Source organism: Setaria italica, chromosome II (genome assembly GCF_000263155.2).
Source record: "Setaria italica strain Yugu1 chromosome II, Setaria_italica_v2.0, whole genome shotgun sequence".
In the NCBI taxonomy this organism is placed as follows: domain Eukaryota; kingdom Viridiplantae; phylum Streptophyta; class Magnoliopsida; order Poales; family Poaceae; genus Setaria; species Setaria italica.
The window spans coordinates 24,774,572-24,845,744 of NC_028451.1; the positions used below are offsets into that span (position 1 = coordinate 24,774,572).

The following is a 71,173-nucleotide window of genomic DNA, read 5'->3' on the forward strand; positions in this document are numbered from 1 at the left end:
AGCTATTCTGACAGTCCCGTGATTTCCACTATCACAAGGCTCCGTGATTTGGGCTCCTTTTGTTGCTCACGCCATCGTGTTTCCCAGCTTCACAAATGAGGCCTAGCCTGACCTCGGGCGCCTTGGCCTTCTCGCCAGTGATTTTCCTCCCGAGGTTAGCGGCCTAAGCGAGCTTTGGGCATGGCGTTGTCCTCAACCGCTCACCCCAAGCTCGCTCAACCTCGATCGCTCTTGTCTTCTTTCCTGCAGATTGATGCTAAAGCAAGATTATCAGGTTAGGAAAAATGTCGATTCACCTTACCTTCGGCTCAGAGCCTCACATGGCACCCCGAAGCTGGGAAATTATTCCCAAAGTGGTGAGCTTTGCGAGGTCCCGTGGTGTTGCTTGGTTCGACCGACCTTGAGGGTAGCCATGCTTTTGGGTGATCCCCAACAATGTAATAAGTTATTGAACTATGTTAATGTGATGGGAATGTTGTAATCTCTGTAACCACTCACCTTCGTATGAGCAATGCTTCTCGATCCTGAGTATGTGGTTTATCGGATGAAATCTAACGGATGATTAAGTTGACTTGTTTAAGGTGCATGATCGCGTGTTAGGCGACTTAAGTGCACTTTAGCCAGGTTAATTTGGGCGGTTCCACCACAACTGTCAGAGCTTGAAAGCATGATAGAGAGAACAACAAACCATAAACACCTTTTTCTAAATAAAACTTGCAAGAAATGAGTTTTGCAAATTCGTAAGTTTGATAAGTATGAACTTAGTACGAGGAGCCCTAGGAGAATTTTTGGGTCATTTTAAGGTGGCTATTAACTATTGGTTATTTATACCGACTTCCAGCACAAAACACAGGGGTATAGCGATCATTAATATACCTCCGGCATCATACGAAAGTATGATGGCGGCACATAATGGTTGGAACGCATGGGTGTAGCCATTCCTTAATACACCCCCGGGATCGTATGAAAATACGATGGCGGCACATAATGGTTGGACGCAGCAGTATGGCAATTCCGTAACATGCCCCCGACCTCATATGCAAATATGAGGGCGGCACATAATGGTTGGATAAATGTGAATACGCTTCCAAGTGTATGAATGTTGCTTGTGCAGTGATAATCGTACGGGTGTTGTTCCTATAGTGGATAGTAATGAATGTGGACGCTTTTGTGACGTGCTAGCATGAAAAGTTCAGGTTGAAAATTTTCTGCAGGTACACTAACCGCGATTGCGTATGTTAACGATGGATAGAAAATTTCGACTAGTTATTATAGTGAGAGCTGTAAATGTTTCCTCGCCATTGCCACTAACCACATAAGTCAAAAGCTTTTGGCAATTATTTCTGTTTGTGAGGTCGAATAGGACGTGCATGCATCATGAATAAAAATAGCAACTTAAAAAATGACAAACCAATCTTGCATATTGTTCCTTAATAAGCTTGTATGAGTTAAGGATATTCAATGATCCAATTCAGCAACGTTGGTGTTGTTAAAATCTTTTGAGTTGATTCCTTAGGTTGCTCCAGAAACTTGGTATAAGAGAGTTGTCTAAAATTTTCTAAACAAGCTCCTGATAAAAATTTGTAAAATTTGACCAAGAAGGTTGCGAGTTATGTCCAGAATGGTAACCCCCTATTGGCTGAGAAAACATATTGCACACCTGTTGGAGTTTTAAATTTTCGACCATCTTAAGGACTTTTTCTGTTAGGCACCCTTAAACCAAAGTTGTTAAGCACTAAGCATAGAATATTGTGATAAAATTTCAGCTCAAATGGATCACTGGTTTGAGAGTTATGTTCAGTTTTGCACGGCACTGTTTCTGAAAATTCCAGCACAGACCACCTGGTAAAAATCTGAGTAGATCACCTTGATAGAATCTGTTTTAGGTCAACCTTCGAATACCAAACTTTTTACCAATTGCCACGCTTGGAGACCGTGGTCGTTGGGCATACTTTGGAGGACACATGGGAGACTGTAGCAATTGAGGGGTTGACGCTTTTCAGCCATCATTACCCGATTGAGATCGTACTGGACCCAATTGGTTTGTTTCTGGCTAGAGACTCAAGAGATGCCGATTGGATTGATAGGATGGACAACATGTCTCTTATGAGTTTCTTACAGCCTCAACAGATGATCCTTGCTTCAGCTAGGTGCATGAATGCACTGTAGCAGCTGAATAATCTCCAAGGCAGAGCAATAGCCACGCTAACCGACTTTGCACAGGCCACCCAGGTTACCCTCACTGCAGTACAGGGTGAGGTGGTGGATTTGTCTCTTCAGCTTGTGCAGAAGGGTATTTAGATAATAGACATGGAGACTAAGACTTCAGATTTACAGGAGGAGATGGATGATATGGAGCATGATATAGAGCTATTAGCAGATCAGCTTTATGATATAGATATGGAGCTAGCCAATGCCAACGAGCACTTAGATGGGCATCACGTAAAGTTGGATGCACTACGTGCACAGCAGGCATAGGCCGAGCCCATGGAGGAGGAGGAGGAGCTGAGGAGATCAAGGGCTACTCGAGTATGGACTTTGAGGCCATTGCACCACCACCACCGAGTGGAGCTGCTCACTCCCCCGTGCTCAGCTTAGCTTCGTAGGCAACCTTGACGACTTTTAGACGTATGTCTAGACTTGAGTAGGATTCTTTTGTTTTACTCGTTGGTGTAACCTATATTTTGGATGGTGATGTAATAGGTCAGCCCTGAGTTGAGTACCCTTTCTGTCATGAACTTCTGATGTATGCATGAACATGCTTTCGACATGTCTAGCGTTGTAATTCTGGAAAACTCGGCAGGATGCAGCAGCTGTTTTATCTCAGTTTTTATCCATGTTTCCAATCACTTTCGAGCTGTGACTTGGATACCAAAGTTGTGAGAAAACTTTTGTTCTAACTACTCGTAAAATTTCAGCACCTTTAGATCTGTCAAACTCGAGTTAGAACAAAAACTTCACAGCTCAGCTTGCTGATAAACAGCCCGGACAGCAAAGCACCAAACTAATTTTTCACCCTTGTTACCTTCTGTTTCGGTCAGCGAGCGTCATAAGAAAGTGGTCTCGTATGAAATTTCCTAGCTACTGACCAAAGATGAGAAACAATGGGCACTAGAAAGCAGAGATATGCACCTACTCAATAAGTTGTATTGCTGTTTTTATCGCAATGCTGCCTGCAAGATGAACACTTACATTCCACCCATAATTTTTCTTGTGCTTGAACAAGTTTCTAAATTATGTGACTAATGGAAAAGTACCCTCTTGCAGATTGTGCATGGAACTCATCAAACACCCTCCAGTTTCTCACCAAGCGGCAGCGGACAGAGGCAGGACCCTCCACCACCGCCTCCCCCGCCTTCGTTGGAGGCAATCTTGGTTGCGCAAACAAAGCTCTTGCGCCACATCGTCCAAGGGCAGCAGCAGCAGCCACAAGGAGGAAAAGTCCCTCTCAGCCTCATGTTGCGAGATTTGAGGATTTCTTGGGCATGCAGCCCCCACTCTTCAACAAGACAGAGGAGCCTCTGGATGCAGATGCCTGGATTCATACCCTTGAGTCCAAGTTCTCGCTCCTCACCGCACCTTGCCCGGATGAGAACAAGCCCTGGTTCGCAGCATAGCAGCTGCATGGTTCTGCCCGTCTTTGGTGGGACCACTATCATACGATGCTGCCAGCCAACCATGTATTCAGCTGGGAGGAATTCAAGACAGCGTTTAGGGGCCATCACATCCCTGAGGGATTAATGGAACGCAAGCTCAATGAGTTCCTCGCACTCTCCCAAGGAACCCACAACGTACTATAGTATGCGCAGGCCTTCAATGACCTATGCAGGTACGCGGACTATCATGCAGATTCGGATCAGAAAAGGTGAGACCGTTTTCGTAGGGGCTTGAGTCCTAAGCTCCGGGAGAGGCTGAACCCCATCAAAGTCAACACGTACAATGAGTTGGTGAATTTGGCTATATCACAGGAAGATTGCATAATGGCCCTCAAGGCCGATAAGAAGAGGAAGGCTCTAATGCCATCACCTAGTGCCCCTGCTTAGAAGTTTAGGTTGGTTCCCCCATCAGCACCTCACAAGCCCACACAGCCTGGGAGATGTGTCCCTCATCCATCGCAGCAAGCAGTGCCCTGGTTCCCCGGATTTCAACCTCAGGGGCCACGATCGAATTTCCCATAGCCGCAGTGCCCTGGCAATGGAAACCATTACTTCACCTACGAAAATACTGGGCATTTCGCCAAGGATTGCCCTCAGAACAAAAATCAGTGGTCTGGTTAGAACAACGCAATAGTCAACAAAGGGAAGGGGCCGAAAGTGCAAGTTCAGCAGGGCGGGTTGAACTTTATCCACCTAGAAGAACTCCTGGAAGGTGCACCAGTAATGACGGGTACATTCTCTGTCTACAACCAACCCGTCCTTATTTTGTTTGATTCGGGAGCATCTCATAGTTTCATCAGGAATAAAACTAGTGCTAGATGTGGGTTGAGTTTCTATCACACAAAAGGGTCATATATGATCTCTACCCTGGGTGGGAAAATAGCCTCATACCAAATAAACCCCAATGAACCTATCAAGTTAGGTAGAACCCTTTTTAAGGAAAACCTCCTTACCTCGGTTTAGAAGGGATAAATATTATTTTGGGTATGGACTGGATGACTTGACACCGAGTTACACTAGATATTTCCACCAGAGTCATCCACATAGATTCACCATTGTACGGCAGCTCAACCATACACCTACCCCACCGAGAGTGCATAAATTCTTGTGCCTATCCAGTGGTTGAAACTCGACTGGAAGACATCCCGATGGTATGCGAGTATTCCGATGTGCTTCCAGAAGACTTGGCAGGCATGCCGCCAGATAGAGATATTGAGTTTGCTATTGAGTTGCAACTAGGCATGATACCGATTTCAAAGAGGCCATATCGGATGCCACCCGCAGAGCTGGCAAAATTGAAAACCTAGTTACATGAATTGTTGGAAAGGGTTTCATTTGCCCAAGTACATCACCTTGGGGCTGTCCAGCTTTATTTGTGAAGAACAAGGATGAGAGTCTACGCATGTGTGTGGACTACTGACCTCTCAATACGGTCACTATCAAAAACAAGAATCTGTTTCCCTGCATTGATGTTCTTTTCGATCAGTTAGCCAGAGAAAGAGTATTCTCCAAGATAGACCTTCACTCTGGTTATCATCAGATCAAGATCCGACTGTGTGATATTCCCAAAACTGCTTTCTCTACACGGAATTGGTTATATGAGTATCAGGTAATGTCTTTCGGGCTCACAAATGCACCCTCTTATTTCATGTATCTCATGAATTCGGTGTTCATGCCCGAACTTGACAAGTTCGTCGTGGTATTCATTGACAACATCCTGGTATACTCGAAGGATGATGATTAACATGCCGAGCACCTTCGCATTGTTATTCAATGGCTAAGGGATCATCAACTCTATGCAAAATTCTCCAAGTGCGAATTTTAGCTGGATAGTGTTAAATTCTTGGAACATACTGTATCCAGCGATGGCATAACTCTTGACCCAAGCAAAGTGCAAGAAGTAATGGACCGGAAGACGTCCACTTCATTTCATCAAATTCAAAGCTTTCTCGGTCTAGCAGGCTACTATCGGCGATTCATTCATGAATTCTCAAAGATAGCTAAGCCAATGACTAAACTGCTGAAGAAAGGAGTAAAATTTGTGTGGAGTGAAAAATGTGAGGAAGCCTTCCACACGTTGAGAAGACTGCTGAACTCTGCCCCGGTTCTAGCTCAGCCAGACATGACTAAGCCATTCGACGTCTATTGTGATGCTTCTAGCACTGGACTTGGATGTGTTCTTATGCAAGCCAACCGAGTCATTGCCTACGCTTCACGAGCGTTACGGCCACACAAGCATAATTATCCTACTCACGATTTTGAGTTGGCAGCGGTTATACATGCTCCAAAAATGTAGAGACACTATTTGATGGGTACACATTGCAACATCTACACTAATCACAAGAGCCTCAAGTATATCTTTACCCAAACTGATTTAAATATGCATCAAAGAAGATGGTTGGAGTTGATCAAATATTATGATCCGAAAATGCATTATCATCCAGGAAAGACCAATATCGTTGCCGATGCTCTTAGCCGCAAGGCCCATTGACCTTGTGCCATGAGATAAGGAAACTCAATTTGGAGATTGTTCCTCACGATACATTGAGTCACATATCTATCGAACCCACCTTGGATGATCAAATCATTATGGCACAGCTAGAGGACAAGGAAATAAAGCTCATCAAGAAAAAGCTATTACAAAAAGATGAAGGATATAAGCATTTCCGGCAGGATTGGAAAGGAGTTGTGCATTATGAGGACCGATTAGTTGTCCCTGCCAATCCCGATCTCAGAAAGCAAATCATGGATGAAGCACATCTCTCTAAATTTTCGATTTACCCTGGTAGTACCAAGATGTACCATGATCTCCGACAAAATTTATGGTGGAGTGGAATGAAACCAGATATTGCATGTTATGTCTCGGAATGCGACACATGTCAACGAGTTAAAGCAAGCCACTTGAAGGTAGCTGGCACTCTTCAACCACTACCTATTCCCTCGTGGAAGTGGAAGTGGGAGGATATAAGCATGGACTTCATTGTCGGATTGCCTCCTGGAAACAAGATAATTCAATCTATAACGAAATAGTTCATCACAACCATCATGCCACATCAGACTGTGGTCCAACGTGGCATGATACGCAGGAGCCAGTTTATGACAACTTGTGGGATGAATTTTCATTCGTTATTATCCTAGTGACATACCGAAATAAGGAACATCACTGGTCGCGGTTTATGATGCTTGACTAATGACGAAGGGTTTTCGTCACTGTCACGTAATAGATCACGGTTTATGATGAAAAAACGCATTTATGAAACTTTTTAGTTCATCATAGACAGGCAGATTTCTTACAGTGAACGCACCCAAAAGAATTTGTGCCATGGATGCACTGTACATTAGGCCCAACTAAACTAAAGATCTAAATTAACAATTTCAAAAAGGTAGATTTCAATATTTTCTGAATAATAGATCAACATTTGAAAATTTGAAAATAGTAGATTCAACCATTTTTAAAAGCTAGATCAACTTTTTTGAAATACTACCTTCAACATTTTTAAAAACCTATTTCAACATCTTAACCGAAGATTCAACATTCACCAAAAACTGGATCAACATTTTTCATTTTTCTAAAAAACAAATCAGGGTCTTCATCTCCTCCAACAGCGGTGGGGCGTGCAGCTCCGACGACAGCACGCAGCAGGGTGGAGCGAGATGGACGGACCGGCGGAGGCGCGCGCAGGGGCGGTGCGTGGTAGCAGGAGTAGCCATGGCGCGTGGTCAGGGAGGCGCGGCCGCCGGAACAACCGCGGCGCGCGCCAGACGGAGCAACCCAACACGCGGCCGCCGGAGCGGCCACGGCGCACGGCCACCGAAGCGCGGCTGCTTGCGGCTGCTCCGGCGAGCACGCGGTGGTGAAGGCGCACGGAGAAAGCAGCAGTTGCGTGCGGAGACAGTGAGGCGGCTTACGGGGTGCGGGGCGATGGGGTAGGGTTAGAGGCGCAGGATGGAAGAAGATGGTGGGGATGTTGCGGTCCTGAGCGGCTGCACAAATCTCAAGCTCCAGAAGGCGGATAGTTTCTAGGCTTCCGGAAGCTATATAGGAATTTCGGTGGTGCAGGCAAGGCAGGAGTTTATTCGTGAGGTTGAAGACGACAGGAATCGCGAATTTGGGCTAGGAAAGTACATAGACTTTAATTTCCAAAATTGATAAAGGGGCCCAAATAGAAAACAAAGGCCCACTGAAGGGGCAACTCGCGTAAGTGACAATTGGGAAGGAAGGTGGCCCAAGAGAGGTGGCTTAATAACTCCAAAAGCATGCTTTTATTAGTTGCGCTAAAGGAAAAGGCACATAAGGATCGTGGTCTTCATAGCATGTTCCTTAACAAAAAACAGTTAACATGGAGTTCGAGAAATGCATAATTGTCTTTAGCCTATAAACATAAATAAGATTCTTTGTGGCCTTTGAGTTGTGTATGACTTCCTTCATTTCAAATTTTACTTAGATATATAAATTTTGATATGTATCTATATATCTGAAAAGCTAAAATGACCTATCATTTGGAAATAATAGAGTACCATGTACTCTATATTAGATATGAGCAAACTTGACCCGGTCCGAGCCCGTCAAGCTAAGCCTGGACCGTGTCCTTAACAGGGTCAGGCGTGGCACACATTTTGCTGACCCAAAAAAACCGGACTGGCCAACTTTGACCAGATTATATTTTTAATTTATTTTTCAATAAAAAAGATCTAACGGCCTGGCCCGAAAAAAGCCCAAAAAAGGCTAGCTCAAAAGCTGTTCGTGGGCTTGGTCATGTTTTTTTGCCCAAATCATTCAGAGCTTTTTGCTAGCCCGGCCCGGGCCACACTTTGCTCTAGTCTACTCTATATGAATAACCTATGAGGTTGAATAGAGATTAATCAAATATTTGCAATATTCATATCCTCACAATTAAGGCTAGTTTGTTTGAGCTTCGTGGCAACTTCTCAGCATGAAAAGCCAGAAGCGCAACAAACAGTAAATTTCTCATGTAGATTCCAAAAAGGTGGAAACTCAGAAAAGCTGAGTTTATATGGAAAGCTAGAAAGCTCAGTTTGATGAGCTTTTTGTAACTTTTTGAGCTCAAAAAGGTAAACGCATCTTCTAAAAGCTATTATTGGCTTTTCAGAAATAAAAAGGCAGTAGTAGCTTTTCAGAAAAGCTCAAAAGCTACAGCTCAAACAAATAAGTCCTTATTAATATATTATTAATATATGGAATTTGAATGCCCAAGATGACGTTAGAGGGGGTGCATAGGTGAAACTTGCAATTTACAAAATTTAATCCACACGTCAATAAAAAAACCAGCTAGACCGGTTTGCAAAATTGATTCCATTTTAAACAAAGATGCGCAAGTCAAATCGTAAATGACCCACCTTTTTAGTTCTAGCCCAAACGACACATAGACATATGCTTATGGAGTTGTAACACAACAAGTTCACATAGCTCCTGCAAAAAACAAGCACACCCAAATAAATAAAAGTAGAAGCACAATTGCAAGCTTTGAAATCAAGTGTGAGCCAAACCAAATTATATTGGAGATACGGGGCTTTAAGTGATCCAAAGGTCAAGCTCAAGATGGATCTCTTTCAACCGCTTTCGATGACCCACTTGCTTTTAGATCGTTTTCTTTCCAGGTACAAGACCACAGACTTCACAAACGTCACGTACATCACCACAAGACTGGGAGCTTCACCTCCAAGAGTAAATGCTTCATGACTTGCTTGACTTGCCAACAAATACTCAAGGCATAGGATTACTCTTAAGTGCTCTCACAAACTAAATCACTCAACTCAACTCAAGGATTTGCTAACTTTTACCTAAATCATCCTGGCCCAAACAACTAGCCGTTGGAGCTATTAATTCAGCCATGTCGATTTTTAGGCGAACTAAGCAAACTCTCCTAAAGGGGTTATATCACTCTTGGCTCTCGATGCCTGCACTCTTCCTCGATAAGTCACTTCACCTTTTGATCCAACAATGATTTGATACTTTGCATTGCTTGACTCTTGATAACTTGATTACTTAGAGTTCCTTGACATTCTCCCAAGTACTAGCTTATTCACCCTTGCAAAAGTTCCTCTGACATTCTCCCAAATACTAGCCCTATTACAACCTTTTTCCCCTAATAATTATGTTTTATGCCTTCTCTTAACAATGATAATGCAAAAAAATGTGGTAATAGATGGAAAACGTAGCAATAGTATACATGTATTGCAACTATATTTCCCTTGTGACAAATATTTAGTTTTTTGTTGCAATATAGAACAATATTTTGCTACGAAAGTCAGGATTATTATAACGTAAGAAATTTGTGGCAATGTTATTAACTAACCGCAACCATTTTGTAAATGGTGGCAATAACAACTACTTATTGCCATGAAATTCAAGATTATGGCAACTTAAGATATTTGTGGCTATATTATCAACATATTGCAATCATTTATCAAGTTGGTGGTAATAACACCTATCTGTAGCAATAAATTTTGTGTCATTTCAATGTGTTCCGTGGAAATAGGGTAAAAATCTAGTAGTGTACGTACGAGCAGTTTCTGGGTTCACCTAGAAAGTGAGAGGAAGCTATGTTCTAGGATTTCCGTATTGGATTTGGTCAAGTTCTTTTTCAGAGTTTTATTACCCATGTTCAGTCACAACTTAGGGCTATTTAATGAAATTGAACACGCATCATAGTTTACAATGCCTATTATTTATCTCTATTAATAAGATGTAAAATGTTTCTATTCCTAAAAAGGTACTCTGGTGATAATCAGGGGTGCTATTTTTTCTGGTGGGATTACCCCTGTGTACATTGTAAACACCAGATATTTAAAAAGCATATCACTAGCAGAGAAAAGATCTTCGATCCTTAACAAAAATCTCAGAATGAATTAGACCCGAGACTAAAGAGGCTTTAGTCCCAGATCTAAATTTCACAGTCCGTGAAGACCCCTTTAGTCTCGGTTTGTAACACAAACTTGGACTAAAGGTAATCCTTTAGTCCCGGTTGGTGTTACAAACCCAGACTCAAGCCTCTCAGGGCATTAGTCCTGGTTTGTATTACAAATCGGGACTAAAGGGACCCCCACGGGTGATTACAAAAGGATAGCATCCTCTACTCAGTGAGATGGGCTGCATAGGTGAGATGGTAAGGAAGTTATGCGTGAGGCAACAGGGGGTTCGAATCCCACGCACCATGCACGTGCATATTTTGCGCGAAAAATCACGTGATTTATGGGAGCTTTCCGGGAATTTCTAATACTTTTTTTATCGCAAAACTCTTTAGTTCCGGGTGCAATAACCGAAACTAGGTCGGAACTTACTCCTGAATTCTTAGTCCCGATTGGGAAAACCGAGCTCTTTGAGGTTTCCCAACCGGGACTATAATGATCATTTCTCTAGCACAGGTGGGTAACATGCTTGCTTCAAGTTTTATAGAAAATGGAATTGTCTCTACCCTTTGCAACCGCATATAGCCAAGTTCTTATAGGAAATTCAGCTTAAAAGCTGATCACCAAAATGAAAAATAAAAGTTCACTTATCTTAAGAGAAAAAAATTATAAGCAAAATCTATTATTACTTCTCCATCCGTTTTTGACGAAGATATCCAAAGCGATGATTTCCAGTGCTTTGCTCGCCACTTGAACTGATTCCCTTGTGTCTTCACGCTGCAACAGGGACCAAAATCGTAGCCAATAAGCTCCTTGAATACCGCTGCATAAAAGAGGTGAACTTTTTTTCCTCAAAAATTATACCATTTCGAGTACACCGAATCGCCCACATAAGAGCAGCAACCCCCACAAAGATCAAACATGTTATCTTATTATCTATGCCCGTTAACCAATTCCATAGCATATGATTTATAGACCTAGGTGGAGTCAACCCGGTAGCAATATAAACAATCCTCCAAGTAGCTTTTGCATGATGACAATCAAAACACAGATGCTTGATTGTCTCGTTACTATCAGGAAAGCAACATTTTTTACTACCCTTCCAATTTCTCTTGACTAGATTATCCTTTGTTACTACCCGCTGGATGAACCAAAGGAAAATCTTTATTTTTAGAGGAATTTTAAATTTCCAAATAAAATTTTGGGTGAAAGGGGTACCCTGGTTCATCATATATTGGTACATAGACCGAACCCGAAAACATGCTGTTATTATGTAGCTCCCAATGGAACCTGTCTCTCTCAGTAGTTAGCTAGTAGTCAGCTACTTTAGCCACCATGTTATTCCAAGCCACCAATTTATCCCCAATTAACACCCTTTGAAAGGAAATATTCAGTGACATTTGATTCATAACGTTAGCCACAGTCGTGCGAGGATAGTAAGTAATATTATACAAACTTGGGAATCGCTCTTTAAGTGGTTTTGACCCACATGCTTGCTTCAGTGATCCATCAGACTTCCTGTTCACCTGCAGATGCTGATGTTGCTTCCTCTAGCTCATACTTGTTTGGTTCATTGTGCTCCTCCTCATCTTGCGCACAATCTCTCATATTCACCTGACCGCGGGACACAGCCGGAGTCTCCTTGTGCTTACCCCACAGCAAGCTGTAGAGGCCTCCAACTAGCAGGATTCCACCCACAACACTGCCCTCAAAACAAAAGCGAAAAGAAATAAGATTCTTTGGTTCCATAGACTCGTTAGAATTATGATTTATTACGCACCCCATCCTTTGTCGTGATTCTCATTACCTGCCAAGGGGAACAATCTCTCCCAGGAAGAAGGAAGAGCAGAAGATTGTGAGGACGAAGCATAGCGGGGTCCAGACGGCGAAGAAGACTGGGCCTTTCATCTCCAGGCACCATGCTTGAAGGTAGTAGGACACTCCAGCCACCACAAAACCCTGAGAAATTTGTTGATCCATCCAAAACTACAAAGTAAGTTGGCGTGTTGGTTATTGTAGCAGCAAGTTAACCTATTTAATACTAGCTGCAGAAATGGTTAAAGTAGGACAATCTTGCTAGATCCCTCAGAAGTCACTACTGAACTTAGTAATTCTTAACCCAACAAACAAAGGCTTTAGCAGAATTAAATCTACAGGGAATTGCATGCTGGCGAGGCGGGGTAGCTAAAAAGAGGATGCTGGTGCTATAGGAGTTGAAATGTGTACCCAAGAAACAAGAACTAGCTGCATATAATGAATGCGAGAGGACAATGATTATTACAGCGTAGACGACGGCGAGCAAGCTGACGTCCAGCCGGAGCTGCCACCTGGAGAAGTCCCTCTCGGCTGCCACTGCAACGATGAAGGATTGCACAGCACTGAAAACGCAGAGCCCAGTGGCCACCAGCATCTTGTTCGGCAACTCCTTGAGCAGAGCAGCCTGCATTGACAGAATACATTGCATTTAATTTAATTTACCAGTTAATCAGGAGTTCTGATCTTCTGAACAGCTCATTCATGCAGGCACTGACAGTGAAATTAAGAGGTTGAGACCTGCCAGACGATGGATACGGACCATGCCATGTTGGCGAGGACCATGAGGAACGTCCCTTCGATCCATGTCGTCTTGGAAGAGGCGTTTGCGTGCCCGGAGACGGAAGCGTGGGTGTGGAAGGCGCGCTGATGGTTGACAGGGCTAAGTGCAGGCCCGGAGTAGAAGGCGATGGCGAAGACACCGGCGAGGCAGAGCGCCACACCAGCGAGCTTGGCTATGCCGGAGGCATTCAACTTCACCACCTCCATCCTGTCGTGCAATGGCAATTAATCCAAATTAAGCATGTAATTATTCATTTATTCATACTGAGGCAAGTCAATTAGCAGCTACCCATTGCTGGTGAGCCTGGTGTACCTTAGTAGCAGCGCCAAGCAGAAGGTGACGACGGGCATCGAGTTGCCTGCTGCTGCAGCCACTGTCGCCGATGTGAACTTGAGGCTTACATGGTACAGGCTCAAGCTCAGCGTGTTCCTAGAGAAATCAAGAGCAGCAGTGAGTGCCAAAAGGTAGCTACAAACTGCAAAGTATAATTTGATTGTGCCATGCACGGATACCGTTTTCCTAGTTTGGACGAACGAAACAGAAAGTATACGTACGGTAATCCGATCGAGGTACATACCCGACTAAGGCACACAAGAAGAGCTTGAGCAACCACGGAAACGGCATCGACCACGCATTCTTCCTGCGAAGGATTAGATGAGAAGCAACAGACTCAGGACGTCCGCGGGCACCTTTGTTTGATCAGCTATCTATCTCAAGGGTGTCATTGGGAATATATAGTAGGAGCTCGTAGGTGGTTGTCAGATCACCTTTGGAGAAAGAGGGCAAGAGGCAGCATGAGGATGGAGCCGGCCGCCTGCCGGTAGAAGACGAAGACGAAGGTGCTCATCCCGGCGTTGAAAGCCGCCTTGGATATCACCGCCATCCCCGTCAAGATCACCTGCACCGTGATGGCGATGACGTAGGCTTTCTTGCTTGCGGCATCCATGGATACGTAAAAATAGCCGAGATCAAGCTGAGTAACCGAGAGTGAGACTGATATGTGTGAGCATGTAACTGAGTGCGTTGGAGAGAGAGTGAGAGTAGTGAATTGACTACGAATCCATCTTGTGGGGAATCTGATTCATACAATAACGTTAACGTCGTCCGTCCATCTTGGGATGTCGTCCTAGTCAGTCTGCAACGGCGAGCCACGCCATGAGAGCTTTCCCGGCTGATTAGCTGCTAGCTAGCTTCTAACTGATGAGCGAGCGGATTGGTTAGCTAGTACTACTAGTAGTCCATCAACATAAGGAATATGGAGTGTGACTCGATCAGCATGATCTGATGATATATTCAATTGTTTCTTTCTTCAGCCATGGTAGAAAGTGGAATATTATCTATCTTTAATTTTGCACTGCGCACTTATTAGGGACAACGAAATTTTGACTAGTGGTTAATTAATTATGATCACTAGGGACTCACTACTGAAAACCACTGTTTCCTGTGTGTCGAGTATATTTTTTACGGTGACATGATAACTCCTCGTTCTCTATCCCCGTCGGTATTTGCCTGTCGGTTGCCCGAAAGAATTTATTTTTCTGACGATTTTTTACTATTTCCCTGGCGGTTTTCGGCGCATAGGAAAATTTCCGGATCCAGAAGGGACTACACCAACATCGCTGCTGCAGTTAGCATTCTTTAGAAAAAGTCCATTTGGTTAGCATTCTTTTGCTGCAGCAGTGACTACTCCTGCATCGCTGCCGCAGTTAGCATTCTATATATGTATTTATTTTGTTCATTTAACCCTTAAGTAAAATTTAGACTCACTTTACCATAACTATATCATTTGGTCCAATCTACCTCCTCATTACATTTTTTTTTGACTTCACGTACAAGTTGAGTTTTAATTTCAGATTTTTATCACTTGATTTATAACTTGATGCTCTACATTAAAAAATACTTTAGAATTTTTTATGGTTACTTTTCATATAGTTTTGTATATCTAAGATCAATTTTGTATTAAGTATTTTTAACCTATGAAAGTAATTATGAAAATTCGTAGTATAATTTTTTAACATAAGGTATCATGTTTTGTATCTGCTCACAAAATTTGAATTCAAAATTCAACTCATTCATGGAGAAAAAAGATAAATCTAGATTAGACCAAATAAAATAGTTCAGGGAAGTAAGGTAAGCCTAAATTTTGTTAAGGGTTAAGCAGACAAAGTGGATAGGTGAGGGGAGTAAAATGGACTTTTTTCTTTTATTACATTTTCTCTGCTTCTCTAGTAATAATTTTGCTTTGCATTTATTTCTAGTAATAATTTTGCTTTGCATTTATTTTAACAATAGAAATTTGTTCTTATTAACCATTATGACCCGGAATACCCTACTCCATCTGTCTCGTTAAGAGTGCGATACTCTAGTTTATTGTTTGTTGTGTGGATTTAACTAATCAGACTTTGTCCAAAATCACGATCAGAAGTTTATTTTTAACATGTAAATGGAACACGATCCGTAGAGCAACTTCAAAAGATCCCCTTTCCAATTTTCACTTTTCAGCCATAAAAGAGGATTGAGAAGCATAAAACGTGCTGTAACAAATTCCTTTCCCCTTTATTTTTTTTTCTCAATCCCATTTATCCCCTCCCTCTCCCCTTTCTAAAGGGAAATTTACCCTCTCCTTTTCCTTCTCCCTTTCTCCCCCTTTTCTACAACCGCATGTGATTCCTGACCGCACGATCTGCCAACCCTCCATGCCGGCACCGTCGGTGCCAGCCGCGCCGCCCTCCAACATCGCCGGCCGCTGCAGAGATGCCGCATGGGGCCGGCCGCTGCCCGTGCATAGCCCTACACTTTGCCCGCGAGGCCGACTGCTAACCATGCATAGCCTTAGGGGTGGAGCCATGGAGGCTCGCTGGGGCCATTGCCCCCCTAATGATCCATATATCCAAGGTTAGTACTTACTAAGTCATCAATTATGTAGACTTATCAATAATTATATAGGACAATCACTATCATTTAGCCTTCAAATAATGTTTTTCTAGTAATTAGGTTTTGTAATTCTCTAGTTTTAACTGCTGCCACCTCGTAGACATTGTCCCAAACAAAATCATTGTCTCTCAATTTGATTTGCCTTAGCTTAGCCCCCTAAGTCTAATTCCTGGCTCCACCCCTACTTAGCCTGCGCTGTACCTGCTGGCTATCCACTACGGTCGTCGCCACGCGCCGCTCGCCAGCATGCCCTGACCGCTCACTTGCCTGCCCCTGACCGGATACCGCTCAACTGCCCACCCGCAGCCGGTCGCCTACATGGCGACGAGCCTTGCTCGGGCCACCACCGCATGCTGCCCTCCGGCCCTACGCTAGCCACCCTCTAGCTGCTCATCCCTGGCTAGGAAGAGGGAAGAAAGGAAAAGGATAAGAAGAAAAAAAGAAAAATAATTATATCACTGACATGTGGATCCCGTGCGCAAGAGAAGTTGAAAAGGAAAAATAGGAAAGGGAATCTGCTGCATCAACTCTTCCTAATACTCTATAAATGTGAAAGTGAATTCCCTATTATGAAAATAAAGGGGAAAGGACTAATTAGGGCTGCCAAATTTCTAAAATTATTTTTTTTATTGGATCTTTTTCAAAACGGCTGGATCGTAGTTTTTCGTGGACTCGCGGGTTGCCGTATTTGCATTTCCGGAGGAGAAAGAAAAAGAAAAGAACCTGATGGCAAGGGCTAGCGCGCCCGGGAGCCCTCGGGGCCCAGCAGCTTGTGATTGTTTTTCCCGACACGTGGCTGCGGCGCTGCCCCCTCCTCCTTCCGGTCTCCTCGAGCCGGTTCGGCTCGAGCATTTTCCTCCTGACACTGTCAAGTGGGTCCAACCTCCGCAGCTCCATGCCTCCTTTGCCGCCGCCGCTCCTCCTCCGCTCCGCCGCGCCGCCCGGCGCCGTCGCCCGTCAGAGGCTGAGGCGGCGGCGGAGTCCCACGCCAGTGCGGGCGTCGTGGCAGGAGCTGGCTGGCGTCCTGGTGTTCTCCGCCATCCCCTTCACCGCCGTCAAGGCCCTTGCCAACAGCCCCCTCGGCGCCCGCCTCCGCCGCCGCCTCGAGGAAAGGAAGGCCGCCGCAGCCGCCGAGGCCGACGCGCTCCGCGCTGCCGCGCGCGACGCCCGCAACAACAGGTACCATCCTATTGCTTCAATAGAAGGGGGAAAACAACGTTTCATTTGTCTGAGATAGGCAGCTAGCTGACTCCAAATTTGCTGGAACCATTGCAGCTTTTGGTACGGCGGAGATCGGCCGCGGTGGCTTGGTCCCGTGCCTTACAACTACCCTGAGCATTTGACGGGAGAATACCCGGGAGATTATGGGTTCGATATAGCAGGTCTGGGCAGGGATCCCGTTGCTTTCGCAAACTACTTTAAGTATGTCACCATTGTTCTTTCTCATCAGTTAATTGTATTGCCTTCTTTTGTCTCCCTTAAACAAGTAGCACTAGAACAGCAATTAGTACCCGCATGATTCCAACCGGCACATTGCATCTAGCTTGTTTGTCTGCTTCAGGTAGTGCTAGTGTGCTATACTCATACGAAATTAAACAATTCCTTCATTGATGGAACCTATAGCATCTACTATATGTATGTTGGTATCGTGTAACCAGGCAATATATTGTTGTGCTTGTCCCTATCAGTGAAGCATTATGGTGTCCTGCTTTGGCCAGCTTTTAAAGCCAACTATTTCTCTTGTAATCATGATGTGATTATTTTTTCATTGTAGATTTGTAAGTCCCTTCAACTTTCCCTGCACAGTTTATACTTTCCTAGTTGTGATCAACAAGGCTGCTGCTTTTGGCAGCTTCACAAAACCAACCATCAGTTCTGAAACCATGATGTATATACCTTTTCATTGTAGCTTTGTTAGTGCTTTTACTTTTCTCTGTACAATATATACTTTCCTAGTAATGACCAACTAGATACCTTGCAGCTTTGAGATTTTGCATTGTCGGTGGGCCATGCTTGCTGCTCTCGGTGTTGTTATTCCTGAGCTATTAGATCTATTTGGGTTAGTTCATTTTGTTGAGCCTGTCTGGTGGAAAGTTGGTTATGCAAAACTTCAGGTAAAACATTGGTGCTCAGTGCTCACATTTGCCAATTTTGAATTCATGTAGCATAATTCATAATTTCTATACTAGAATTGTACATTGCACGTTTAGAAGATTAAGTCTGGCATATCACAACACAATGTGGTTTTTTCTTTTGTCATTCACTTTTGCATGATTCATCCCTTCCATTTGCTCCTAACTCACTATAGGCAAATAGATGTTCAGCATCTGAAATTTAGTCATCTGCATTGCTGCAAATTCCAGAACTGGAAAAAAAACCTAGCATGACCTGTTGCCCACTAAGCAATGCATTGTCGCAGTTCCTGACGAAACTAAAAAAAATCTAAAAATGCTGGCAGATCAGCCTTCTTGTTTGCTCTAGCATCTCGGAGATACAATAGAGGGAGCTATAGCTGCCAACAAATAGGCATGCATGCTCTACTAACAAACATGGGATTTTATTTGTAATTGATACAATTTTTTTTGTTGTGTTGCTTTACAGCGGTATCTAGAACTTTCATGAAAATCAAACTTAGAAATTTTGAACAAAAAGTGAAAAGACAGATTCGAATATAAATTTTATCACATCTGCAATACAGAAAAACAGAAAAATAAATGCCAAGCTGTCAAAACACCATTTCACTGCTTATACATTTTTTATTATCTTCAAAATGTTATTGAGAGGACCATCAGATTTGAAAAGGTGTAGAACATGCAATCCACTACATCTGGAATTTTTGAAGAGTTTTTTGAAAGAAAAATATCTTTGTTGGATGTTATAGAATATTCTCAAGGTCGTTTTCATCTAGCATTTTCCCCTTATATTGTTCACTCGATGTTACAGGGTGATACCCTTGATTACCTTGGGATTCCTGGATTCCGTATTGCTGGAGGTCAAGGTGTCATCGTAATTGCTATCTGTCAAGCCCTCTTGATGGTAATATTGTCTTCCTTATTCTCTTCTTCCTGTGCATTTAGATTTGTAGATCTCACCAGCAGTTTAGGTGTTGCTGTCTCAGTGATTTCGTTGTTACTGATGTCTAGACAATTTGAAAATATAAAGAGGTACTCCACGAAAATTCATTGACCTTGTAAGGTATTGGTGCCATTTTGTTTTGTATTTTTCTTTTATGCTGCACATATGGAGGTATCCAGCTGTTTCATTGATTTTTATAAAAAAAAATGTTTGTAAACGCTTTGGAAACCTAGACAGTCACTTCACAGAAATTCCTTGAACCTGTAAGAATATTCCACTGCCACATCATTCCCTTGCTATTCCTTGTTTCAAATGGTTAATAAATACACTCGATAAGATCACCATCGCATGATTTTTCTGCAGGTTGGACCTGAATATGCGAGGTACTGTGGGATCGAGGCACTAGAACCACTGGGAATATATCTTCCTGGTGACATAAACTACCCAGGAGGAGCGCTTTTTGATCCCTTGGGCCTGTCCAAAGATCCTGTGGCATTTGAAGAGCTCAAGGTGAAGGAGATCAAGAACGGTCGCCTGGCGATGGTAGCATGGCTTGGATTTTACATTCAGGCGGCTGTGACTGGCAAGGGCCCTGTTCAGAACCTGGTTGAACACCTATCCGACCCCGTCCATAATAACATCTTATCCTCCTTCCAGTAAGAAAATTTGACAAGAGTGTTGGGAATTTCCTGTGCATCGTACCCAAGTATGCATAGTGTTTACAGTTTTGCACTGATGGGTTTGCAATATTAGCTACCAGTTCTTTAGACTTGTAACAGTGGGCTGTGGTCTATGTACAGATCAATCATTATGTATTGCGTCTTCAGCATGCAAAATTTAGACATGTAACAGTGGGCTGCTGCAATGGATCCTTGTAGGTATCAATTAACGCATTGTAAGTGGTGTATTTGAGTTATCAAAGGTGGGAAGACAAAAATTTAAAATGAGAGGCGAATTTGTCTTGATGATATAAGTTCAACGTGGCTGTCTATAAGAAATCGTGGTTTTGTCTATAAGAACATTGGAGAAGGAAAAAGGCAATTCTGCCCTTAGTTTAATTCCACAAAATCTCCAAAAAAAATTACTATGAGCAAAAAATTCTACCAATGGGGAATAAAGCATTGCATTATTGTGCAAAATTTCAGGATGGTTGCAGTACATGCATGTAGAGAAAACAAAATATTCAGAAGGCGTGAAGCTGAGGATGCAATCGACTTTCCTCCTCCCTCAAATGTACCTGCAGAGTGGAGACAATTCCCCAGATTTGAACGGGGGCAGCACACAATTTCCGCGTGCGCGAGACATTTCCGCTCCTCCCTCCTCGACCCCAGTCTGCCGTGTCCCGTTTTGTTTCCCCTGCTGTCTTGTTGCCGTTACAAGCTTGTCAGGGTTTGGTTTTCCCTTGCAAGCCGGCGGCGCGCGGCAGGGGCGCGGCCTCCATCCCCACGCCCACCCTTACGTTCCGGCTGCTCCGGCCCGCCCCCGGGCCGCCGCGGGAGGTGGTAACGCCGGGAGCTGGGCCGCCGTCGCTGGGCAACCATCGCCCTCGCAAGCTCAGGTAATTCCACGCTGCGGCTCGTTGCCGTGGGCGATTCGCGCTTCCTTTTCCGACGAATTCCTGCGGCTGTAATTCGCTTTCGGCTCCGGAGGAGGGCGAAGGGGTGGGGTTCGGTCGGTCGGTTTGGAGCGGGGTGGTAGTACCTAGGCACCTAGGGGGCGGCGGATTGGGGTTGGGAGTGGTAGTACCTAGGCCATCGGTTTTGCTGCTGCCACCGGATCCGTGATCCATTTTTCGGTCTGAATTTCCCAAATCAGGATCATCCTCTTACCCTCGCCTACTTATTTGTTCGTTCAATTTGCTGCCCGTCCTCTGTGTTGGCCGTATTATGCATTTGTTTGTGCCTTGTCCAATAGCAGGTGCTCTCGCAGGCCACCGGCTACTGGAGCTCGCTCCATTGCGTTTTTTTCGTGCACGGAGGTCGTCGTGGTTGTTGGTTTCTACTTGCAAGTATGATGCAGAATTAAACTTCCCATGTTTACGTATCCCACCCTTATCATGTAGTATGCTGATAGTCTATTGCTTGCTGGTGTTTACGTTTGCCTATGGTGTATGATTATGTTGGCTACCTAAGGATCACAAAAAGGAATGTGATCTTGTGGAGGGAGCATGCATGTATCTATGCGAGAGCATAGGCTATAGACCCCATGGTGGTAAATTTCATCATGGGTGTACAAATTATTATTGCAGTATGATCATCCGTGGCTCTAACTTGAAATCTATAACACCTATTTTGCAAATGAGATGATTGTTTCAAATCAGGAATCAATATTTGTCACCACTGGCCATGTTAAGAATATCAAAGCATATGGTGCCCTGAGGCTCCATAGCTTTGGACATTTGTGCTAGTATCCTCCCTACGTTGTTAAATTCATTTTTTGCTGAATGCATCGTTCTGCAAATTTCTCAGTTATTATCATGTTATAATGTTAAGAGGTAATGAACACCACATTTATGGCTGTATTTGTTAAATTCATGATGCATTCTGCAAATTTCTCAGTTATTATCATGTTATAATGTTAAGAGGTAATGAACACCACATTTATGGCTGTATTTGTTAAATTCATTTTAGGTGGGATTTGTTAAATTTCTGAAATGACAGAAAGTTGGATACAAAACTGGAAGCACACTTCAGCTCCTGAATCAGTTTCTAGTTCAGTTTCTAGACATGAAGCATCAACAGCAAGAAGATCAAGGCAAAGGTAAAACTGATGCTTACATATTGCTGTTTTCTAGTATTTTGAGCTGCAGAAACTTTTGTTGCATTATGTCAAGGTACCTAGAACTATACCTGCCACTGGGGAGGGTATGGGCAAACCCACTCTTGTTCACACCCAAATCCAAATAATTATTATCCACTCCTTACCCTCCCCAATCCCACCCATATCCAATGGATAATTAACTTTGTGCCACACACACATATCCAATGGATAAATTGTAACCTCCCCATTTCTAATGGGTATATAATTTTCTACCCATACCCTCCCCATTTGAAGTGGGTGTGGATTTGGGGAGAGGGTATGAATACCCTGTGGCAGGTATACTAGAACCCCAAATTGTGGTTTGCTTCCTATTATTTATCCTGTTGAAATATATTGAGTGAGGTTCTGCTTATAAAGCGCCAATGAAAAATATCTGTTACCAAACAGTTTCCTTCTAACTAAGATGCAATTATCTGCTGAGCGTGACTCTTTTTCCCTATCTTATTATCAGAAACATTTTTGATCTATTAGCTCAGCGGGAGGTCTCACCTCGAACAAAACACCAAGCTAAAACTCAGTGGACCAAAACTCCAAGATGTGATACTGGTTCCACTGAATTAGAATTTTGGGTTACAGATGCTCAGCACGATCTCCTTTATTGGTAAGCGGTCATTTTTCTTTTACCAAAATGAGTATTTAAGAATTATTTTTTATAAAAGCTCACACTGTTTGCTTTAATTAATGATTTTATAAGCTTTTTTTACTTTAATTTTACAGGGCAGAATCACAGTCCTTGCACTGCTGGTGTGCCAAATATTGCCCTCTTGTGCCTGCTTCAAGGGCAACCATTGCAGCTGCGTTCAGTCCAGATGGAAGAGTCCTTGCATCTACGCAGTAGGTTCATTAACTTGCTGAATATACAATCTATAGATACCAAAAAACATGTAGACTAACATCTATTTATCCCCAGTGGTGACCATACCGTTAAAATAATCGACTACCAAACTGGGAAATGTTTGAAAGTATTGCAAGGGCATCAGCGCACTCCATGGGTGGTACGGTAGCGTTATTCTTACTGTATTTTGTTTCCTCATGTGCTTAAATCTCTTCTAAATAGTTTTGTTCGTAATGTTTATTTAGTGATCAACAGTTTAATACTAACCTGTCATCTATGTTTCAATGTTGTGAATTCTATTTCACAACAAACTTATTCACCAGAAACTTATTAGTTCAGGGAAGAATTATAAAGTATTTGCTAAAATGAAGCTAATCTCAATATGAAAAATACTGTTTCTTGCAAACCAATTTTATTCTGAGGTTTTATGTATTAAAGTGGGTTTATTTTCCAGGTTAGATTCCATCCTCTGCATTCTGATATTCTTGCTAGTGGAAGTTTGGATTGTGAAGTTCGTCTCTGGGATGCTAAAACATCACACTGCACTACAGTACTTGGCTTCTGTAATCATTCTTGACAGACCCATTATTTTTCCCTAATTATGGATTTTTCTGAAGCAACACTCTTTAAAACTTATTAAAATTTAAATTTGTTCTACAGATAGGCCAATTGCGTCAATTGCATTTCATGCAACAGGGGAGCTTATGGCCGTTGCATCAGGTCACAAAGTGAGAACTGAGAATTTTAGTTGAATTTACTAAAGAATCTATTTTTCTTGACTCAGCATTAATTATTTAAATAATATATACTAATGTCCAAACTACAAACGCACGTTTCAGTTGTTCATATGGGACTACAATAGCAGAGCTTTGGACCCTCCAATGATACTAAGAACACGCCGTTCACTGAGAGCTGTGCAGTTTCACCCCCATGCTGCTCCATATCTACTTACAGCAGAGGTGGAATTTTGTGTCCACTGCAGTCACACTTTTCCTCGTCTAATGTGTTGTGATTAAACTCATCAGTAGGTCCATTCACAGGTTCACGACCGTGATTCTGAAGATTCAACAATGACCCCTGCACTTCTGAAAAATTATGCTTTCAGAGACATACCTCTCCTTGGCAGTTCTGGGGTAGATAACTTGATTAGTGAACTACCATACACACATAATTTTGAGCATGTTGGTGCTTCATCATCAGTTCCAGTCAATGCTGATAGTTTTGATGGGTCAATGACCTCTGTACCTGGGGTTGGGGGCTCCCTTCTTGGTACTCATGCTGTCTCATTTGGTGTTGGGTCAGAGCGAGCTACCTCTCTGCTTGATAATGGCACTGAATTACCTTGTGCGGTGAAACTAAGAATATGGCGTCACAACATCAAGGATCCATTTATTGCATTAGAGCCTGAGGCATGCCTCTTGACAGTTCCTCATGCCGTACTTTGCAGGTGCCACAATGTTCCTTCTTTCACTTTAAACATTCTTGTGCATCACTGACTAGATCTTTTACTGCTGTTTCTTAATGTATTTGATGCACGACACACAAAAGGCTGATTCTTTATTATTTCTTATGCTAATCCTGAACTAGTTCATAGCTATTAGTGGCAATCAGCTGCTATTAGTTTTACACTAGAAAACAGTAACAGCTGCAATTTGTACATTTTAACTATATTGTTTAGCTGTCTTGATGACATTGCATTGCATTTCTATCACATTTGCAGCTGAAGCTTGAGACTTATTTACTTGAAGTTACAATTACATTTACTGCAGTGAAATGGGTACCCATTTTTCCCCCTGTGGACGATTTTTGGTTGCTTGTGTTGCATGTGTGCTGCCACAAAGAGACGGTGACCATGGAAGTCAATTGCATGACAATTATGATTCTACTGGGGCTGGAACATCACCAACTCGTCACACACTTCCCTCTCGCCAAATTGTATATGAGCTTCGGGTCTATTCACTTGAGAAGGCAACGTTAGTATGCTTGCTGCTGCACTTTTCATCATCTATCCTTTATCTGGCTATTTACAAATGGACCGGTTAATATAAATGTTTCAATTATGCCCTTCTAGGTTTGGGACAGTTCTTGCATCTAGAGCAGTAAAGGCTGCTCACTGTTTAACTTCCGTCCAGGTTATTTTTTTGAACTTTGTTTTTTCAGCTGTGTGTTATTGTTTTATTTATGAGGTGGTTGCTTGTTTTAAGAGGCAAATATGTGTTCCCATGTATTCCTTTCTAGAGCGATATTGGCAGCTCACTGGCTCACTGCTTAACTTTTATTCAATTTTTATTATCCCTTCCATTCTTTTTTTAAGGTTATTTGTTTCATTATCTGTGTGATGGTTGCTTGTTTAAAGCAACAGATACACATTCTCACATATTCCTCCTCTTCTGAGACCGTTAACTTAACGTCGGATGATTATATATCAATCTTGTGAACTGTCAATCTGATTGTCCTTTAGCATCAGAGCAATGCGTGATCTTATGTGTTATAAATCTGCAGTTCTGATTATTTAATTTGGCTTTATGTGAGTGAAGTTTGTTTTTTCTGCCTCGTGATATTTTTCATACAATGCAGTTTTCACCTACATCAGAACACATACTATTGGCATATGGTCGGCAACATAACTCACTGTTGAGGACCATTTTAATTGATGGGGAGACGAGAATTCCTTTGTACAGAGTCTTGGAGGTATATATGGTTAACTTACTGTAGAACATATCTTGGTTGCTAATTAATAACTAATGGCAGGAACAACAATGCCTCCCAAGCAAGTTGGGGTAAGCATGTTACTTACTTACTAGCAACTATATGAATTAATAAACTATTATGCGAATGATGGCCAATCTGCTTTTGCTTTCACAATACTTATTTATGATTGTTGAAAGTATATGCACTTTACTAACTGTAATTATATTGCAGCACAACCTCGTGGTTTTAGAATCTGTATGCATTAATATCGTCGTTACTTTCCACTATCATAGGTGTATAGAGTTTCAGACATGGAGCTTGTAAGAGTTCTTCCTAGTGCTGGAGACGAAGTCAATGTTGCATGTTTTCATCCTTCCCCTGGAGCAGGTCTTGTTTATGGGACTAAGGTAACTAAAAAGTCAGATCAGCTACAAAAATGGAATCATTTATGATCTGCTGATATGCTTATGGTGAACAACAGGAAGGGAAGCTTAGGTTTCTTCAACACAACAGTGCAAGCATGGGCTTGAATTCCTCTGCTGGGGACAATATTCATGACTCATGAGGTATTACTTTCCTACCATTGGTAGGTCTCTGATGAACATGGTTTGAATCTAGGCATAATTAGACAAAGTCTGAGTGATACCTACCTTGCATTGGATCTTTTTTTTTTTTCAGTGATACCTACCTTGCATTGGATCTTGATTAGCCAGGTTCAATTTTTTGTCTCCAGGATGGTAGGGGAAGTTATAAACAGAAAATTGCATTCAGATGTCTATAGATAATCTTTGAATTGCTTTACTGTGTCCAATCTCCTGTTGGCAAAGGTTGCAGTTTCAGTTTGCTACTTGGTTGGTATACTAGTTTTTTTTAAGGATAAATGCCCAGGAGGTACACTGCCTTTTTACACAAGGGCCCTTGCCCAAGGTAGAAATTGCATAAAAGTCCTTTTGGCAGGCTAGAAAGACCTAAAAGAAAATAGCAAACAACATTATAGTTCTTCCAAGAGCATCGCAGCCGCCAACAAAGACTGCTGCTCTCCGCATGTAAGACACTCCGAGCAGAAAGACGAACTCTACCAAGGCTGCAGATATTGGACAACAACCATGGATACCTCCATCCACAAGGGAACCTTGCGGTGTGATCGGCAAGCCGAACCACAGCGTCGTTGATGGGATCAGTGCTGACCGATAGACTGGCCAGCGGTCCACCCAGCCGTCACCTCAAATCCAGCACCTGTCATCGAGGTAATAGGGGTTCTAGCCGTAGATTTGGAGGGAACAACAACGGGCTCAAGTCGCTCAACCAAAGGAGAGTTCCCCAGTCAACCATGGGGATCAGCATATAGGGATCGACCCTAACCAGGAATTTAGCATCCATGGGTACACACAGCAACAGAAGCACAACAGCAAGAACACCTCTGCTGTACCTTGTCTGAAGCAACAGAAGAGAAGAAAAGGGGGGAGTACACTCATTGGGGAGGATAACGAGGAAGACAAAAGGCAAGCTACTGACCGATGCCAGAGAACAAATCACCTCCAAGGAAAGGTGATGGGTGGCAAAACCAGGAGGAGCTTGAAAGTACATCTAAAATGATACTAAAGAGACTAAAAGCTAGTAGATCTGTACAAGGATGGGTCCTCACCCTGATCCATGCAACCGGCATACTGGAGACGGCAGGAAAGGGGCCAGATGTGGCCGGAATCGATGAGCTCTCCTTTCGCCTCCTCTCTACTGTCCACAGTGGAAAACCAGTCCGTTGGTATACTAGTTTGACTTTGTATGTTTGGCTGGTGCAAACTCCTGGGAGGCTGGGTTGGACATTAAACATGTTTTCTGAGTTTTATTTCTTCTGATGCTGCTGAGTGCTGACAGATGGATTCTATGGTTTATAGCTCCCCTTATGTAGGGTTAGATTCTTCACAAAACTGAGTGATTCACTTGGTGTTTATTTATAATGTTTTGCTCAATAGAAAGGAAGGAAAAACAGGGGTTCTAAGAAATGCAAACAAGCTGTTGTCAGAGGGATGAACAGGTCCTACAGTTGTAACCAGTGGAGAGGTGTCAAAAAAATGCTCTTATCAGAAGGGGTCCGCTTTATTTAAAAAAAAGAGAGAGGGGGTCCGCTAGGTCTATTTTCTTGGATAGCAGTAGTATTAATTTGAATCATGTAAACAGAATCATACTAAGTTGATCTTTAGCTCATTAAGGTTAGGGCTAAAGACTTCTGAGTTCTGCTTGTGTTTGCCCCAACTGTGCAATAGATCATCGCCCTGATTGCTCGTTATTGCTACATTCTATTATTGCAGTACATTTTTAGATTTGTAATTACTATAATTGATCCACGTGAGCTAACTTTATGTTTCTTTGTTTGTCATTGTAGATTTAGAGGCATGTGCTGTAAATTTAATTCTGGGCATATTAACTGCACCTCTGCATCACATGCTTACGTTGCTGAACCTTCTCTTCATAACTGCTTTCACAACGTCCTGGAAGAGGTTCCCTCTGCTCCTTTATATGTTCATGTTCTGTTGTTGCCTGTGCATCTACTTTTAATCCAAGCACAGTTTTTGAGAATGAAACATCACTCTCTGGTTTATGTGGAAATCAGGACTGTCCAGGTTATGGTTGTCACCACTAAATGGTTGGTTAGTATTAGATGCTTTAAATTTCCACAGATTTACAAGCAGTCAATGTCTTTCTTTTTATTTCCATGACAAGCCTAGATATAATCATGGTATCGGCTGGACAAGCTTTTCCTTGAAGCTGCCATGCCATGAGTTGAACTGTTAGTTCAGGGCCCTATTTAAACTATGTTCCAGCAGTTTATTACTGTTAAGCCTCACCAGCTCCCATGATCACACTACCCACTCTTAACACTAGAAAAACACTCACAGATGGAGAGCACACACATTATGTCACGCTGCACACCAGCACCCACTTTTGCACTATATCACCACACTACAACACGATGGTTACACATATTTTAACACCACAAACACGCACACGCTAAGCTGTGACTCAGCCGCACAACCCGGCTAAGAACACTCACACAGCTAGCTCACCAACACAGCCACACGTTGCATGCACGGGCTCCACATTGCATACAGCCACACGCTGTATACTAATCATGCTTCACTATGCACGCACTCCGTGCTTCACCCACACATTGATCAACTTGCTTCACCCACAAACTGATCAGCTTTACTCACCACCACTGTCCACTCACAACATTAATCCCACTCTCTCACTCACACACTAAACTGCTCCCCCTTCTCTCTTCTTTTCACTTGCTGCACCACCTCTCATTTTATAGAACAAGACAGCCCCATGGCTTGCTAATGAAGACTTAAGGCTTTTCCTAACAACGTAAGGCAAAGACTTGACTTGTTGATTTGCACCTGAAGACAACTTGACTTGTACTCTAAGGCAAGACATGACCCACACTAACATGCAACAAGGATTACACTAACAATTATAACTTGTGGTAGAGCTTTAAATCAGAAAATCAATGTGGAGTGCAGCTGATTATGTAGTTGTGTACAGTTAGCATCATATTGTACTCCCTCCGTTTCATAATAGTTGTCATTCTAGTTTTGTCTTAAGTCAAGCTTTTCTATTTTGATTGTCAATTTTTTAAAAAAGTGTACCGTTTAGCGTCATAAGATTTATGTTTTTAGATTCACCATGAGAAATCTATTTCATAATATATAATTCACATATTCTTAAACTATACAAATTTCTAGGAACTACTTGTCAAAGATAGAAGTGTTTGACTTAGGACAAAGCTAGAATGACAACAATTTTGAAACGGAGGGAGTACATATGTTTAATGCCTAGGCCGTAGGTATCATGTAGGGATAGACGATTAAGTAATATCCCTTTGTAGTGCAAATCGTTGCAAACCTTACATTCAAATATCTAGAACAATGTTATGTCTGAGAAAATGAAAATCAGTTTTCTGCAAAGAAGTCACTATCTACATGTACATTCTACAGTATGGCGGACAAGGAAAATGCCATTAGTAGCTTTCTAATTTTAGCTAAATTTTATAGGAAAATCTTTGTAGATCGACTATTTCTGGATAACCATTGTACTGGTTCTGTGTAGTCTACACCATGCCAACTTTTTAATGGGCACCTTTAGTGATAGAGTGGGTTATGAAGGTAGTACCACTAGAGGGGTTTGCATTGATTGTCAATATGCTTCCTTGGTCAAGGTATGTTTAAGCTGTTGAATGTATGCATTAGATTGTTGTGGTCCTGTTTGCTTCTGTAAACGGTTATTTGATTGGTGAGCAGCCAATCGTGAACCCAGTTCTAACTTCTAACTGCACATAAACTAATTGTAATGGCTGTTCCTTTTTTTTCTTTTTGTGAAACGTAATGGCTGCTCCTTGGTTTTGCTTTTTGCTGAATGTGAAGGTTGATTCTGTTTGCTGAATATGAAGGTTGATTCTGATTGCAGGAACTCGCTTATTAGGGAGACTCTCATCTCTCCAAGAGGGCCTAACAGGAAAAAACAGATTTCAGCCTCCAAGTACTCTGATTAACGCGCAATCCTTTGCACCTTTAGTTACAATTAACAAGGATGCATAGACACTCTGCAAAACCTTGGTACTGGCGACGAGAGCTGCTATGTGTAAGAAGCCCCATCTGTATGTGTAAACAACATAGAAGAAATTGCTCTCATGCAGCATGAGTTACTAATGGAGTAATGGTTGACAGTGTATGGATGCGAGTTATATACTGATACCTGGCATCCGGGAGAAGCAACGAACTGATGTGAAATCTTGCTATGCATGTTTTGCTTTAATTGATTCTAGCAGGCTTTTTTGAAATCTTGCTGTGCAGGAGTAATAGAGATGGGAACAAAGGAAAAGATAAAACTTGTACCTCAAGTTAAATCATTTCTAGAAGTTATGTGGAACATGCTATTCCAATTCCTTATATTAGGATTTTTTTAGTTCCAAACGATTCATGGGGAATTTTACTATAGGGTTCAATTCATTTGGAATACCTGGCTCCAATCTTCAACTACTTGATTGATGTTTTAATTCTGTCAGATGATCATGATCTGGTCAACTTTGCTAGGTATGTGCAGATTTAGCACTTCAATGCTTGTCCTTGTACATCTCAGAATTAGTCTTTTTTTCCTTTTATCTGGAAACAGAATTGTTGTGCCCTCTATGCTCGGCAAACCGAAGCAAGATGCACTCATTTTTTGTACGCCTCTACTGGGCATAGACGAACAGTTTGGAGCGTGTCACGTTCCCTTGGCTTCACGCTTGAGAGGCAATCAAATAAAATTTATTTGTTGGCAAGGCTGTGAAATGCTCGAGACCAATTTCGTAAGCACGAACCTTATCCCTAGCCCTAAGTTAGCTCTTCGGTGTAGGAAGTAGCTTTTTATTCCTCTACATTTTTTTTCCTTTTGCGAAGATCTCTTTGTAGTATATTTCCTTCATTCTAAATTTCTATTTGACTTTTTTAGATACATAGCTTTTTGATATGTATCTAGATATGCCAAAACAAATAGTAATTTTAGTTGGAGGCAGTAGTATATTAGAAGAAATATTTTCTAGGCGCATTGTTCTGTACGCACTTGCGAAATAACCTTCGAATCACCTCAAAAATCATGAAAACCTTTCCTAGTGATACATAAATGAAGATGAATCCATTTTTCTTAAAACCACATTTGAATACTTGCAGTTTAAAATTTTTATGGTGCCAAATTTTTTTCATAAAACTATGGAAAATAACTAATATTCCTCACATTGGATGCATTAATTTATTAAATTATTTCCTAACATGAGTTAGGGTGTTTACATCCGTGAACTAAAAATTTCGGGTCACATCGGATATTTGAATACCAATTAGAAAGACTAAATGTGAACTAATTATAAAACTAATGGCATAAACGAGGGCTAATTCGCGAGACGAATCTATTAAGCCTAATTAATTCATAATTAGCACATGTTTACTGTAGCATCACATGGGCTAATCATGGACTAATTAGGCTTAATAAATTCATCTCGCGAATTAGTCCTCATTTATAGTTCGGTCACATCGGATGTTTGATTTCCTTGGGCACCCAAATAGGTTGGTTCCACCCCTTGTCTTGCTTATTGATCAAGTGAGCCACCGCCTTGTCATCTTTCTTCTTGAGGTTGGAGTTGACCTTCTTCTTTTGCTCCCCCTTCTTGTTCTTGCACTCATAGGACTTGTGATCTTCTTGTTGGCATGAGTAACAAGTAATGGTTGCACCCTTCTCAAGCTTCTTCACCATCTTGGGACGGTTAACTTCAGAAGGTTGTTTCTTGCTCTCATTAGCCTTCACCTTGCCCTTGAGCCTTCTCAAGTCCTTCATGAGCCTTTCCACTTCTTGCTTGACCTCATCATTTTCTTGAGCAATGAGATCATCACATGTTTCTACAACAACATTCTTGGCACAAGTCTCATTGCAACGTGGTGAGCAAGATTTATCAATTAAATTAATGCATGAAGTAGAGGCATCCTTTTTGGATTTATTTTGAAAGGATGTGGATGCCTTGTTAGAGGTAGTTTTACCTTGACCTCAATTTTCTTAGTTAGCTCATCATTTTGGTCAATGATATCATCAAATTTTCGGCCAATTCTTTACAATTGGATGATGATCTAGCCAATTTTTCTTTGAGTTCCTTATTTTTATTAAGGAGTTTTGTTATTGCTACCTCTTGACTACAAACAAGATCCTGTTTTACAAATCTGACTTCACATGAAAGAACAAAACAATAAGCCCAATGCTCAGATATTTTGGCCAATAGTAGGGCCTTTTCTCAAATAGGAAAGTAGAGGCTAAAAAACATTGGTTTCTTGCAAGCTCATGAATGGAAGTGGAGGAGTCATCATCACTTACATCGCTCTTATTCATACCTTTGGCAATTAGGCAAATGTGCGATGAGCTTGATGATGATAAGAAGGCACATGGCTTGCGATGGGTTTTTTTATCACTTGAGCTTGTCATATCAAACCTACCTTTTGCAATACTTGTGAAGGTCTTCTTATTGCTTGCCTTCTTCTCCTTCTTCCTTTCGTTTCTTTCTTTCTTTCTTTGCTTGCATCTCTTCTCCATCAACGGACAATACTCAATGTAATGTCCCTCCTCTCCATAACCAAGATATTCTTTCTTCTTTTTTCTTAGGTTGCGGCGAACCAATGGTTCCATAGGGACACCCTTGGAGTTGAGCTTCTTGAGTAGCTTGTTCACTCCTTTTACAAGTTGCTTGATTTCTTCATCGTTGGAGGAGTTGCTACTACTTGCTTGATCATTCTCTTCATCTTCCGCCTCATCATCACTTTCTTCTTCTTCTTCACTTGAACTTGAAGTTTCACTAAGCTTGAGCTTGAACTTGATTCTTGTTCTTGAGATTTCTTGCTTGATGTGGAAGATTCTTGCTTATCTTCACTTTTCTCTTCCTTCTCCTTCTCCTTTTCTTCTTTGCTTGATGTGCCCACATCTTGACTTGAGGGAGAAGGGCTTTTGGTAATCTTCATGGATAGCTCATGGGCAATGATCTTGTTCAAGAGCTTTGTTGGCTTCAACTTGTTCATGTCTTCAAAGCAATGGAAATAGGTGACGATGGCGGTGTACTTATCCTTGGGAAGAATTTGGATGGTCTTTCTTGAGATGTCCGCGTTGGATAGCTTGGTCAAACCTATTGCATTTAGCTTATTGACAATAACATTTAAGCGTGAATACATGTCATAGCTAATTCATTAGGCAACATTTTGAAATAATCAAAAGTTAACATCACTTGTGCCATTATGTAGCTTTGCGAGCGTGGTCCATATTTCGTGTGCACTTCCAAGCTCATAGACTATTAAACACCTCAATGCTAAGAGATTCAAAAATTGAATTTCGAGCAATAGCATTGAGATGCAACTCTTTTTCATCGGCCTTAGTGGGTTTTTTCGGCCGAGCTAGGGGATTCATTCCATGTTTCATCACTCTCCAAACACCTAAGCCTTTTTCCTCTAGAAAACATGACATGCGAACATGCCAATAGGGGAATTAGTGTTGTCAAAGTGTGGAGACCTACCGAGATCACTCCTAACCTCTTCATATGTCATTTTGCTCAATGGCGGTGAAGCCAAGGGTTTTGGATATGAGCCACCAGCTCTGATACCAATTGAAGGGATCGTGACACCCTAAGAAGGGGGGTTGAATTGGGTGTTCTAAAAACTAGGCTCCAAGAACATATGAAAACCTATTTCAATTTCTATCTAGATATGCACTAGGTTTTTTTATGTGTTGCTATCTACCACAAAAGAGTTTTGCACCCTAAGTTCCAATCTTATAAACTACACATAGCAATTCTAAGAAAGGTAAACGTGGAAATCTAAGTGCAATATGAAATGTGGAAGTAAATGAGGTAGAGAAGGCAAACTCCCAGTGTGACGACACGACGATTTTTATCGAGGTATCAGAAAGCAACGCTTTCCACTAGTCCTCGTTGTTGGAGCCCCTCTCAAAGGGAATGCCTGCGCAAGGGTATAAACTCCCCGATCAACTCCGTAGGATAGCCAACAGGCCTTCCCCACACGCAAGTGGGTCTCCGCCTAGCCTCTCCCGGATGCTCCTTGCCGCTCTTCACTTGGTAGAGCTTCGGCAAAATGCCTAGGGCCTCTCCTCCCTATCACAAGCACCAGCGGTCAGTCCACAAACGCGGTAGGAGGGTCTCGCAAGACTTACAAGCCTCGAATTTACAACTCTTGGTGCGTGCAAGCACTGATACAAAGGAGGTGTGCAAACCTCACCTAACTCTAGGGTAATCCCTAAAGCAATGCACTAATTAGCTTAAACTAGCACTAATCAAGATCTAAACCTTAGGCTAATTGCCTTAATCTTCTCTTTAGCACTTTGGTGGATAGAGCACTTTTGTGAATGTGGAAACCAAGCCTATAGCTTCTCCAAGCTCTAACACTCTCCATATAGCCAGGCAATGGGATATATAGCCCCAACTCCAGGAACTAGCCGTTACATAGCCGTTGTAACTTTATGCGTATCACCGACTCATTCGCTGCTCTTGTCACTTTAGCCACCATATGAATACGAATCGGTGAGGCCTAATTACACTCCAAAACTTCCAGAGCTAATTTTGATCCGATCTGAGCCCAAGCCGACGATCACCGACTGATTCAATGGTGGTTACTGTTACCAGATTATGAATCGATGGTAATAGTGCATGCGCCTACCTTGGCTCCGCCTGTGGTCACCGACTGAATCGGTGATGGTTACAGTAACCAGAGTAAGAATCGGTGGTAACAATGCACGTGCCTACCTTGGCTCTGCCTGTGGTCACTAACTGAATCGGTGACGGTTACTGTTACTAGAGTATGAATTGGTGGTAATAGTGCACGCGCCTATCTTGGTCCTGCCTGTGGTCACCAACTGAATCGGTGATGGTTACTGTTACCAGAGTATGAATCGGTGGAATATGTCGATGCATATTTCCAGCAGCATTCGCTTCAAATCTTCGTGTGTCTTTATCCCATCTTCATTACCACATTTGTAAGCCTTAGAATAGGACTATCTCTGGATTTTTTTTTGCTATCATTTGGATGCCATAGAATTCTTCTAAGTCTTTCTTTTTTATCATTTGATGATTTGGTAATTCATCCTTGGAACCTATAAACACTTACAAAGGTTCATCTTGCAAACACATTAGTCCCAATGACTATGTTGTTATTAATCACCGAAATCATTATGGCCTAGGGCCATTTTCCTTACATAATCCATTTAGGAGCAAGATATCCAATAGTTCCTCGTATTGTAGTCACAACATGACTAGAAACTTAGCCATACCGAAATCTGCAATTTTTGGAACAAAGCAAGTGTCGAGAAGTATGTTTCAGGTTTGATATCACAGTGTATTATACAATCTCGACAGCTATGATGTAAATATGCTAGCCCTCTAGCAACTCCAAGGGCTATCTGGTATCTATTGTTCCATTCCAAAACTGTACCATGATTCTGGAATAGGTGGGCATCGAGAGAATGGTTTGGCATATATTGGTACACAAGGAGCCTCCTATCACCTTCACAGCAGAACCCAATAAGTTTAACCAAATTAATGTGCTGGATGATTCCAATCGAACTCACTTCAGCCCTGAATTGCTTCTCTCCTTGGCGGACACCATGCAACATCTTCATTGCTATGGTTACCGAGTCACTTAGTACCCCTTGAATACATAACCAAAACTTCCGCTACCCAGCTTCTCTGAGAAATTTTTTATTGCATGTTTCAAATCAGTGTATCTGAATATAGTGATCCCAGTGCTGCCCATATCATTGTCCACTGTGTGCCTACCCCACTTTCCTAATCTCATCCTCCAAATCAAAATTAGAAAGATGAAACCCAATGATGCAAAGATTGCACAAATGGCAACAATCGTGATCATTCCTCTTATACTGCTTTTCCGATTTTGCACTTCTTTTGCAGCAAGGTGAATGTAAAGAATTTCTCCATTACCATCAGCAGCTACATTAACCAGTTCATCATGCCAGATAGAGCACCCATCTTTTCCGTAGGAATATGCAGTGCAAGAGCAATTGTTCAAACAAACTCGTGCACATACAGTCCAGCTTGATGCATTTGGAATAAGCTTAGAATTATATGGCAACCTAATGCTTGGTATAGAGTAGAATGTGTCTGTGGTACCTGTACTATTTTTGTCACTGTGACTCCTGCAATTCAATGGAGTATTTTTTGTACACCCACCTGTTCTATCCTCAACCTTCCAATCCTCAGGCGACCTTACAGAGAACCCCTTCATGCATTCACACAATGTATTTGCATTGTTAGTGCAGATTTTTTTTTGAGGAAACAGGAGGGGCAAGCCCCTACTGAAATATATTAACAAAAGAAAGGTTTACAAGAAATAAAAGGAGGCGAGAAAAGACAAAAAGTGGGAGAGAGATAAATTACAAGGCATTTAGCCACTCCTTCATAGCTGGGACTATGAGGGTTTAGCTCTATGGAGACAAACAGTAAGCAATTCAGAGAACAACTTTCGTCTTACTGCTTGCACGGATGGAGGAATATTATTGAAGGTCCAACCATTTCTGACGGACCAGATGCTCCATGTCATTATGACAATGACCTCTATGAAGAATGGGACATTTAGCTTTAGTTTGATATGTTTGAGGATAAGCAACGGTTTCCTGGTGGCCACAAATGTAACTACAATGGAGGACCAGCAAGCTCTAGCAAAGTTGCATCTTAGGAAAAGATGCGCCACTGTCTCCCTTATTTGTAAAATGCAAAGTTCACAGGTGTAGGAATCAAGGATCATTGACTTCCTACCTAGAATATCCTTGGTGCTTAGTCTGTCTTTAATTAGGAGCCAGAAAAATACTTTGTGTTTCTTTTGACATTTAGATTTCCATAACCAATGGTATATTGGGTGAACACTTCTATGTCCCGTCAGAGCTTTGTAGGTTCTTGCCACCGAGAAGATGGGGCTGCCCCAGATATAAGTCCACTGATCACCATCCTGCTGGGTGTTGATGTCTGTTAATCTATTCTATAGGTCAAGAAGTTGGTGATGAGCTTCCTCTGAGAGGGGTAAATGGAAGATGTGGGATAGGGATGGTCTACTGATTGCCTCTTTGTATGTAATCATTTGTTTCCTTGCAAACAAGAAAAGTTGCGGGAATTCCAGGGATAGAACTTGTTCGTTCGAGGTGTCTAGCCAGAATAAGACAGTGTCACCATCCGAAACCCATGCTGATGCTATTCCTTTATATTTGTCCAGAAGCTTAACAATGTCTCTCCACCAAAAGGAACCTTTTTTCTGTTGTCCAGGTAGTTTCCCATTATGATAATAATTGTCTCAGACTAGGTTTACCCATGGGATATCAGTCTTAAAGAAGAATTTATGCACAAATTTTAATAGTAGTGCTTCATTTTGGGTGTTAAGATTGATGACACCCAACCCTCCTTGTTGTTTGGGCAGGCATACCATTGGCCAGGCTGCTTTGGACAGTTTTCTGGAAGAAAGATCAGATCCTCACCATAAACAATGCTTCCTGTATTTGTCAAGATGGTCGATCACTCCTTTGTGTTATTTAAGGGTAGCCATATGGAACATTGCAGTGGATGAGAATATTGAGTTAACCAGTTTTAATTTGCCCCCTTGACATAGCATGTTTGAAATGCCCTCTAGCCTTCTTTTGACTTTCTTAATCAGAGGGAAAAATTCCTCAATGTTTGGTTTTGTCAATCCCAAAGCCAAGCTTAGATATGTGAAGGGTAGAGAGCTAGCCTGACAATCAAAAGTTGATGCCAGATGTTGTAGTTTCTCTTGGGGGTATTTAGTAGGACCATGACAGTAGTTAACCTTGAGCCCTGTCGAATCAGCAAAGAGATTGAGCAGTTGCTTGAGATGTAGTAGATGGGCAGAGTTAGCTTCCATAACCAGCAGGGTATCATCTGCGTACTGGATCACTAGGAAGTCTTGACCAGCTCTTTGAGGAATTGGTAGTCGGATGTTTCCTTCATCTTAAGCCCTGTTCAGGATAGATTGGAGTAGATCTGCTGCTAGAATAAAAAGAAGAGGGGACAGAGGGTCTCCTTGCCTAACACCTCGTCTGCAATGGAAAACTTTTCATGAAACCCCATTGAGTAGGATAGAGGATGTTCCAGAGCTAAGGATTGCCTGTGCAGATTGGGAAAGGGCCACAGACAGCATATGATATTTTGGTTCGTAGCTAAACTTCACCCAATCCTGCGAGTTCCATATGCGCGATATCCTTTGGCCAGAGACATCTAGCAGATCCTGCCAATCATATTAATTTATTGTCCAACAAGGTCTACATGTAGTAAACCTCTTGGTCGTTGTCGACAAATGTAAAATTACAGATAGTAGGGCCTGAAATCTCCGGTATTGAGCTGAAGAAACTGAATCTACTGTTCCACTCCTAACTAGACCAATATGAAGCTTGGTCAATAGTATTCTTCCTTGAAACAAGGAGGTGATTCCGACCTGTGATCTTGTTCCGGCCAAGCTTTGCACCGGAGAGAAGGGTGTCTGTCGGGTGGTCAAAGCTCTACCAAAATATGTCTGAAGAGTTATATGAGCTCCGAAGAACAAAATTCCCATTGTCCAATAGTACAGCGATGGTCTTGTTGGTTGTGATGTTGCATTGGGTAGACCAGATAATGTGGCTGTGAGTTTCCGTCTCCGGAGATGACGAGCTTTGGCGACGTGGGTTCGGAGACCGGGTTATCCCCATTGGCACTCCACACTGGAGTCAGTTTGGGGACCTTGTTGAACCATATGCCCAGGTAAGAGTTGAGGTGTTGTTGGAGGACTTGCTGCCTGTCTGAAAGAAACCAAGTGCAAACTTGCCGTTGCCAGAGACAAGCATCTTGTTGCTGGTGAGGGCATGTCCGTGTGGAAGTGTGTATGTGGCAGCCGAGCTCGAGGTAGTGTGCGTGGAGAAATAATGGAGTCCAAGAACAACAAGGAGGTGGAGGAAATGCATGTCGAGTGAAATGCAAGAACGAAGATGAGCAAGAGAAGTATGCTACAAAAATAAGAATTGATGCACGGGGGCGACGTTTCTCTTTTCATGAAAACTGGAGGGAGGCCAGCACCCTCATCATGTCCCATAGATTTTTATTTTTCCAAGAAAACGCATGGTCATCCATCACTGCCATTATTGGGGTAGTGACTGCGATCCTTTCCTGGAGTTATGTTTTTGACGTGACACACCGGTGGGAGTCACACGCCATCCATGATCCATGTGCATTAAAAGACTGCTGACACCTCACGTGAACAGCAGGGCATCAGGACAGACTCCAGAACAGTACGAGTGCGACACTTAAGAGTGGTGATATGAACAAGGTTAGAGCAGCCGCACGTATAACCGTGAGAGTGGTGATACGAATGTGACAATTGATATAGTTACTAAACTTCAGTATATAGCCACACAATATTATTTAAAAAGTAGATTCCATGTTGAATAAAAAATTCATCAAATAACTTCTATCTCTCCCCATTCACTCACTGAAATTCATACCCTACCACCTACTAATTTGTAGCACCTGATGCTTTAGAACACCCTCCTCTCCAGCGTGTAGCACCCTAGGAATCTTTTTCTCTCTTCTCAGAGCACCCTCAAAATCTCAACACTGAAGCTACTCCTAGGGCAACTCCAAATGGAGACTCTTGGACCCCTGCCTCATCTATGAGGGTAAAACGCAAAAAAAAAACTCTTCAACTGGTCTCTCATCTGCCCCTGAGCGATATTCATCTTGACCAAGCCGACCGGCCAATGGGTTGGAGAAAGGAAATGCATGATCTCTATGGGCTTTGAAATGGACCAGAACTCCATGTGCACATCTCCATCTGTCACCATCACACCCTCTTCGTCACTCATTACGCTGCAGCTTCGACAACTCAAATTGCTATACCAATGAGTCCTGCTTCTTGATCAGCCATCCACCTAGCGATGAAAATGGATTGGATATGAACGAATATATACGGATAAGAATACAGATAGTTACTTCTTCTCAGATCAAATATGGATATGAATAGTGTCAAGATGTGGCGAATAATGGTATTCATCCTACTCGCACATTAAATATCTAACTTTGAATATTCAGATACGGTACGGTCCGGATTCGGATACGAACTATCCATTTGGGTATCTGAACCCCTTCGGTCGGACGAACGGATGGATAATATTCTTACCACTTTCATCCCGATGATCCACCTTTGTTGTCACGGGCCTAGATCTATATGACTTGCTCCTTGCTGGCCACAAGGCACCAGGGGCGGATTCAGAATGGGGCTGTGCTCCGGGTTGAGCTGTTGAATCACGCCCAAAATAGTCTAATCTTGTCTCCTAAGCCTCATTTTGTTAGGTTAAACACTACATATGTTAAAATGACTCCATGGTTTCGTCCCGGGCTGCAGCCCAGGCAGCCCGGGCCCTAGATCCGCCCCTGACCACTACTAGAGAACCTTATTTTTGTACTGTTCCAACTTCCAAAACCTCCTCTAGACTTGGTTTTGGAAACGGTACCCCAAACCGAGATTAAAGGAGTAGGGTATTGGTTAGGTATTCTGTGTTCATCACCATTTTTCAAACTATGATATTTAGCATTATCACAAACCCTTATATAAACAATAATTTAAAGTGAATGCTCAAATTAAACTTGAGAACGAACCAGCATGCTGGAGTGTCAACTACTGCTGGTATACTATATATATGTTGGTTTATGAAGTTGAATATGCCCATTCATATCACTCGAACTCTTCATATACCTTTTGTCCATTCACATCAAGTGAGATTTATTGCTCCTCCCATCTTCATATATTTCGCGAGGTTGCATTCATGATTATATCTTGCTCACTAGTCACCGCACACAACTCGAGCTCTCTTGTAAGCTATATATGACCTCTTCCATGTAGCCTAACGTCTAAGTTTATTCTCGGATGGCCAATTAAACATTCATTAGTGGCGACATTTGTTTGTGCACCTTCTTTGGAATCAGAGGCATCGGAAGAACATCTCTATCGGGAATGTCTTGTTGATTGCCTTTTTGCAGCAGAATGTGCCCCAATAAGTAAAACAACAATCACAATCCCAAAATCTGTCGTGGTGTAGGGAAAACGAAGATTGCAGCACCAAGAGAGTCCAATGTCGTCCTGTGCACGCATAAATTGTTTTATTATAAATGAGCTCGTACACAACTAGTAGTAGTTGTTTTATTTCCTGAAATAAACTCGGGCACTCGAGGACTTTTAGCCGAATTCAGTCGACTGCTTTATGACGATCTGATCTCTTTCCTGGGCTCCTACCACTACTACTGGCTGGAGGATACGCCCACCAATAACCCCACCTTATACTATTTTCTGTGTGGGAGTAAGTTGACGCACGTTATTGTAAAGAACTTGTAATACCACAGCCTAATATACTATAGCAGTTGAAGTTGGTCCATGTGATTCAATTAATTATGGTTGTCGTTGGTGGGTTTAGTACTACTTTGGAAGTTTAGGGGGAAGGGTCAGCTTATAATCCTTGTCATTCCAAATATAGCACCTCCAGGTTAACCCTTTTATACGAAGCGAGGACGAAAGTGTAAGAGAGGTGCTATGCGTATGCGGGTCCGTGTCACGTGAGGAGTTGGGTCGTAAGCAGATTTTGAAGCGGGGTGTTACAGATGGTATTCACAGCATGAATCCTCCCTTGATTTTGTGCCTGTCAAGGAGACTGTTTGTGGCGGTGTGATGTGGTGTAGGTTCTTCTTTGCTGCTGATGTACCACGGTCTGTGTGGTGTAGTGTTGTAACTTTGCACCTCAAGGGTTCAATTTTCTCGAGGCTGTATCAATTCTTAATGAAATATATGTTCGCAAAAAAATGGAACTAATAACTAGCTGAAATGCACTGCACACTACGAGCATTGTCTATTAGACTAATCCTAGTGGGGGTTTCATATTGGTTTCATGCACATTAAATACAGTGACACATCAGCATATGTGATGACATGGCATGATAGTTATGAAGTGAGAGAGGGAAGGAGTTTCATCAGGATGAAACTGTGTATACACTGTTTCCAAGACTATGAAACTTGCATTGGGGCTATAGAGTTTCATTTCATCTAACCATATCCAATCACATGCCTCACAATTAAATGTCATGGTCATCATATGAAATCGTGAAATGAAACTATGTACTGGGACTCTCTGTTTCATTCATGAGAATACACTCATGGGATGATGTGGCATCCTTGGAAACAGTGCGATAAAACCTTGCACTGGGACTAGCCTTAAACATCAACCAAGGAACTGGATGGTTGTTTATTGCCCTAAATGAATAATGAAACCAGGCATATTGTTTTAAAATCCGTAGTGTTTTCACAAAGGTAGTTCAATTGGATCAGTTAGTGGACAAACAGAACATTAGTGGGTGAGAACGAAGGATGTGCAGTTAGCAATGTTTGTTAGTCTCTTTCTAGTTTCTATATAGATAGCAAATACCTGAATTATTGTCAGGCTTCTTGTGGCATCAATATGTCAGTTGCCAGTATATTTGAGACACTAAATAAAGCATTGCAATTGCAACAAAAGGTAAGTGTGAAGTTACATGGTGTGAGCACAACTCATCATTTATCAGTAGAGGCATTCTTTCTTTTATTTCTTAGTGTTAACTTGATGATAGTGTGCCTAACTTTGGTTTTGTGGAATTTTGCTGGGCAATATATGAAGGTATATGTATCATTGGTGGTGCATAAAACATCATGTATAGTCGATTTTTCTTTTGTTGGTATATGAAAAATTTGTAATGAAGGCTCATGATGATTCGAAAAAACAGATTGTTGGGTTTGGTGAAACTTTGTTCTTGATTTTTTTAATTTCTTACTGATGCGTAATAAAATGATATCTCTAGAGCTTTAACTGGATTTAGAGGGCTGATGACTACTACATCTACCAATTCATATACCTTTTGTCCATTCAAATAAAGTGAGATTCACTGCCCCTTCCATCTTCATATTTCATTCTTATATATATTCTCGAGGTTGCATTCATGATCATATCTTGCTCACTAGTCACCACACACAACTCGAGCTCTCTTGTGACCTATATATGACCACTTCCATGACGCCCAACGTAAGTTTATTCTCCGATGTTATTGTAAGGGGGCCGCATACATAAAAAAAAAAAGAAGAGAGGAAAAGTTTAGTGACAACGGGCAACCCAAAACTCAAATTGCCATTTTGTTTTATTAGTTTCTACCGATCCATTGCTCCATACATGTTCATATCTTCCAACCATATTGAATATTTTTGGCACCAAAGTCTTAGTGGCACCACTTAAGAATGGCGGGCATCAGGAGAACACTAGAAACATCTTTGTGCTCCTTAGCTTGGCAGCCAGGTAGAACATGGACTGAGCTACCGGTGTGATTCTACCGTTGTGTTGCTTCACGGTAAGATCAAGTGTGCACAGAGCCTTGGCATGTAGAGGAACTCTCTGCCGGCGGACAGCAATGTAGCTTGCATCAGTCCTAGCTAATACGGGGGAGGATATTTGTAATAGCTAATAGCTAGCAAGACGGAAAAATTATAAGAACTAAAGAGATGAGAAGCTTCTTCAGTTTTTATGGTCGTAGCCATGGTCACAAAGAAGAATAAATAGGAGACGAGTAGAAAAGAAACTTTTGCACCAAGTAGTTGCTGATTATTAACCTACAACACGTGCATCTTCTTTGAAATAATTAAGCATGTTACCAAACAGTAAACTATATTTTTATTATGATAAGAGGTTAAAACTAGCATATATGCTACCCACAACAGGCATGTCCCAGTGAAAATGATGCTTCACTATGCTGGACTGTGAGGTGAAATACTTTGTGCTTGATATTTTTTTCTATGTTCACCATAACATAGTACATGATGGGGTATATCTATGGGTTTCCGGAAGCGGATTGCCTATATAGTAAAGTTCATTGACTCTGTCTACCAACTCATATATCCTTCAACCCCTTCATATACCATTCATCTATGTGCATCAAGCTAGACCTGAATCCTTCCATCTTATTTGATTCTTATGTTCACCTTGTTTAGTGGCAACCCCCAAAACTCAATTTGCCATTTCATTTTATTAGTTTCTACCAATCCATTGCTCCATATATCTTTATATGTGTAAAATATTTTGATGTTGAACTCCTAATGGCATCGCTTAAGAATGGTGGGCATCAGGACAACATTTGAAACCGCTTTGTGCTGCGAGCTCTCTTGTATCACTAGTAGAGAATTGGGCTTTAGCCCCGGTTGGTAAGGTGCAAATATCTAGAAAATCCATCCGGGATAAACCAACCGGGACAAAAGGGGGGGTCTTTCAACCGGGACAAAAGACCCCCTTTTATCCCGGTTGGTAATACCTCCAGCCTCCAGCCTCGCGCGTAGCTTCCTTGCCATCCCACCTACACACCACATCTGAGTATGTAGGGGATGCTATCCTTTTGTATTAACTCGTGGGGGACCCTTTTATCCCGGTTGGAAACACCAACCGGGATAAAAGATCCCCTTTTATCCCGGTTGGTATTACAAACCGGGATAAAAGGGTTCGAGGATTTAATCCTCTTCCAGTCACCTTCCAGTCACCTCGTTGGGGACCCTTTTATCCCGGTTTGAAACACCAACCGGGATAAATGACCCCCTTTTATCCCGGTTGGTATTACAAACCGGGATAAAAGGCTCTTGACCCTTTTATCCCGGTTGGCACCAACCGGGATTAAAGGGGGGGGTCTTTTATCCCGGTTGGTGTTTCAAACCGGGATAAAAGGCCTCTCAGAGTCTTTTTTTCCCACTAGTCTTTGCAACCGGGATAAAAGGTCCCGGTTGGTGAGCCCCCCACCAGTGACCGAGTTTTAGTCCCGGTTGGTGAACCTTTTGTCCCGGGCCAACTTTAAACCGGGACAAAAGGAGGCGCATGGAAAGCCAATTCTCTACTAGTGTATAGACCATTTGATCAGCCTCACGAGGACAAAAGGCAGTGATGAGGCTGTCCCTTATGACAAACTCAGCATGCTGTTCACTCTGGCTTAACATGGAGCACCGTCAGATTGTGGGAAAATGAGGTGTGCTCTACATTACACCAGCTCAGCATTCTGGCAGAAGACAGTTAGTATGCCGCAGGACTCCAAGATACCTTCGGGAAAGGACGTCTTATGCTGCTAGCAATACACTGACAATTGAGAATCAAAGAGTTGAAAAGAACCTTCAGTTTTAATCATTTTAACAGTAATCACACAGAAGAAAAGGAAACGGACACAATTATATATAGTTGCTTAAAGATCTTATAGTATGTGTGTTATACTACCTGCAGTACCACGAGACTGCTTCGACATAAACATGTCGCCAAACACCAACTTTGGTGGATGTGACCCCAGGGTATTCTCAAGATGCGCCAAGCCGAACGCCCAAGGGGATGAGAAAGGAAACGCAGGACCTCTATATTTGTGTCACACCTTAATTTTTCGAATTTCAGGATGTGATTAAAAAGAATAAATAAACAATGATATTCTCATAATTTTAAAATTTTTCCAACATTTATTTTTTTACAGGAAATTTAGTATAGGAAAAAATAGGTTGTTTTTCTGAATTAAATAAAGTTATTCTTTGTGTGTGCATTCATGCCAATACATCTTGGTATTCCATGAGTGAAGAAAAGGATTCAAAATGCGTTTAGACGATGACCAAGTTCTTCTGAGAATTTTTCAGCTTTTTCTGAAATTTATTCTCATTTTCCTAGAGCTAAATCTATTTATCAGAGGGCTCTAGTTTCATTTTCACGAGCTCCAAGTATTTTATTTGGACTCCTCGTGGCCCAATCTATCTCAAGGAATTTTCATGGAATTTTTGGGATTTCCAAAGTATTTTTCATGGCTTAAATGAATTATCTAGATTTTCTGGATATTTATTTACATAGGAAATGTTTTCTGCAAAAAAAGAAAAAAAAAAGAAAGAAAATCTATCTTATCAGGTCGAGCCCGTGGGCCTGGCCCGCCAAGCCCATCGGGCGCCGCCGCCGTCGCCACCTCGGCATGTGTGCCTATAAAACGCGTCGCCTCGTGCCCATCCTCGCCTTGCTACTGCTCCCTTGCGCCGCCGGCTCGCCTGGCGCTGCGTTGCACCGCCGCTCGCGTCACCGGCCGCTATCGCCTAGCGCTGCCTAGGCCCCGCACGCCTGGCCACCGCCGCTGCCGTCCTGTGCATCGCCCGAACCCCGCACGCCCTTGCCGCCCTCGCACCTCGCACGCCCGGGCTGCATTGCGCTTGCCCACGCTCACCTGCACCGTGCATCGCTCGCCACCGCCCGCCGCCGCCTGTGCCGCGCCTGCGCAAGCACCACCGTGGTCCGCGGGAAGCCGGAGGACCGGAGCGCCACCGCCACCAAGAAGATTGGCCGCCACCCGAGCTCCACCGCCACTGGTCGGAGTCCCTCCGCCGGCACGGGATTGATCGGGTGGAGGGAGGTTGAAGATGAGACGGTGGTTTTGCGTCTAGGCCCCTGAAGAACCCTGTAATTACCCCCTGAAGAGATTAGATCTTTTCAACCGAACCCCAAGGTGTGAACTTTGTAGATCTAACCCTTATCTTAGATCTATTCATGAGCATTGTTTCATGTGGCTTGTGAATTTTCTGTGCAAGCCCCTGAAGTCTGCGGTTAATTATGATTAGGTCCTTGCAACCTTGTTTAACTCATAGATTACACGTTTTAGCTCCGTTTCTATCCGTTCAAGTTGCGTTAGGTTCATGATAACATAAATTATACAATAGTGGTGATGTTTTCCATCATGCATTTCTTTAAAAATAAATTTGATTAATGCCTATTTGAATGCCTTAATGAGAATTTAAGTAGGGTTTACATCGGTCTTTCATAATCAATATTAACTTGACTAATTCTTATTCAATTAGTTTTCTAAATAAAAAAATTGATTAGGTTCTATCCTGATTTTTATAAATTAAGATTTAATTGGTTAATTCTTATTGATAACCAGCTTTTCAAAATAAAAGATATCTAGTGTTATACATCAGTTTTCATAAATAAAGTTAATATGCTTAATAATATTCTAAATGCCTTTTCCACATTAACATGTTCAGTTGAAATCAAAATACAAAGTTATCCGATTAGATGTCTTACACATGCTCTAAGTTTCTAAAGTTAGTTGTTAAATTGGCATAACTTGTACTTGAATATTTACAAATAAAATATGATTAAGTTTATCATGTTTTTAATGATTAAATATATAACTTGCTTAATTCCAAATGTTGTATTTCTCCGAAATAATCTATGTGCATGTTTTATTTAATTGAAATGGATCAAGCATATAGTCTTTTTATTCCCTCTTATAATTCAAACCTCTTGATAGCTTTGTCTTTTCAACCATAGTTCTGTCTTTAGTGTTTCTTGTGCCTTCTTGATCTTAGAATCGAGCCATATCCTTTATTACTCTTTTAAAGCTTTTTATTTTGTTTTGGTGTATTGTTCTTAGTTGTACTTGTTTGTTTGCTTGTATGTTTGTGCCGGTGATTGCTTCGAGTAGAGGATTGCTGTTCGAAAGCTTTGAAGATTAAGAGTTTCAAGATAGCAAGAGTTGAAGAGCTGTCAGAGTAACTTTTCATTGGAGAAATGTAAGTGTCCCTAATCATCCTTCTATCTATGCTTGTTTTACAAGAATACCATGTATTAATTGGAACATGGAGAACCAACCAGAAAAACAGTGCAACCACAAGACTATATGGCTCTGGTCTTGGCTAATTACTTAGAGACTCTAATTTGGGGTAATCTTGCTGAAAGAGCAAGAGGGGGGCTGAGTCGTTGTATAGCCCGGTCCTCTTGGGAAGTGAGCTTTGCTAAGACACTATGCCTACTAGGGAGGTTTATGCACGCCAGACACTGAAACCTTAGCGGGTTACCACTTATTAGGGAATCTTTATAAAGGCCTCGTAGCGTCGCTATGCAATCACACCTTGGTAGTGTGATCAGTGCCTACTTTTGCACAACATGATTGGGCCCAAGTTCTTATGAATTTTTACGCGACTTGTGGTGAAAGTGTACAACCTCTGCAGAGTGTAAAACTGGTATATTAGTCGTGCTCATGGTGAAGAGCAACCTGGACCCTCACATGATTAATAAACTTGAAGATGGACTTAAATCGATATTCTAGTTATTTCTTGTGACCTTGCTGAGTACCAACCATAAGTGTACTCACCCTTGCTTAGTACTACTTAGAAGAAGAAGGTGTGTGAAGTTTTCTGAAGATAATGCTGAGTTCTAGGTGTACGCAGCCCCCAGTCGATTGCCTGAGAAGTTTGGAGTCTCCGTTTCCAGGATTAAGCTGTATATCTTTGATAGACTCGTAAGTTTTTATTTATCTTCCTTTATCTGATATTGTTGCTGTTATTCACTAATGGTTTCACGATATGTATGAAACTAGATTCTAGCATACATATAGGTAGCACTTGATTTTGTTTTAAAACTGGGTGTGACACTTTGTTGATAGTATTATTGTTGGTAAACACGCTCCGCATCATGGTCTCCCAATTGAGCACACGAAGATAGGAATTGGGCTTTCTAATCGACAAGAACTCCATGTGCACATATCCATCTGTCACCGCCAGGATGCTGATGTGGACATCCCACCGGTTACACAAGACCACGCATCGGCTACACAAGTGTAACAACTCTACCTTAATTAAGTGTTTTTAAACCTAAACAAGTGGTTAGTCACTAAGCAAAAGAGGTGAAATGTTCATTTTGACCCTAAGAAGCTCTTTTTGGAGTTTAAAATAAAACTTGAGATTTTATATGCAAACTTAAATTTTTGCCCAAATAAGAGTTGTAAAACATTTAATTTCAAACAACTTTTGTTAAAGACACTTTGACTAATTCGGAGTGGGAGAAGGTCAAAAACAGGAGTCAAAATAGAAATATTATAGAACCCTATAAACCACCAAAGTCCTGGAATTTGAGTTTTCCTTCAAATTTACAACCTGTTATCTCACAAATTCATATCTAACGTCAAGTCCGGCCTTTAATAACAGTTGTAGTCCCTTGAGTGTGTTCCATTTTTGTTACACTGACCTAGGTCCAAATCGAATATGAACCTGCTCAAAATCTTGATCAAAGTCGGGTAAAACAGTCAACTCAGCCCCCTGGGCATTCCAACGCTAAGTATGGAAACCGTCCAGAGTACGCCTCTTGGCGAGGGCGTTCCTCCAAATTTTTTGAACTAAACTCAAGAAAAACCCTTAATAGAAGTTGAAGTCCTTAGTTTGAAGAGTAAATCCTTCAATAATGCTTTGGTCTAATTCAACTCAGAAGCTGCCCAAAAATTGAGTCAAAGATAGCTAAACTCCTGAATTTTCGTTCACTCGGCTAAAATGCCTAAGTCCGAGAACTTTAGTTCTGGGCAAACTTTGGCTCGAGATATCTCAAAATCCTTTCAAAATCTGAACAAACACTTTTAATAAAGTTTGAACTACAACTAGAGTTGTACAAGTTTGCTTAAAGGAGTTTTAAACATTTAGTTTAAAAATCTTGAGAGGGGAGCTCCCAAAGCCGGTCAAGCTTGCTGCCCGACACGGCCTCGACGCCAGCGCGCCTGGGCATGTTCGCCCGCGCGCCGCGCGCCGCGTGGCCGCCGGCCACTGGCAGCTCGCCGGTGCCGTATCCCCGGTGAGAGAGCGACAGGGCGGGAGCCTCGACGCCCAACCCGTGCCTGCGACAAGACGGGGCGAGCGTCGGGCTAGCCAACCACCGGCCCAGCGCATCCCTCGCCCCTGCCGCACATCCGCTCCGCCCAACCAGAGCTTTGCCCGCTCACCGGAGAAGCCGCCACGCCGCCGTAGTCCCGCGCCTCCGCCCGCTCGGCCAACCAGAGCCTTGGCGCTCCGCTTCGCCTACCCAGAAATGTGCACGCCACACCTCGCCCGAGGCCAACCACAGCAAGAGCGCGCCCGGAGCTCCGCTTCCCCCAACCAATGGCATCACTGGCCAATGGCCACCTCGCCCGCGCACCCACCATCCCACGGCCTTATCCTCCCGCCACCGGAGCCCCGCCTCGACCCCCTGCTCCACCTCTGCCCTATAAAAGGGCCGAGCTCGCCGTTAGCGCCACCCTTTGCCACCTCCCGCTCACCGCGCCCCTGCTTTTCCTCTGCGCCGCCGCTAGGCTCCTATGGAGCTCCCACCTTCACACCACCCCGCACTCTGACGACTTCTCCGCCCGCTTCGCCACCCCTCCGCGCACGTCTCTTAGCAGCTCGTGGCCTTCCCAACGCCGCTAGTGTGCCGGAACGCCGCCTTCACCGCCACCCGCCAAGCCCAGTCGTCGCCGCCATGTTCTGACCCTCGCCGACCATCTCCGTTGCCCCAACCCCGCCAAGTCAAGCTCAGGTGAGCCCCTGAGCCTCTCCGGCAACTTGTTGCCCGGTCCCCGCCGGCGAACCGCCGGGGATTTCGCCGCTGCCGCCGTGCGCACCCCCAGGGACGACATCGCGTCTTCCCCAATCTTTCCAGGGGCCCGTTTAAACCTTAGACTTAGGGGTAGAATGCAAGTTTGCCACGGTTTTAGTTTAAAAATCAGCAGAAAAAAGATTAAACTTTGTAAATACCCAGTAAATCATAGAAAAATCAGAAAAATGTCAACCATTTTTGTTGGAATCCTTGTTCTGTCTAGTTCCTGAGAAAAATAAGTTTGCTCATGTTACTATTGTAAATAATATCCTATGCTTTTAATTCTGGTTTAGGCCTTTTAAATCATAGGAAATAGAAGAAAAGTGAGAAAAATGTAAAACCAACTTTGTGGTGCTTGTTGCTATGAGTAGAAGCTCAGAAAAATAATTAGGGCTCTGGTCTAGAACTTAAAGTCACTGCTTTAACTTTTTAATTGGAATCTAGGGTTAAATCTTCCTTTTTGCATAAGTTTTGATCCAGAGCTCAGAAAAATATGAAACCAGTTGGGTTGAGTTTGTTTTGCAGCATAGTTTACAGGAAAAATATGAGTTGTGGTAAAAAATCAGAAAGAAAATCACCTTCCTGGTTAAGCATGTTTAAATAGAAGGTAAATAGGGAAAATAGTTGTCCTTCTCCAAAATCATGAAAAATTCACCAAAGCTCCTGTAACACACCTTCAACATACTGGTAAGATTTCACCCTCTGATTCATTGTAAGTTTGGAGATAGAAAAAGTTAAGCTCATGCTACCTTTAATAATGAAATGCATATAATTCCTTTTGGGGTAATCCAATGGCTTCCAAAATTTTACAGTAACTTATCAATTGATTACGTGAGGTGCTATAATTTTCTCAGTACCTTTAGCTACTGTTTGTTTATGAAATCATTTTTGGTTAGTTAATCGACTTAAAGGAATAAAAAGAAGCACAAATCCTAATACGCTAAATAAGTGGAATTGGAAGAGGTACATAAAAATATTCAGAAGTAAGTAACTCTCTTAATGCACTTGAACCACCCCAAACTCGACCTTGCACTCTCTTTGTGCAACTCTAAGTTGTAAGAAGCTATATATGTACACAATCGCCATCAAAGTCAACCTCAAGTTTAAACCGACCACATTCTTTTGAAGTTAAAGAAAGTTAAAACCTTGTCGAGGTGAATGTGGCCTTTATGCAATTTCCTTTCTACCTTAAGCCATGCCTTGCATCGTTGGGTACACGTGCGAATACAACTAAACTCTTGCATGTGCATGTCGTATAGAAGCTAATCTCGCTGACCGAACCTACGAGCTCCACCCTGCACCGGAGGAAGAACCCGCCGCGGAGCTTCATCACTTGGAGGGTGAGCCCGAGCTAGATCAATACCTTGAGGAACCGCTAACTTTTCCTGAAGGCAAGCCCCGGTGCATGAATTCCCTGTTTTAAATTTATGCCAATTGTTGATGCTTAAGATTGTGCATTTACGTTTGTAGGAGTTGATTGAAACCGTAGGTGCATGAACTTAGTACCTTGATCTGAATACTAGTTGCTAAGGTCGAGTAGTTGCAATGCTTAATAGGTCCCAGTAAAAGTCAAGTGATTTCCTGTCACTCGCGAGTTATAGGAGTTGGATGTTTTATTTATGTTGCAACTATAAGGACGACGGACGGGGTCAGGCTTATGTTTGATACTTGGTGGATTGCCCCATCTGTCTAAATGAAATTGGACTAAGGTCGAAACGTATCGGCGTTTGTGATCAAGTGTTTGAAAGCACTAATCTCATACCTAGTATGGGATGGGGAAGCCTAGTACCTGATTGAACTAGGGCGTGGCATACTCCCCCGGCTGTCCTTGGAATGTCATTCCCATGGTGCATCATGTGGGTGCAAGTGTTGGGATACGAGGTAGGCTACACTAGCGCAAAACAAAATTTTCTACCGCGTATAACCAGGAAGAACTGCCGTATAAGGATCACGGGATTACCACTCGACGCACTACTGGTGCGGAAGATGTAGATATGCGTCGGTGCAGTGAAGACGATCACGTAGTCGTACGTAGTCGATCACGTGCAGCAGCTCCTCAGCAGCTCGTCCACGTGCACAGCAAGATCGCCTCCGGTACCGCGGCTCGTCGTCGGCTCGTCGTAGCTCGTCGGCGGCTCGTCCAAGTGCTGCAGGCGCAACACCTCCAAGGTATCCACACGTGCAGGGAGGAAGCGTCGCAAGCCGGATTGCTAGATCCGCGAGTTGCAACAGGCGAGGGCGTGGGAGGCGTGGCAAGAGTGTTCAGCCAAAAGGTGTCCACCCTAGGGCGCTCCCACCCCTCTATTTATAGAGGTTCCTGATGGGCCTCTGGATCCGAGGCCCATTAGTACTCCTAAACCTAATCCAACTCGGATCAGATCCGAATTGGGCTTCCAGCCCCTTAAGTGTGTGACCCTATAGGTTCGGATACGTATAGACATGGCCCGAGTACTCCTACTCGGCCCAATAGTCGGTAGCGGCCTCTAGCAAGACGTGCCAACTCCTATACGCACACGAAGATCATATCAGACGAACCATCACAACATAATATACATGCTATTCCCTTTGCCTCACGATATTTGGTCTAGCTTCAAGCCGACCGCTCTTTCTCGATCCTGTGATTCGGAATCCCTTTGTAGGTTAACTCTTAACCGTACGTAGCATGGCCATGCATTTTCGGATCCGATCACTCGAGGGGCCCAGAGATATCACTCTCAATCAGAGAGGGGCAAATCCCATCTTGATTGACCATGTCTCATAGCATGCTTCTTGACAAACCCGAAAACTACCTTTATAACTACCCTGTTACGGCGTAGTGTTTGATAGCCCCTAAGTAGGTCGATCCACATCTAGAATACATGCGACAATCTCAGATCTAAGGACAAAGCGTATATGTTGTTTAAAGAGAGAACTACTTCTCGTGTTGGGTCAGTCCTAACACATGTCTCCACATGTGTCCACATTATTAGTTCAACATCTCCATGTCCATGACTTTGTGAAACATAGTCATCAACTAATACATGTGCTAGTCTAATATTCATGTGTGTCCTCACATGAACTCCGACTAGAGACAACTTTAGAATAACCATACAAGTAAAGAGTTTCACATACAATTCACATAATTGCAAATCAATTCAAGTAGCCTTTAATGGATATTCAATGAACACAATATACAAATCATGGATACAAATGGAATATAATCATCTCTATGATTGCCTCTAGGGCATACCTCCAACAGTCTCCCACTTGCACTAGAGTCAATCTAGAAGGTACCTAATACCCATAGCTCTTACATGCGCATCATGCTTAGCCTGCGGGAGTGGTTTTGTCAACGGATCAGAAATGTTCAGATCCGTGTGTATTTTGCATATCTTGATCTCACCCCGGTTAACGAAGTCTCGAATGAGATGAAATCGCCGCATTACGTGTTTGTTCTTCTGGTGGTTCCTTGGCTCCTTTGCTTGCGCAATTGCCCCATTGTTATCACAGTAGAGATTCAATGGGCTGGACGCATTCGGGAACACACCAAGCTCAATGAGAAAATTCCTTATCCAAACACCTTCCTTCGCGGCTTCCGAAGCCGCGATGTACTCGGCTTCTGTCGTAGAATCGGCCACCGTCTCCTGCTTGGAACTCTTCCAACTAACAGCACCACCATTCAGTGTGAACACAAATCCTGATTGTGACTTTGAATCATCTCTGTCGGTTTGGAAACTAGCATCGGTGTAACCTGTTACAACGAGCTCCTCCTGACCTCCATAGACGAGGAACATATCTTTAGTCCTTCTCAAGTACTTAAGAATGTTTTTCACCGCTGTCCAGTGACTCTCACCTGGATCAGATTGGTGTCTGCTTGTCATACTTAGCACATATGAAACATCTGGGCGAGTACTTATCATTGCATACATGATAGATCCAATAGCCGAGGCATATGGTACTCTACTCATGCGATCCCGCTCATCAGCAGTCGAAGGACACTGAGTCTTGCTGAGATGTATGCCATGTGACATAGGCAAGAACCCTTTCTTTGCCTCTTCCATGATGAACCGCTTCAACACTTTGTCAATGTAAGTATCTTGACTCAAACCTATAAGCCTTCTCGATCTATCTCTATAGATCTTAATGCCCAGAATATATGCCGCTTCCCCTAAGTCCTTCATCGAAAAACTATTTTTCAGTGAAGTCTTTACGGACTCAAGCATAGGAATGTTATTTCCAATCAGTAATATGTCATCCACATATAAGATTAGAAATACTACAGAGCTCCCACTAACCTTCTTGTAAACACAAGACTCTTCTTCGTTCTTGGTGAAGTCAAACCCTTTGACCACTTCATCAAAATGAATGTTCCAACTCCTAGATGCTTGCTTCAATCCATAAATGGATCTCTGAAGCTTGCATACCTTTCTAGCATTTTTCGGATCGACAAAACCCTCGGGTTGTATCATATACACGTCCTCAGCTAAGTTTCCATTCAGGAAAGCTGTCTTGACATCCATCTGCCATATCTCATAATCGAAATATGCAGCTATAGCTAGAATAATCCGAATGGACTTAAGCATCACTACGGGCGAGAAGGTCTCGTCGTAGTCAACTCCTTGAACTTGTCGAAAACCTTTTGCGACAAGTCGTGCTTTATAGATGTGAACATTTCCATCCATGTCCTTTTTCTTCTTATAGATCCACTTGCACTCTATGGCTTTAATACCATCAGGCGGGTCAACCAAGTTCCAAACTTGATTGTCTCCCATGGACTCTATTTCGGATTGCATGGCACTCTGCCATTTTTCGGAGTCTGGGTCCATCATTGCTTCTGCATATGTTGCAGGCTCATCATTGTCCAACAATAATATTTCCCGCATTTCGCGGAGCCTTGCCGACCTTCGTGGTTGTGGCGGTGCTTCTCTTGCCATGGGTATCTCAACTTGTTCTGCTACGTTAGCATCACTCATTGATTCTTGCCCGATTGGCTCATCTTGAACTTCTTCAAGATGCACTGTCTTTCCACTCTTTTCTCCTTTGAGAAACTCTTTCTCTAGGAAAACCCCGTTCCGAGCGACAAACACTTTGCCTTCTGATCGGTTGTAGAAATAATATCCCAAAGTTTCCTTTGGATATCCCACGAAAATACACTTATCCGACTTGGGTGTGATCTTGTCCGACTGAAGTCGCTTGACAAACACTTCACATCCCCAAATCTTTAGAAAAGACAGACCAGGAACCTTTCCAGTCCATATCTCATATGGTGTCTTAACTACGGATTTAGATGGTACCCTATTTAGTGTGAAAGCTGCTGTTTCTAGAGCGTATCCCCAAAATGACAACGGTAGGTCCGACTGGCTCATCATTGATCGAACCATGTCTAACAAAGTTCGATTACGTCGCTCGGACACACCGTTTCTCTGAGGTGTTCCAGGCGGCGTAAGTTGTGGAACAATTCCGCAACTCTTTAGATGATTGCTAAACTCGTGGCTCAAATACTCGCCTCCACGATCAGATCGTAAGGCCTTAATTTTCTTGCCACACTGATTTTCAACTTCATTCTGAAATTCCTTGAACTTTTCAAAGGTCTCAGACTTGTGCCTCATCAAGTAGACATAGCCATATCTACTAAAATCATCAGTGAAAGTTATGAAGTATTGGAATCCTCCTCTAGCCGTCGTGCTCATTGGTCCGCATACATCACTATGTACGAGTTCCAACAAGTCTACTGCTCTCTCAGGAAATCCTGTGAAAGGCGTCTTGGTCATCTTGCCTAGCAAGCAAGCCTCACATGTCTCGTATGATTCAAAATCAAACGAAGTTAGAAGTCCATCAGAATGGAGCTTTCTTCATGCGCTTATCACTTATATGACCCAAACGACAATGCCACAAGTAGGTAGGACTCAAATCATTAGGCCGAGGCCTTTTAGCACTTACATTACAGACAGGTGAACCATCAAGATTTAAAACAAACAATCCATTCACAATGGGTGCAAAAGCCATAAACATATTATTCTTAGAGATCACACAACCATTGTTTTCACTCGCAAATGAATAACCATCCTTCATCAAACATGAAGGAGATAAAATGTTTCGACTTAAACTAGGAACAAAATAACAATTATTCAACTCCATAATAAATCCTGACGGGAGGTGGAGTTGCATCGTCCCGACGGTCAAAGCAGCAACTCTTGCATTATTGCCCACGCGGAAATCAACTTCTCCTCTTTCCACGCTTCTACTTCTTATCATTCCCTGCATCGAATTGCAAATATGAGCAACCGATCCGGTATCAAATACCCAAGAATTAATAACTGTATCAGCGAGAAATATGTTGTCTATAACATAAACAACAAGCGTACCTGAGGTAGAAGTACTCTTACTTCCGCCGTTCTTCAACGAAGCTAGGTACTGCTTGCAGTTTCTCTTCCAGTGACCAAGTTCATGACAGTAAAAGCACTCTTTATCTGGAGCAGGTCCAGCTTTAGCCTTGGGCGGTGGGTTTGGCTTGGACGTTCCAGCCTTGCCCTTCTTCTTCCAAGAATTGCCCTTCTTCTTAAAGCTGGGCTTGTTCTGTATCGCCATCACATGGCTGGTACTAGCGCTTTTCTTAATGTCAGCCTCTGCTGTCTTGAGCATACCACACAGCTCATTCAGACCCTTCTCCGTCCCATGCATATGGTAGTTCGAGATGAAGTTCCCATAGCTGGGCGGAAGAGACGAAAGAATGAAATCAGTGGCCAACTCTTGGCCCAGTGGGAAGCCTAGCTTCTCCAACCGTTGAGTGTAACCAACCATCTTGATTACGTGTGGTCCTACTGCTGCGCCTTCTGCTAGCTTGCTCTCAACAAAGGCCTTAGACACATTGAACCTTTCAGTCCTAGCCTGTGTTTGGAACATGTCTCTAAGCGCCACGATCATATCGTGCGCCTCATGGTTTGTTTCGAACTGCATCTGCAGCTCGGGTTCCATGCAAGCAAGCATAAGGCAGCTTACTTCGAGGTTAGCATCACATGCTTTCTTGTAAGCATTCTTAGCAGCAGCGGGTGCATCCTCAGCAGGTTCTTCTGGTAGTGGGTTGTCTAGAACATCTTCCTTTTTCTCAGCCCTGAGAACAATTCTCAGGTTACGGATCCAATCCGAGTAGTTTGTTCCATTCAACTTGTCCTTCTCAAGGACCGAACGCAAAGCAAACGATGTGGTGGTGTTGCTAGGTGCCATTTAATCTACAACAAAAGTAATGCAAAATACACTAAGACAAACGTATCCATGATAGAGCAAATTACATTAAACTATTTTAACAGAATCTACTCCCACTAAAATCAATATCCCTCTATTGAAACTTAGTGATTCAGGATCCACAACTAACAAGTCCACTAGTGAGCTTTAGCATCACCGCTAGCAAACGAGGTAGATCGGTAAGCAACTTTTGCTAATCATATCACATATGACTCATGTTGTTGGGTGACATCTCCATGTCTCGGCGCCCAACCTTTATGCCCCAAGGTCCTTAACCGTTAAGATGACCTCGTTAAGCAAACCAACCCTTATGCGTGTAAGTGTCCGACACAAACCCGTCTAGTCAAGGAAAACTAGTGGCACCCTAATGTCATAGACCCACCACTAATTGTACAAGACATGGGACGGTGCAAGTTTTAGTTGGGAGGGCATACTAACTTAAACTTTGTGAGGGATCGTTCTACTTCTAACATCACAGCATGCAGAAAGTAAAACATAAACAGAATAGCTTTCACACAGTTGTGACACAGTATGGCCCGTTTTTCTTATGGTGATCTCCATCTCCATAGAACCTGTTCACCATGGTGATCTCCATCTCCATGTTCCATGTGCGCCATCCTCCTGTTGATGAGTCCTCCAAGAACTAGAGCATGCTATTACGCCTAATAGCTAGTAAAGAATCTAGTAATGAAGATTACATAGTTGCTTGGATCATCACAGATTGGTACGCAGACCATTAATTACAATAAAGTGACAACACATATGGCTCCTGCCGTGTTGCCGTACGCGCGACACGCAGGTCACAAATTAGTTACACACATGCATCACATACACAAGGGGGCCATACTGATCACAAGATACATGCATACATCCTGCAAAATAGAGTTAGGCGTCCTAACGTTCCAAACTTCGGAGGCCCGAAACTCCATCTTCCAAGCCGAATTTGGCAAATCTAATTTCGCCGAAAATGGCAAAGCGGTTGAAATTCATGTGTAACTTTTTCTGTAGATCAATTTTCGTATAGAAATCGCCTCGATCCGAGATCGTACCGAAAAGTTACGGCTGATTTACCGAAGCATACGCATACGGCAAAATCCCGACCCCGGCAGTAGATCCTATCTACTATTGCACATCTAATGCGCCTGGCGAATGACCCTGGATCTCGATTTGACCAATCATATTGATCTTCCCTTACTGCAACTGGATTTACGTGTATCACTTAACTCCGATGGCAGAAACCGACCGGTAGGAGTATGTCGTTACACTACCATTACAGCAAGGGCACGAAATCAGGACATAGATCAAACAGAGAACTCGCATATCTCCATATGCACACATCCCGAATCCAAAACTAAGTAGCTACGGCTCTTGATACCACTGTTGGGATACGAGGTAGGCTACACTAGCGCAAAACAAAATTTTCTACCGCGTATAACCAGGAAGAACTGCCGTATAAGGATCACGGGATTACCACTCGACGCACTACTGGTGCGGAAGATGTAGATATGCGTCGGTGCAGTGAAGACAATCACGTAGTCGTACGTAGTCGATCACGTGCAGCAGCTCCTCAGCAGCTCGTCCACGTGCACAGCAAGATCGCCTCCGGTACCGCGGCTCGTCGTAGCTCGTCGGCGGCTCGTCCAAGTGCTGCAGGCGCAACACCTCCAAGGTATCCACACGTGCAGGGAGGAAGCGTCGCAAGCCGGATTGCTAGATCCGCGAGTTGCAACAGGCGAGGGCGTGGGAGGCGCGGCAAGAGTGTTCAGCCAAAAGGTGTCCACCCTAGGGCGCCCCCACCCCTCTATTTATAGAGGTTCCTGATGGGCCTCTGGATCCGAGGCCCATTAGTACTCCTAAACCTAATCCAACTCGGATCAGATCCGAATTGGGCTTCCAGCCCCTTAAGTGTGTGACCCTATAGGTTTGGATACGTATAGACATGGCCCGAGTACTCCTACTCGGCCCAATAGTCGGTAGCGGCCTCTAGCAAGACGTGCCAACTCCTATACGCACACGAAGATCATATCAGACGAACCATCACAACATAATATACATGCTATTCCCTTTGCCTCACGATATTTGGTCTAGCTTCAAGCCGACCGCTCTTTCTCGATCCTGTGATTCGGAATCCCTTTGTAGGTTAACTCTTAACCGTACGTAGCATGGCCATGCATTTTCGGATCCGATCACTCGAGGGGCCCAGAGATATCACTCTCAATCAGAGAGGGGCAAATCCCATCTTGATTGACCATGTCTCATAGCATGCTTCGTGACAAACCCGAAAACTACCTTTATAACTACCCTGTTACGGCGTAGCGTTTGATAGCCCCTAAGTAGGTCGATCCACATCTAGAATACATGCGACAATCTCAGGTCTAAGGACAAAGCGTATATGTTGTTTAAAGAGAGAACTACTTCTCGTGTTGGGTCAGTCCTAACACATGTCTCCACATGTGTCCACATTATTAGTTCAACATCTCCATGTCCATGACTTTGTGAAACATAGTCATCAACTAATACATGTGCTAGTCTAATATTCATGTGTGTCCTCACATGAACTCCGACTAGAGACAACTTTAGAATAACCATACAAGTAAAGAGTTTCACATACAATTCACATAATTGCAAATCAATTCAAGTAGCCTTTAATGGATATTCAATGAACACAATATACAAATCATGGATACAAATGGAATATCATCATCTCTATGATTGCCTCTAGGGCATACCTCCAACAGCAAGTGCGGTCATAGTACGGTAGAGGCCGGGATTATGGAGCATTGCATGCCAAAGGCAGTTGGCCCTGACACGTGCCTAAGCGATTGATGGGGATGGCTGACAAATGAAGCGACCCCTCGTGGTGCGCGGATATTGTGAGATTAGGTTCGTCATGCATGGTTAATAAACTCAAATCGATTCGTCTGCCTCTCACAGTTTGGGACTACTTGATCACTATTCTGCACTGAGTAAAGATGGAACATGATGATGATATTAATCTTGGTGTTTGTTCTTTAATTGCTTGGAAACTATGCTTGCTTAGTATAAGTTGCTAATCTAGATTGGTTAAAGAACGTAGAACTTAAGCTAAAATATTGAAAGTAAGGACCGACTATAGACGCTTTTGGCAAAGCAAACCCAAAGCGAGAAAGCCTTGCATGTCTAGGTTTTGGTGAAAATAGTTACCACCCGACGGGTCAGTCTTGCTGCGTATTAGTTGCTCAGCCTTGTTGTGGCTTAACTTTTCAAGTGATGTTAATAGTTTGGCTGCTAGCACCACTTGGCCTACCCAGCTCCCTCCGGACTCGACAGTTGAGTGAGACCCCTCCTCGGACGGTGAGGGTAGGGATTATTGATGTCATGATCGGCTTCGTCATGATATCGTGTATCGATGTTTAGCTTCCGCTTGTTTTATTTTGTCTGTTCAAAGCTTACAAACTTGTTTGAATTTCAAAAACTCTGATGTAATAATTTGTTGAACTAAGTTCATGTGATGGGAATGTTGTAATCTCTGTGCTACTCACCTTCGTGTGATCAATGCTTCTCGATCCTGTGTAAGTGGTTCATCGGATGAAATCCGACGGTCGACCAAGTTGACTTGCTTAAACTGCATAATCGCGTGTCAGGCGACTTAAGTGCATTTTAGTCAGGTTAATTTGGGCGGTTCCGCCACAATATGTCTCTCACCTTGTGCAGTTCTTGTTCTTTTAGTTTCAAAGAAAGATGGGTCATGGAGAATGTGTGTTAGTTGCCAAGCCATTAATAACATCACCATAAGGTATGGGCATCCCATACCTAGGCTTGATGACATGCTTGATGGGCTTAGTGGTGCTATCATTTTCACAAAAATTGATTTGAGAAGTGGCTATCACCAAATTCGAATGAGAGAAGGTGATGGATGGAAAACAACCTTCAAAACTAAGTTTGGGTTGTATGAATGGTTGGTGATGCCTTTTGGATTGAGCAATGCACCTAGTACTTTCATGAGATTGATGAATCATATGCTTAGAGCTTTCATTGGCAAGTTTGTTGTGGTTTATTTTGACGATATCTTGATTCACAGCAAGTCTCTTGATGAACATGTTGAACATATAAAATGTGTGCTTGCTGTTTTGAGAAAGGATTGCATGTATGCTAACCTTGCCAAGTGCACCTTTTGCACTAACAAGGTAGTCTTTCTTGACTTTGTTGTTTTAGCTCAAGGCATGGAGGTTGATGAAGAAAAGATTCCAAGCTGTTCATGAATGGTTGCCTCTACAAAATGTGAGCCAAGTGCGGAGCTTCCTTGGACTTGCCGACTTCTACCATCGGTTTGTGAAAGATTTCAGTACCATTGCTGCCCCAATCAATGAGTTGACAAAGAAGGAAGTACCATTCTAGTGGGTGCAGCACAAGAGAAGGCATTTGAAGAGCTCAAAATGAAGTTGACAATAGCCCCACTTCTTGTAGTTCCAGATTTTTGTAAGACCTTTGATATTGAATGTGATGCAAGTGGTGTAGGGATTGGAGGCGTGCTCATGCAAGAAGGGAGGCCTATTGCATACTTCAGTGAAAAGCTAAGTGGTCCAACTCTCAATTATTTAGTTTATGACAAAGAACTTTATGCTCTTATGAGGAGTTTGGAAACTTGGCAACATTGCCTTTTGCCTAAAGAATTTGTGATACATTCAGACTATAAATCTTTGAAACATCTTAAGGGTCAACTAAAACTAAACAAAAGACATGCTAAATGGAGTGAGTTCATTGAATCTTTTCCTTACATTGTCAAGTACAAGAAAGGGAAGGAAAATGTTGTTGATGATGCTTTATCACGACGCCATACTTTGCTTTCTCAACTTGATGCTAAAATTCTTGGTTTGGAAAGTGTCAAACTGAACCGTTTTCTAAATGTTGTGATGGCAAGGGCTGGGAAAAATTCCATTTTCATGAAGAATTTTTGTTTTGAGCTAACAAACTATGCATTCCAGATTGTTCTATTCATCCTTTGCTTTTGCAGGAAGCTGATGCCGGAGGATTAATAGGCCACTTTGGTGCCAAGAAAATGGAACAAGTCCTGGCTAATCACTTCTTTTGGCCTAAGATGAGAAGAGATGTAGAGAGATACATCCTACGCTGTGTAACCTTCCACAAAGCTAAGTCACGCTTGAACCCTCATGGTTTATACACCCCTTTGCCTATTCCTAGTATGCCATGGGAAGATATTTCTATGGACTTTGTTCTTGGTTTAACTCAAATAAAGAGGGGGAGGGATTCAATCTTTGTTGTGGTTGATCGCTTTAGCAAAATGGCTCATTTCATTCCTTGTCATAAGAGTGATGATGCTTCACACATTGCTGAATTGTTTTTCAAGAAAATTGTGCGTCAACATGATGTGCCATGAACCATTGTGTCTGATCATGACACAAATTTTTGAGCTACTTTTGGAAGACCTTGTGGGAAAAATTTGGGACAAGATTGTTATTCTCCACAACGTGTCATCCGCAAACTGATGGACAAACCAAAGGCGTGAACCGCACCTTGTCTACATTGTTACGGGCTGTTCTCAAGAATAACTTGAAGCTTTGGGAAGAAAGCTAACCTCATGTGGAATTTGCATACAATAGCTTGGTACACTCAACCATAAAATTTTGTCCATTTGAGATTGTATATGGTTTCAAACCTACTGCTCCCATCGATCTTTTGCCTTTGCCTATGCAGGAACGTGTCAGAACTTTGATGCAAGCAAGCGTGCTGAATTTGTCAAGAAAATACATGATCAAGCAAGAGTCAACATTGAGAAGATGACCAAGCAATATGAGCAGCATGCCAACAAGGGTCGCAAGAAGATGTTTGAACAAGGAGACTTGGTCTGGGTGCACCTACGCAAGGATCGCTTCCCCGACCAATACAAGAGCAAGTTGCAGCCACGTGCTGATGGACCATTTAAAGTGCTTCAAAAGATCCATGATAATACCTATGAAATTGATCTTCCAAGTACATATGGTGTCAGTACAAGTTTCAACATCGCCGATATTTCTTCGTTCTTTGGATGGGAAGAGTCGAGGACGACTCTTTTTCAAGAGGGGGGATGATGTGGACATCCCACCGGTTACACAAGACCACGCATAGGGTACACAAGCTCATGTGTATGAAGGATTAATTACATGAAGCCGTGCTAAAAAACTCCAACAAGAGGTACATGTTTTCCTAGCTGAAATTAACTTTAACATACGTGCGAATTTTATACAACCTAAATCCTTTACATTGGTTGTGATTAGGTATACACATGAAGAGGAGGATACTGCACTACATGGAGATGAAATGTAACAATCAGATCAAACCACAAGAAACGGACTAGCAAGGAATGTTTGGATACGAGCGGACCAACCTAATGAAGCAAAATGTCAAGATTTTCCCGTTTTGATCTGTTCGGACCTGCATAATGAATCAAACATAACTCTTTGTTCCCGATAGATCTGGAGGTGCTTCAATACTTGATGGAACGGATTTGAAGTCTAATTTCCAATACAACAAACCGCATGACCATTGGACTTCCCAATAAGGAGTTATGATTGATTTAGTGAAGACTGCAGAGAAGCTGATAAGACGCGTGGGATTTGAAGAGCACGTCGGGAATGCTTCACCACTTGACCTTCCACCTTCCAACGTGGAGAGTTCAATTCATAACTAACTAGGAGGGTTGTTCCTTGTGTAAATAACCCCTACGTACTACTGGAAAAATAAGTTGAATTTTGATGAATAGATAACCACGTATGGTTTTGCAGCCAAGATGCTGAGTGCCTTGCACACCCCTGTTCTTCTCTGTTCTTCTGAAGATCTCTCTGAGGTCCCCTAGTTCGTGCTCCATGGCTTCCAGTTAGGCTGCACCGTTTTGTGTGGATTAGTCCTGGATTGTGGTTCTGCGGTCATTCGGTGATCGAGTCGAAGTCTTCGAGGTTTCGGTGCCTCTCACCCTGTCGCTTGGTCGCATCCACCCCGGATCATGGTTTTGTGCTCATTTGGAGATCGAGTCGGAGTTCTCTTTGGTGCCTCTCTGTGCACTACTTGATCGCATCCAGCCTTTGCCGGGTATAAAGCTATTTATCCGCTATTTTCAGCAAGTTATCTGTCAAGAAGATCTGGCCATCCCAAGAATCTTTCTTGTAACAGTCCCTATCAGATGCGCACCCTCTTCATCCACTCATCACGCTGCAGCTTAATCAACACAAATTGCTTTACCAATGAGACCTGCTTCTTGATCAGCCATCCACCTTTGTTGTCACCGACATAGATCTGCACGACATGCCCCTTACTGGCCACAAGGCACCACTATTGGGGGGCGTTTGGATCTTTAATCCTGACTAAAATTTATGTCACATCGAATATTCGGAGGCTAATTAGGAGGATTAAACATGAGCTAATTATCAAACTAATTACACAGATGGAGGCTAATTCACGAGACGAATCTATTAAGCCTAATTAATTCATCATTAGCACATGTTTACTGTAGCATCACATTGTCAAATCATGGACTAATTAGACTTAATAGATTCGTCTCGCAAATTAGTCTCCGTCCATATAATTAGTTTTGTAGTTAGCCTATATTTAATACTCCTAATTAGTATCTAAACATTCGATGTGACAGGAATTTTAGGAGTTGCTAAAGAAACAAACACCCCCTTAGAGAACCTTGTTTTAGCACCCGTTCGTTCCAAAACCTCTTTAGTCTTGGTTTAAGAAGCTGTACCCCAAACCGAGACTAAAGGGGTAGGGTATTAGTACCGGGTGTTGTGTTCTTCATTTTACAAACTGTGATATTTAGCTTTATTATCACAGACCCTTATATAAACAATAAATTAAAGTGAATGCTCAAATTAAACTTGAGAAGTAACCAGCTAGCATGCTGGAGTGTCAGCTACTGCTGGTGTACTGTATATATGTTGGTTCATGAAGTTGAATATGTCCATCTTAAATTCAATTTATATCACTTCATCTATACTTCCTCCGTCCCAAATTACTCTTCGTTTTAACTTTTCTAGGTGATTAGTTTTTTATATGCATCTAGATATACGGTATGTCTAGATATATAGCAAATGCTATGTACATAGAAAAGTCAAAATATTTGGGACGGAGGGAGTACATCTCAGTCTCTTCATGTATCACCCATCCATTCGCTTCAGTCTCTTGTTATTCCATAGTTAGGCTCTCGTCATGTTGCACCTTGGCATGCATATCCACATGGATTAAGAATGGCGGGCATCAGGACAACGTTAGAAACACCTTTGTGCAGCGAGCTCTCCTGTATGAACCGGTGCGTTGCTTCACAGCAATATCGATCGTTCACAGAGCCTTGGAATCTAGAGGAACTCTCCAGTCTCCCCTGCCGAAGAGCCTGAGGAAGAGTCCGAGGAACTCTCCCCTCCGGCGCCGACTTGTTGGCGTTCTTGGCCTCCTCGGCCATTTGATCCCACTGCCTTTCCAACAGCTCGACCACAACCACAAGGATTGTGGCAGCGCAGCGCATTGGCACACCACACACCGAGGGAGGAAAGAAACAGAGACGTTGACAGCAGAAAAGCAACCGTGCGGTTGCTAGTACATTGTACAAGCCACCCTCTCTTTCGCTTGCACTTGTTACTGAATTTAGTACAAGCCAAGAACACTGTTTAAAACAAGACGGATTATTCGACAGTAAACTTAGGGGGTGTTTGGATACGAGGTACTAAACTTTAGGAGGGTCACATTGGATGTTCGGATGCTAATTAGAAGAACTAAACATGAGCTAATTATAAAACTAACTGCAGAATCCCTATACTAATTCACGAGACAAATCTATTAAGCCTAATTAATCCATCATTAGCAAATGGTTACTGTAGCACCACATTGTCAAATCATGGACTAATTAGGCTTAATAGATTCGTCTCGCGAATTAGACTCTATCTGTGCAATTAGTTTTGTAATTAGACTATATTTAATACTTCTAATTAATATCTAAACATCCGATGTGACAGGTAGGAGTGTGTTGCCAAATAGGGCCTTATTCTCCTCTTCACTCCTGTCACAGATACAATATTGCCAAGAAAAGGCACTTCTGATGCAGTGGGAGGTTATGGACTTAATGCAAGTAGCCCACAGACTGTAACGAACCATAATGGACCAAAGTTAGCAGCGGCTTCATGCAAGTCTCGAGGAGTACGTCACACAAATCATCATCATTCAGCCCATCCCTGTAAGCGCGTATGTATTTTCGCACATTGAAACTACATGTTTGCATTGATTTTCGCAGTAGAAAAAAAAAACTTTGGATATATACTGGAGCCATGTTTTGTCTTGTACATGATTACAAACGACATGATCTCGTTGGTAGTTCCAAGATAGGTGTCAAGTAGATGACAAAACTGTAGTCCATGGACTTTTAGCACGCAATTGATGATAAAAAAAACTAACGACATATTTTACGTTAACCATGCATGGAGCAAATAAACATGTAAACCAACATGGCTTGACCAGTTAGCTGGGGCAAGATGATCTATAACTGGCTTGACTAGCAACAAGTAACCACGGTTTCCCTTCGTCTACCATGAAATTCACAATTACCGCAGCATGAAGGGTGAAATGAAACAGTTACCTGGCCAAGCCCTGTCAGTTGGGCGAATGGGAAGAAAATACTCCGTGACAGAAAACTGATTTGTTGGCAATACTTTCTTTGAGAGATATCTATACTCAGTTGGAACAACCTGCATATCAATTGGGCAAACAGATGAGAGCACTTTCTCACAAGCTATTACAAATCGTAGAAGAAAATGAACTAGAGAATATTCACTCTGCAAATCTTCTGGTTTACTTGATAAGATCAACTTAACCAAATTGATATAGGCTTGCTGGAAATGGGAAATAACACTTTTTCATTGGCCCCCAGTGATGATCTTGTATAATAATGCAAATGTGAATATTTACAGCACTATCAAAATCTCTTCAGGCATTCTTTGCTATATTCCCTAATGTTGACACTTGGAAGCTGCTTCGTGCACATGCTTGATTGCAAAGGCAGATGAATGACAACTCACCTTGATATAGTACTTGAAAGTTCCACTTGTGTCATGAAGTATCCTCGTGGTTTCATCCAGTGGATTATGAATTCCTGGATACTTAGGGCCAAAGGACAGATCGTGAATAACATGACTAACATTCACATGGCTTGACCCTTCAAAAATCTGTATGAAAATTACAAATATTAGTAAATTATATTAAAGCTCAGTTCAAAAAATGTACTAATAAAGGCAATGGATGTACAAATTGCACAACGGCCCTCTGTTAATGGGTTAGGTGAGAAAGAAAAGTTGCTTGTTTACATCAAAACCGACAATAACAGTGATTTCATTCATCCATTGGAAACTATTAATATCCATAGAAGTCAACAGACCTCACGGAAAAAAAAACAATGTTTCTAATTTGTAAAAATGGCTGCTGCAAAGTAGCATGGGCCCGACAGCGTCAAAAGGAACCAGCCAAGCCGTGCCTCAACCTCATTCCTTTGCCCTGAAGGCACAATGGATCTATGTGTGCACTTGCAAAATTGATTTGCTGTATCGATCTGCTAGTTGGCTTGCAATTGGTTTGTCATATGGATGTGCTAGTTCGCTCTAATTAATCGAAGGCAATTAATTTGAGTTTGAGGTGGTCCAGGGCTTAGAAGAAGCGCTAATATAATTAGTCATGTAATTCTAATGTAATTTGGACTTGATATGTAGTTTCAGCCCTAATATTTAGTTGGAAGATCTAGGTCATGTATTTTTTTTATTTGTTCTGTTCCTCATTTATTTGATGGTATTCTGATTCTTGGTATTTTGTAGACATTTTGTAACCACAACAACAACATAGCCTTTCAGTCCCAAGCAAGTTGGGGTAGGCTAAAATAGTGTGTCAACATTGCCTTATGCTTGTGTTTAGGGGTGGCTGACGAGCCAGCTTGGCTCGTTAAGGCTCGGCTCGTTATGGCTCGTTTGATAACGAGCTAGCTTGGCTCGGGTCATTAAGGTTGACAAGCTAAAAATCAAGTTTGGCTCGGTTCGTTTGAAAGTTCGAGCCGGCTCGTTTGGCTCATGAGCCTAGCATTGTTGAACATTAATGTTATGATCAAAGATGATATTAACCAATATATGATAATTTATGTATGCTAACAATATTTAAAAGTTTAATTTATGATGATATTATGGAATAAATAACATAAGTCAACAAATTAGGATAATACAGATGTTTGGAGACTCGAAATAGACTTAATTAGCGCTAGATTTGACTTACAAGTTGAACAACAAGTTTATTTTAACCAAATAATAGTAATACAACTATATTTGTAAAAAAATATTTTTGATATTTTCATCTTTATCGAGCCTAATGAGCTTATCGAACATCTCACGGGCTGACTCATTAAGAAAACGAGCTGAAATTAAGGCTTGGCTCAGTTCGTTTAAAGGTCGACCCGAGCTGAACCGAGCCAAACATATGAACGAGCTGAGTCAGTTCACGAACCTCGAGCTTTTTTGCCAGCCCTACTTTTGTTCATGAAGCAAATGAGCTATTATCAGCTTTAAGGGCATAGAGCTTTAAGGGCATTCAACAAGAAAAGATCAGGATTGCCAAACACCCAGCTTCTATAGACAGCAGATTTTCCAGGCAGCAGCTTCTCAGGAAATCCTGATTTTTTTCAGAAAATTGATTCTCAGGAAAGCTATACCAAAAAGGGCCGAAGAAGCATGAAATGAATCCTAATATCTGCCAGCTGTTGATGATGCTTCAAGCTTTGAGCACCAAGTAGGAAAACTAAATACTGACAGGGTTTGACACCATGTACTTAGCCACTGAAGAGATGTTTTGGTAGGAACCCAAATGACATCTTATGAAGGAAACCTAATGACCCCTATTTCAGTATTTCTCACATTACAATATAAATGAGCATTTTTAGAAGCATAGACTTTTATCCGATAGACCTCTCAATTACAGAAGGTACGCATACTTCAGAACCAAAATGTGCAAAGGGTAGAAAAGTCATACGATATCTGCAGTTTTAGATTACTGACCTTTTCAGCAACAAAAATGTTCAAACCATGCACTGAGATATGGAAGTTACCAGCAACCCTCTGCACATCTAACATCCCATAGACCTGTGGAAATTGAGGAAGCAGTTTCATTAGCAACACCAGAAAATGTAATTCATGATCACAACCTGAAAAACTATTCTGTAAACAAATGGGAACATGTGGATGAATAACTTACTCGACACCCTTCACCATTTTCCAGCGCTTGTTTGACACTCTTCACCATTTTCTCTGCATCTTCATTGAAGGTGGGCTCATGCTTCTTTTGTTCATCGTGATGCTCATGGCCATGGTCTGTTTTAAACTTCTAATAAGCAAATTATGAAGAACTATTCTAACCAAAGCATATTGGTCAATCAGATGGAACATTCAAACTAAATCATGCCCAACAACAGATGGGATATTCTAACTCAAACATCTTTGGTCAATCAGTTTAGTCATCATTGTTGTATTGACATTTTCCCATGATAATCAAGACTCAGAGAATTTGCTTCTCTTTCAATTATAGATTACTTAAAAAGTATTGTGTTCTCTTTTTTCTTTTGGAAAAGGAAACAGCTAAGATACTATATGATTTTGAGCTAAATATATATAGGGCTGAGTTGGATTGTGAAGGGAGCATAAGGGCCATGATCTATTACCACCTCTAGCTAGGAGTTCCAGCTAACGAAGAGGTAGGTCAGTTCAAGCCTGAATGGCTAGGGTACCGAACACCACCACCTGCTAACTATATTTACAACAGCATAATATACTTTCCTACATTGAATAAAATAAGAAAAGGACACACATACTGCAGATAAAATTCTTTCATATGGCAATTGACATGATTCCATGCTAAACTAGTTTTTTTCCTTTGTAGGGAGGAAGAAGAGTATACCATGATCATGATGAGCCCCATGTCCCTTTTCAACTAGGTCAGACAAGTACTCTGTACCAATGATATGGCCATACCTATCCAAGCGAAGCTGTATTAAGCAGATAAAGAGAGAAAACATTAGACATAAGAGCAAGGCAATTATAGCATTTTTACAAAATATGAAACAAATTTTGCAGGGAAATACTAAACATAGGAATACATATGAAAAATATTGTTTACGCTGCAGCAAGATACAAATCAGAGCTGGTAAAGTACATGTTTCTGCAGTTCTACATTAACACATGAAAAACAACTAACCAGCCTAATCTATTGTCTTCTGGCTTCTGACAAATGAGGATATGCACTTATCACTTACTAATACTCACACATGTTGTAATGTTTCTTCATCACAACTCATAAGCAACGGTAACAATAAATGTTGCCACTGTATTAAAATGCTAGAACACAAACCGGAAGGAACAAAATTTTGAACAGAGATCTTACCTTCCAAATATTTGTATGCAAATC

The 71,173-nt window shown here is 42.4% G+C and overlaps 4 protein-coding genes across 9 annotated transcripts in view; 2 read left to right on the forward strand and 2 right to left on the reverse strand.

The window, feature by feature from the left end:
* Positions 1-11,052: 11,052 nt before the first annotated feature.
* LOC101785586 (WAT1-related protein At5g64700) lies at positions 11,053-14,395 on the reverse strand. Of its 2 annotated transcripts, none has more exons than XM_022824142.1 (8): positions 13,890-14,201; positions 13,700-13,762; positions 13,435-13,551; positions 13,080-13,329; positions 12,808-12,966; positions 12,334-12,485; positions 12,016-12,228; positions 11,053-11,303 (listed from the first exon to the last, which is right to left on the reverse strand). In XM_022824142.1, the coding sequence occupies exons 1-7, from the start codon at positions 14,066-14,068 to the stop codon at positions 12,036-12,038; spliced, it is 1,113 nt and encodes a 370-aa protein (XP_022679877.1). In that variant the 5' UTR covers positions 14,069-14,201; the 3' UTR covers positions 11,053-11,303; positions 12,016-12,035. The 2 variants fall into 2 exon arrangements, with proteins under 2 accessions (XP_022679877.1, XP_004956496.1); XM_004956439.4 differs by lacking the exon at positions 11,053-11,303 and adding an exon at positions 14,210-14,395 and having other exon boundaries at positions 11,349-12,228; positions 13,890-14,095.
* Positions 14,396-16,786: 2,391 nt separating this feature from the next.
* Positions 16,787-20,106, forward strand: LOC101785988 (chlorophyll a-b binding protein 7, chloroplastic). Its single transcript, XM_004956440.3, has 5 exons — positions 16,787-17,235; positions 17,332-17,478; positions 18,038-18,170; positions 19,000-19,092; positions 19,495-20,106. The coding sequence occupies exons 1-5, from the start codon at positions 16,952-16,954 to the stop codon at positions 19,789-19,791; spliced, it is 954 nt and encodes a 317-aa protein (XP_004956497.1). The 5' UTR covers positions 16,787-16,951; the 3' UTR covers positions 19,792-20,106.
* Positions 20,107-20,404: 298 nt separating this feature from the next.
* LOC101786394 lies at positions 20,405-30,488 on the forward strand. Of its 5 annotated transcripts, none has more exons than XM_022824526.1 (17): positions 20,405-20,689; positions 21,049-21,139; positions 21,762-21,891; positions 22,403-22,552; positions 22,669-22,785; positions 22,862-22,946; positions 23,241-23,349; positions 23,447-23,514; positions 23,626-23,745; positions 23,827-24,233; positions 24,628-24,759; positions 24,858-24,918; positions 25,364-25,477; positions 25,771-25,884; positions 25,959-26,043; positions 27,861-27,975; positions 29,945-30,488. In XM_022824526.1, the coding sequence occupies exons 3-15, from the start codon at positions 21,785-21,787 to the stop codon at positions 26,040-26,042; spliced, it is 1,668 nt and encodes a 555-aa protein (XP_022680261.1). In that variant the 5' UTR covers positions 20,405-20,689; positions 21,049-21,139; positions 21,762-21,784; the 3' UTR covers position 26,043; positions 27,861-27,975; positions 29,945-30,488. The 5 variants fall into 5 exon arrangements, with proteins under 5 accessions (XP_022680261.1, XP_022680262.1, XP_022680260.1 ...); XM_022824527.1 differs by having other exon boundaries at positions 20,407-20,689; positions 24,556-24,759; positions 25,364-25,566; XM_022824525.1 differs by having other exon boundaries at positions 20,410-20,689; positions 21,046-21,139; positions 24,556-24,759.
* Positions 30,489-67,771: 37,283 nt separating this feature from the next.
* The window catches only part of LOC101761441 (endoplasmic reticulum-Golgi intermediate compartment protein 3), a 4,772-nt gene continuing 1,370 nt past the window's right edge, over positions 67,772-71,173 (reverse strand). Inside the window, exons 5-10 of the mRNA XM_012843399.2 lie at positions 71,150-71,173; positions 70,667-70,754; positions 69,968-70,083; positions 69,772-69,855; positions 69,224-69,388; positions 67,772-67,908 (exon numbers count right to left, since the gene is read on the reverse strand). The exon at positions 71,150-71,173 is cut by the window's right edge and continues 44 nt beyond it. Coding sequence (XP_012698853.1) covers positions 69,308-69,388; positions 69,772-69,855; positions 69,968-70,083; positions 70,667-70,754; positions 71,150-71,173 — 393 coding nt within the window. The 3' untranslated portion in view covers positions 67,772-67,908; positions 69,224-69,307. The remainder of the gene's footprint in view (positions 67,909-69,223; positions 69,389-69,771; positions 69,856-69,967; positions 70,084-70,666; positions 70,755-71,149) is intronic.

Excerpts from the sequence above, each read along its gene's own strand:
- LOC101786394 (XM_022824525.1), top strand. The coding sequence starts at position 21,785 with ATGACAGAAAGTTGGATACAAAACTGGAAGCACACTTCAGCTCCTGAA. Across the intron at positions 23,515-23,625 it reads CCGTTGCATCAGGTCACAAA|TTGTTCATATGGGACTACAA; the intron begins GTGAGAACTGAG and ends CGCACGTTTCAG. Across the intron at positions 24,234-24,555 it reads CCTCATGCCGTACTTTGCAG|TGAAATGGGTACCCATTTTT; the intron begins GTGCCACAATGT and ends CATTTACTGCAG.
- LOC101785988 (XM_004956440.3), top strand. The coding sequence starts at position 16,952 with ATGCCTCCTTTGCCGCCGCCGCTCCTCCTCCGCTCCGCCGCGCCGCCC. Across the intron at positions 18,171-18,999 it reads TTGGTTATGCAAAACTTCAG|GGTGATACCCTTGATTACCT; the intron begins GTAAAACATTGG and ends TCGATGTTACAG. Across the intron at positions 19,093-19,494 it reads TCTGTCAAGCCCTCTTGATG|GTTGGACCTGAATATGCGAG; the intron begins GTAATATTGTCT and ends ATTTTTCTGCAG.
- LOC101785586 (XM_022824142.1), bottom strand. The coding sequence starts at position 14,068 with ATGGATGCCGCAAGCAAGAAAGCCTACGTCATCGCCATCACGGTGCAG. Across the intron at positions 13,763-13,889 it reads CTTGCCCTCTTTCTCCAAAG|GAAGAATGCGTGGTCGATGC; the intron begins GTGATCTGACAA and ends AATCCTTCGCAG. Across the intron at positions 12,967-13,079 it reads CCGTATCCATCGTCTGGCAG|GCTGCTCTGCTCAAGGAGTT; the intron begins GTCTCAACCTCT and ends CTGTCAATGCAG.